General features: G+C 40.6%; 2 protein-coding genes across 6 annotated transcripts in view; both read right to left on the minus strand.

The window, feature by feature from the left end:
• Positions 1–28,447: 28,447 nt before the first annotated feature.
• On the minus strand, positions 28,448–56,064 carry LOC120571378 (uncharacterized protein K02A2.6-like). Of its 2 annotated transcripts, none has more exons than XM_039820296.1 (2): positions 55,850–56,064; positions 28,448–30,258 (listed from the first exon to the last, which is right to left on the minus strand). In XM_039820296.1, the coding sequence occupies exon 2, from the start codon at positions 30,254–30,256 to the stop codon at positions 29,156–29,158; it is 1,101 nt and encodes a 366-aa protein (XP_039676230.1). In that variant the 5' UTR covers positions 30,257–30,258; positions 55,850–56,064; the 3' UTR covers positions 28,448–29,155. The 2 variants fall into 2 exon arrangements, with proteins under 2 accessions (XP_039676230.1, XP_039676229.1); XM_039820295.1 differs by lacking the exon at positions 55,850–56,064 and adding an exon at positions 44,449–44,493.
• A 10,522-nt stretch (positions 56,065–66,586) lies between these two features.
• The window catches only part of trps1 (trichorhinophalangeal syndrome I), a 118,124-nt gene continuing 112,621 nt past the window's right edge, over positions 66,587–72,089 (minus strand). For all 4 annotated transcript variants that reach the window (XM_039820144.1, XM_039820145.1, XM_039820146.1 and 1 more), the window contains exon 11: positions 66,587–72,089. This exon is cut by the window's right edge and continues 280 nt beyond it. In XM_039820144.1, coding sequence (XP_039676078.1) covers positions 70,750–72,089 — 1,340 coding nt within the window. In that variant the 3' untranslated portion in view covers positions 66,587–70,749.

Here is a 72,089-nt window from a genome sequence, read left to right on the forward strand (position 1 = left end):
GTAAATGCTGTCTGGGACAGTACTTTGGCAACACGAGATGACGTTTCACAGGGACACAAGCACACAAGTCAATAAAAGAACACATATTGGGAAACGTCCACCCTTTTTATGTGTTAAGAGTTTTTGATTATTTAGATGTGGTCAAAGAAAAATATCTATAACACTGGTGATTGAAAACATGGCAGGTCTGAGATGGCTAATATACGCTCACCTAAAGGATTATTAGGAACACCATACTAATACAGTGTTTGACTCCCTTTTTGCCTTCAGAACTGCCTTAATTCTTTGTGGCATTGATTCAACAAGGTGCTGGAAGCATTCTTTAGAAATGTTGGCCCATATTGATAGGATAGCATCTTGCAGTTGATGGAGATTTGTGGGATGCACATCCAGGGCATGAAGCTCCCGTTCCACCACATCACAAGATGTTCTATTGGGTTGAGATCTGGTGACTGTGGGGGCCATTTTAGTACAGTGAACCCATTGTGTAACCCATGTTCAAGAAACCAATTTGAAATGATTCGAGCTTTGTGACATGGTGCATTATCCTGCTGGAAGTAGCCATCAGAGGATGGGTACATGGTGGTCATAAAAGGATGGACATGGTCAGAAACAATGCTCAGGTAGCGCGGTGGCATTTAAACGATGGCCAATTGGTACTAAGGGGCCTAAAGTGTGCCAAGAAAACATTCCCCACACCATTACACCACCACCAGCAGCCTGCACAATGGTAACAAGGCATGACTGATCCATGTTCTCATTCTGTTTACGCCAAATTCTGACTCTACCATCTGAATGTCTCAACAGAAATCGAGACTCATCAGATCAGGTAACATGTTTCCAGTCTTCAACTGTCCAATAGCTCGTGCAAATTGTAGCCCCATTTTCCTATTTTTAGTGGAGATGAGTGTTACCCGGTGGGGTCTTCTGCTGGTATAGCCCATCCACCTCAAGGTTGTGCGTGTTGTGGCTTCACAAATGCTTTGCTGCATACCTCGGTTGTAACGAGTGGTTATTTGAGTCAAAGTTGATCTTCTATCAGCTGGAATCAGTAGGCCCATTCTCCTCTGACCTCTAGCATCAACAAGGCATTTTCGCCCCCCAGGACCGCAGCATCCTGTATGTTTTTCCTTTTTCAGACTATTCTTTGTAAACCCTAGAAATGGTTGTGCGTGAAAATCACAGTAACTGAGCAGATAGTGAAATACTCAGACCAGCCCGTCTGGCACCAACAACCATGCCACGCTCAAAGTTGTTTAGATCACCTTTCTTTCCCATTCTGACATTCAGAGACCTGGACCACACCCCTAAATGCATTGAAGCAGCTGCCATGTGATTGGTTGATTAGATCATTTCATTAACATGAAATTTAACAGGTGTTCCTAATAATCCTTTAGGTGAGTGTAAGACAAAGATGTCAACTTAGTATAAATTACAATGCAGTTAAGTGATACTGCATCATTTTTGAAAAGGGTGTTGGGGACCAAGAAGCTGGTTAAACAGTGATTTGGCTCAGACTGAGCTGACTGCAGAGACACAGGGAAGGCAAGACAAAGGATCTTGGCCTACATGTGAATCCCAAAACCAGTTTCACCAAACTCCTAAAGGCAGAGTCGCCAAGATGGAGATTCTACCTTCACCACATGCTAGGCAAGGCAGACTGGTGGTGAGACAAAGAACTGCTTCACACCTGTGACAAAGTTGCAGCTTTCCCATTGGCCGTCGGGCCTTTGAATGCACCACCACGCCACTAGGAGGCGGAGGAAGGATAAAAGCTGTCCGCATTTGTGCTTCTTCGCTTTCACGGTGACCCCGGGTTACTGACAAGAAGCACTAGTCTGGACTAGCTAGCCAGCATCACCTCGCTGGTCGAGTTTGAGCTGGGCCAATTTTATATCGGTCTGATATACAAAGGGGATCCGAGGAAATACTGGCCGAGTATTCCCTCTATCTGCAGCGGGTTTAATCAGCCTGGATTCAAGAAAAGGACGGCGTTCTGTTTCTTGCTTGTCGACCTGGATCACGTATCGTCCACTGCTCTGGACGAAACGGATCGTTAAACTCTGGCAGGAGATTAAATGACAAACAACGCACAGTAAGGCTTTACACAGTTCTGGGCAGATGTTAGAACTAGTGCGTTTTGGTTTGTTATTAATGAGCAAAGGGTTCGCTACCGCTTGTGCCATTAATGTGATCTGATTGTAATCATGTATTGGCCATATCTGGTTACTAATCTGTTTCTGTGAATGTATAAATTGATCACTATACGGTTTTAATTTTTGTTGTGTTAAGTAGCTGGGTTAAAACCGTAAGCGCTACCTGCTAAACCCCTCCTTTGACGGAGTTTAGTTACTGTCTGCGAGACAATCGCGGAAATCAGCTGTTAGCCACAGAGCTGGCCGTTATCGATAACTAAGATCAGAGTGTTTCTTTTCTTTTCCTCCTTTATTCTGTTCCTTTTACTAACACACACACGGACATATAAGCTAGCCACGTAGCTCCCGAGCTAACGCTGCTGACTTAACCACGTGGGGTTTGTATAGAGCTAATAGGTGATTTAGCATATGGTATAAACGTGCGCGTTGCCTAGCAACCCCCACCTCGGCTTCTTCAGCCCCTCTCAGTGCACTCAGCACCACTACCGCCCTCTTGAGGCTAAATGGTTTTGTGCAGCTCAAAGGAGTAGCCATTTTTGGAGTTGTTTTTGTATTAGAACTACATTTCAACACCGCCCCTCCTCTTTCACTCACTCTCTCTCACACCCACTCACTCTCTCTCACACCCACTCACTCTCTCTCACACCCACTCACTCTCTCTCACACACACACACACACACACACACACACACACACACACACACACACACACACACACACACACACACACACACACACACACACACACACACACACACACACACACACACGTGTCCACAAGACATGCTGCTTTTGTTTTTGCTTTGTTTGGTTGTGATATTGTAAAATGTATATACGTTTTATTATTGAAGGATTATTGATTGGCTACTGATAATTGTGACGTTAATAAATTCGATTATACTTAATTAGCAGTTGCTCGAAATCACCCCTTCCTTTAATTCCTTTTAAAGGATTTTTACAGAAATGAGACTGTTCCACAGTTTGATTATTGGTCCCTGACAAGCAGGGTGGTGCCCCGTTTTGATTGTTTGTCGATTTGATAAAGTTATTAATAACCATATTCATAACTTTATTAATATTGATAAAACATATTTGATAATTTGCCAATGATCAAATCTGTACCCTACGTGAATCCTACAAGGGAAAGGCAGAAATGTGAAGGCAGACATAGATAAATATATAAAAAGAGGTTATGCATTTCACTATGCCACAGAAAGCACTGCTCTGTTTCTAAATCAATAACTTGCACAGATCCTAGAGGTGTCACAATTTCGGAAATGGATAGAAATTAGCTTTCGATTTCAAAATCAAAAGTAGTAACAGTAACAGCAATTTACACAGACCTTCTCTCTCTCTCTCTCTCTTTTTTTTTTTTTTTTTTTTTTTTTTCTCTTGCCTACTTGTGCACAGCCAAAGAAAAAAAAAAACAGACACAGCGTAGCTTACCGGCTGGTAGCATGCTTCTAAAATAAAGCTTCGATCTGTCCCAACAGATTAACTGTAATTATAAGCCCGAGCCCGATTTAAACCCGACAATTTTTTAATATGTGGGCCGTTATAACTGACATTCTCAACTACAATTCTGAGTTGTTTGAACTACAGAAATCTGTTTAGAATTATCTTAATGAATAATGCAACAAGGAAGAAGCATGTAAACTGCATTGTGTGTTTATTCAGAATGGAATGGATCGCAAATGGATCCGAATGAAGAAACGTTTAAAAAAAAAAAAAAAACACTCGACCCTGGCTCCCTCAGCCAAATAGTGTGGGTAACAGATCAAGGCAGCAACATAGTCAAAGCCCTGGAACCACATAGGAGATTTCCTAATTAGTAGGGCTCGCCACGGTCTGCATGCAGACGCACTGGCCGACAACGCGCCGGATGGCGTATCTGCTGCTAAAGGACTCGTGAGCTATCTGAAACAATCTCGCCTGGTTGCACAATAATCGAAGACAGCGCTACAGATGGGGGAGACATGATTTAGCACAGTTTACCTCACACTCAAGTCAGTGCAGGACATATACCCAGACATACGGGAGAAGCTGGAGAGGCATAGCTTTCTCCCCACCCAATTAGGCTAATAAATTAATGAATAAAAAAAAAAAAAACACAAATGCCCAGCCCGGCCCGAGGATTGTGGCCGGAAATATTGGCCCGACCCGGCCTGTGGGTTGGGTCAAGTTCGGGCTTGTGCAGAGAATCTAAACTCTAATCTAAAAACACTGGGTAACGCTAGCTTACCGGTAGTCGCAGCTTGACTCTTCCAGACATTATGGCTTCAAACAGAAATGTAAAATTGTCCTGCTTCCCTGAAGTCACCATAAGTAAGTTATGTAATCAAACAAGAAAAGTAAAGCATGGGGGCTCCCACAGGACCTCATGGTGCTTTCAGTTGCACCTCGTTAAACTAATGGTGCATTCAATTGCACCTCATAAACTCTGAGGAGCCCAAAATGTTGTTGCAAGGTACCCTTCTGCCATATAGTAGCTCTTATTGTGGCATTGCTGTCCCTGTTAAAATCGAAGATTGAATCGTGACTTTAAAATCGAAAGTCAAATCGAATCGTGACACCCAACAAATAGTGCCTTTCTTTTACATAATCAGCGCTACAGGAACAACAAAGAAAGCAGTTCTGTCTTGAGGTATGCCACCTTGATCGTCTGATCACATGCAATAACATGTTGCTACCAACTGTCCTCACACTGACATCTGTATTAATATTCATCTTTTTGCTTTACTGCGCTGTCTGGTACCCATTTCACGTTGGCCTCTCACAGCCATAGACTTTCACTGTGTGTAAAGTCAGCAACAGTGTCAGAGTCCCAGTGTAAAGTGGCTTTTTAACAGAAACATATCAGTCATACACAGAGCAGATATTCTCTCCAGTTGTCAAGACTTAAATCAGATTTACTCTGATCGCCACATCAACTTTTTAAATCCCTGCCAATGTAGCTGAATATCAAGACACTGCATGACCAATCAGCACTGCATTTGTTGAGTGGCTATTAAAGCTGCTTCTCAACTGTGTGCCAAGATTGGGGGAAACTGGCAGGATTATTATGTCTAAACTGGTAGTGAGCTGTCCAATGCCCCCATATTGTTATTCTGGCCTAAAATCAAGGGTTGGCATAGCAACAGTCATGTAGGTAGCAGTTCTAGCAACCTCATTTAATACATGTAGTACAGTAATTGTACTCTTTTATCCATACTGAAACAGTGGGTGGTGTTTTTAATTGTGTTCTGTGCAGTTTGGTTCAGTAAACCTACAGTGGGGACACACTGGAAATCTGTCAGTAGCATAAGAACACGCTCTCTGGAGAATATTCTACCCCAGAGAGTATTAATAAACAAATTTGTATCGGAGGTGAAAAGCATTCTATTCAAGTGTGCCTTAAAAAGTGACAATGGATGGCAGTGTTAGTCAGTCAGTGCACCACTTTAGTTCTGATGGGAATATCTAAAAAATATTGAATTGATTGACATTAAATGGTACAGACAATCATGTCTGGCTCAGGATGAATTCCAACCATGTTGGTGATCCAAACCAGTGCAACCATAATTTACCAGTTAGAGGCACTAACGTGGCTGTTATGGTAGATTATGTTGCCTCATTTCAGTGCCTCTGAAATGCCTCCGCTGCACTCTGGTGCTCTGAAACGGATGCTACAGGCAAAACAACCATCACTGCATGTGACGCTAGTTAACACTATACTTGGCAACAGATAACGTTAGTCTACCTTTAGCTAGTAGCTGGCTTAAACAAGGTTAAAATGCTAACCGCTAAACAGTCTGGCTGTATTTTACTCGAAAGGATTCCAACACCGGGACGTACAACAGTCTGCAGCTAAAGACACAGAGGACACTAGTTGCACCATGGCCACTGCCAGGACTTAATGGTGCCTTCAACTGACCTTGTAAGCTCATGGTGCTTCCAATGTTATTGTAAAATACCCTTCTGCCATCTAGTGGTTCTTCTTTTTGTTGTTTAACAGCAATTGGTGATGGTGAAATAAGTTGTTATGTGTTATTGTTATTCCATTTTAAATGAATCATTTAGGCCTTGGCAATAAACAGTTCTTTAAGCTGTCGTTTTTTGCTCTTCTTTTTCTTTTCTTTAAAATCAGTTCAGTCACCATTTTAAAAGTATCGTTTTAGCACCAGTATTGGAAAAATCCAAAACGATACCCAACCCTAGTGGCTGTAGACTCTTATCTTGTTGAATTGTACTTGAAAATACTATCATGGAAAACATTCAAAATACTTCATACAGTAATAATAAAAATATTTAATATCTGGTTGGCATTTTCCAGGCATGAATTCATTTTGTTTTTATTTCATGGACTAACACCATAATATGATTTTGTGTGAAACTTTGAAACATTTTTGGAAATAAGATAACATTGATGAAACCCATATATGTTTTTCATTTGTAAATACTGTACTTTCAAGTAAGATTAAATCTGTGTGAATTGATATTCCTAAATGAAACTCAATCATTTGTACGGTTGGTGGAAAACCTTTAAGTGACTGTCAGATTTTTAATGTGCAGCCACCATGCCTGTTTAACTATCCTCTCAAGCACTTTGGTGTTATCGGTTTCATATTTAAAATGTGTATATAGGGTTTATGAGACCAGGGCTCTGTTTCACAAAAGCAGAATATAAAAATCCAGGATAACTGATAAAGCGAGGGTTGACCTAGTCTAATCTGTGCATCCTGGCTTGGTGCGTTTCACGAAGGCCAAGCCAGGCTGAGGAGGACCGACTAGGTTGAGCCAGGTTGAAGTAATTCAGACAGATGCGCGTCCACGGCTTTTCTCAAAAGACAGCGAGGTCGATCACAGATTTACTGATGCCAAAATGGAGAATACGCATTGTACATACTTTATACAGAGTGAGCAGCAAATTTGAAACACATTTGTATAAAAAGAAAAGAAACATGGCCGCTGTAATGAAACTGCGAGAGAAAGCGTAGCAGACGATCACGGACCGACTGAATGCGTAATTGTAGCCTAAATATATTAACTGACCACGGCTCTGAATTGAAGCAGTCATAATCATTCCATTCAAGGATTAGGCTACAAATCATTTGCACACATTAACAGTTGTACTCCTTGCCTTAAAAGTGAGCAGAAGATAATGTTACTCAGGAAATTTACCATGAAGATCAATTTTCTACAACGCCAGAATATGATGCGTAAATATCTCTTTCACTCTGTTCCTCCCTCTCTCTCATGGGCTAAATATAAGTTTCCCAAGTCATATTAACTTCCACTGCTCGCTTTTAATGCAAAGTGTACAACTGTTCGTTTTTGCAAATGACAGTGACTCATTCAATGGTTTCAGTTAAGAGCAGTAGTTCATAAATGTATATTTTTAGACTATCATTCAGTCGGTCCGCTATTATCTGCCACGCTTTTTCTCGAGTTTCATTTTTTTATTTTTTATAGAGGCCGAGTTTCCTTCTCTACATATTATATGCCTTGCTCCCTCGTATATACACATAGAAAATAAAGACACTGAAGAAATTGGACTCTAAAATCTAGAAGCTATGAAGATAATTAAGTGATAAATTCCATGCACACTGTAAACATGAATGGAACAGAGTGATATTCATCAGTTATTTCCCCCCAAATTTAAGGTCAAAAACCAATGAGGTGCCCTCTTCCTGTTACATTAATGTACAGTAGCCTACAACACTAGATAGTTACTAGTCCAGTGAACTAAAACTATCATTTGGGAGGATTGTACAATTAGGATATGTTCTTAAATTGTACAATCCTCCCAAATTATATTCCCAGTTTACTGGACAACATAAATTGTGTGCTAAGAATGCCAATACAATGCACATGGAAGAGGAACAAACATGATCCTTATTGTTAAAGAATTAAAAAAAAATTAATCAACTAAAACAATTCAAGGTGTATTGGTCAACTATAGAAATGTACAGCATTGTATGTATTGCCCTTAGTAACAGACTTCATTTAAAACACAATTTAAATTTTATCAGCCTTTTCTAATTATCTCAACATCTGCCATAATATATTCATCAAACTTCTAACAACAATATGAACAGCAGTCTTCATACAGCAATATAACAGTAACAATGACTGTCACATGAATAATTATAAATAAAAAAATAATGTTCACAACTTTAAAGTGATTGTTCGGAGTAATTCACCCTAGGGTCCTTTGCACCATGACCTCGAGCCAAACACCCCCCCAGAAGCTTTTTTCACCTGGGTCTAACATTGGGCGAGTTAGCGTAGAGTAGCGTTAGCCGCTGAATAGCTTAGCGCGGGGCTAATGGACCCACGTTTGTATCTCTTAAATGACCCCACTAATAATGCCCGAAATGATACCAAAGGTCTACTAGTATATATAGGTTATGCACTCATAAAACGATGGATTGGAAAGTTTGTAAGTACACCAGAAGTTTATGTAAATAACACTTGCCTGCTGGCTTCTGCTCTCTGCCGTTGTTGTTGCTGCTGTGAGACGAGTGCTTAGGGACATCTACAAATTACAACACCGAAAAGAGATGCAACAAAAATATTTTTTATTTAACTTATTTTTTAAAGTAAGTGCTGTAATATAACTAGCAGGAGACAAGTAATAATTGAGGTAAGTTTGGAGACATTACCTTATTTAATCATTAAATTAATACATATTTTTGTTGTATCTCTTTTCGGTGTAGTAATTTATAGACGGCCCTAAGCACTCGTCTAACTGCAGGTAGCAGCAGCAGCAGCAACAGCGAGCAGAAGAGAGCAGAAGAGAGCAGGCAAGTGTTCATAAACTTCTGGTGTACTTACAAACTTTCCAATCCATCGTTTTATGAGAGCATAACCTATATATACTAGTGTAGACCTTTGGTATCATTTCGGGCATTATTAGTGGGGTCATTTAAGAGATACAAACGTGGGTCCATTAGCCCCGCGCTAAGCTACTCAGCGGCTAACGCTACTCTACGCTAACTCGCCCAGTGTTAGACCCAGGTGAAAAAAGCTTCTGGGGGGGTGTTTTGCTCGAGGTCATGGTGCAAAGGACCCTAGGCTAAATTACTCCGAACCATCACTTTAAATAACAGTACTTAAATAAACAGCAATATGCACCTGTTGTATTCCAATCCAACAATAGGGTAAAACCACTGCTGGGTGATCAGAAAAGGCTCCAGGATTAAATAAATCCTGACTGTTAGCCTGGTCAGGAGCAGGCTAGCTGTACAGAATAAATCTCCATGGTGATTTATGTGCCTCCGCTTTCATGAAACCGAATCAAGGCTTAATTCATCCAGGATAACTGGGAAATCCCGGCTTAATCCCTTATCTTGGTTTTGTGAAACAAGCCCCAGCTTGTGTAAGTCAGCCAATGCATCAGAAACAGGGAATTTCAGACCTCATTATCTCTGTTGTTTCAAAAAGGCCATTTCACCGGTCTTATCATGCCCACTGAGCTGTATATCACGAATCCCTGAAATAATTAATATTCAGATTTAATTGCTCTAACAGCTCAATTTCCACTGTTCGGATTTCTAAGCCACAGCCAAAACATCAGGGTGTGGTTTCTGGGGCCTTCAAGAGTCATTTATTTCTGGCTTTTTACACTTTTCACATGATTGCATGTGTAATTACCTTTAAACCAGGCTGAACATTTCACAAGCATTCTACTCAGGAAAAGGGGGAATGACAGAGCACTGAGCTGCAGGTCTGAGACTTACTAAAGGGAAGCCACAGATACGCTACGTGTGTAAGGGTGTGAATGTGTGAGTGTACATGTGTTATGGGACTGAAATTGCTGTATTAATTAAAAAGAATCTCTGTTTGTGGAAGTGTGTATCAGAGGTAAATCTGGATGACATACAATACTATGTGTAAGAAAAAGAATGATATTGTTTGTATGTCCTTGTGTGTTATTGGTTACTGAGATACTTGATATTAAATGACGACCGGTAAAAGTGAAAAGAAAGGGCCATCTGGGCTAAGCGTGTCTGTCTGTAATTATGTCCTATAGTCATGGGGGATTAGGTAGCTAATGCTCAAGCCCAGTGTGGGTTATTTGATTTTGGATTGTTACTGTGTTTTTATATAGGCTACAGTGTTATGTTTGAGGCAAGGCCAGAAAAACACAGTTTTACTGCAGATCTTCTCCAAACTAAAATGACCAGCAATATTGTCATAGGATGTCTGCAACAAAATTATTGCAGCACCTGCAGCTGGTAGAAAACTAGGCTGCCACACACCTGGAGGAACGCTTTACCTTGCAAGTCAATACTTCCATGTACAGTAGAATGTAGCTGCTGTCTTGTTGAAAATTAAAGATCTATAGGCTTCTTTTCTAGTGCTGGGTATCAATACTGATTTTCCGAATTGATTCCGATTTACAAGGTCCCGATTTGATTCGATTTCCTATTCAATGGGATATTTCAGTTGCAAAACCAATTTTGCTTGGATAAGAAAGAGATTCTACAATTGTACAAGGTTCCCTCTAACCTGGTGCATTACTTAAAGTATCAATGTTGACATTAAGAATTGACCGCAAGGCAGTTACATTAATGTACTTTTTATTTCACATGAACACACTACAGCACAATAAAGTGCAGCTCTACAGGCTCTACCGTCAGTGAGTATTGATTGACATTTCATTCAGATATCTTGAGGTGAGAGGTCAAGGGACCCCTTTTAAAATGGCCATGCCAGGTTTTTGCTTGCCAAAATGTAGCCTTTAGAGCATTTTTAACCCCTTTCCCGACATGCTAGCATGACATCGGTATCAATGGATTCATTAGGTCTTCTAGTTTCATACAGACTGAGATCGATTTTGGATTTTTTTTTTATATAACTTTATTTTTGGCTTTTTCAATACACAGAAACTTACATATACAAACAAACTCGGGACACAGTCCCACATTGGTGCCCTCCCCACACACCCTCCCATGGGACCAAGAGTGCAAAAGTAAAAATAAATAAATAAAATAAAAAATAAAAAATAAAGATCCAGTTCAACAGCGGCATATTAATGGGCTAGTCAGACAGTTGACTAAAGAGAGCGCTTAGATAACATGGGCTGTTAGAGATTCAACTCCTTCACATATTCGATGAGGGGAGTCCACACTCTATTGAATGTGTCACAAGAACCTTTCAGTGTGTGTCTAATCTTTTCTAACTGAAGTAAAGATAGAACCTCCTGGATCCATCTCCTGAAGGGTGGGCATTTATTAGATTTTCAATTCATTAAGATTACTCTACGCGTTATGAGACTACAGAACGCTACTGCTCTCCTTTGTGTTCTTGTGGTATGTATTTCCGAGGGTGTGACTCCAAATATAGCAGTGAGTGGATTGGGTTTGAGTGATGTGTTGCATAGAGCTGAAAGGCAGTCAAATATGGAGGACCAGAAACCAACTAGGGAGGGGCATAACCAAAACATGTGACCCAATGACACAGAATTTCCGCATCTAGGACAAATAGGGTGAACAGATGGGTACATTTTAGCTAGCGTGTCATTGGAGTAGTGTACTCTATGAAATACCTTGAACTGTATTAGTCCATGCCTTACACATTTGGAGGAGGTGTGTATGCTGGAGATGCATTTAGCCCAGACATCATCCAGGATTACAATTCCCAGGTCCCTTTCCCAGGCTTTGCGTATTCTAGTGTGTAATGGGAGGTCAATCTTATGTATAATATCATACGTCTTAGAGATCAGGCCCCTGTTCCATGGATTCAGATTTAATAGGTCATATGCTGTGTCTTTATTTGGTGGCTTGGGGTAAGTAGGGAAATGCTTGGAGGTAAAACTGCGGACTTGGAGATATCTGAAGAAGTGTGACCTTGGGATATTATGATCTCTAACTAGGGCTTCAAAGGGCAGAAAAGAATTCTCATCAAAAAGGTCAGCAAAGAAAACCAGTCCATGCCGATGCCAACCAGCGAAATTCTGATCCATCTGTGAAGGCGTGAAAAGGTGGTTAAAGGATAAAGGAGAGAGGCTATTCAGCTGATCCAGGTTAAAATGTTTACGAAATTGTGTCCAGATTCTAATGGAATTAGAGACAACGGGGTTGAAAAGAGTCTTACTATTGGTCTGAGTCCATTGAAGGGGTGTTATTATAGAAATAGGGGATATAGATGCGTGTGATGAAAGTTCCATCATTGCCCAGACAGGCCCGTTTTTGTCAGAGAATGCCGTCACCCAGTATGCCAGTTTGGAAATGTTTGATGCCCAGTAGTAATGGAGAAAGTTTGGGAGACCCAGCCCCCCTTCCGATTTAGGTCTTTCCAGATAGGTCTTCTTCATTCGGGGTGTGGAATGATTCCATATAAACAGTGAGATATAGCTATCCAATTTGATAAAGAAATGTTTTGGGAGCCAGACAGGAATCGTTACAAACAAATACAGGAACCTAGGTAGTATTGTCATCTTGAGGGCATTAATGCAGCCCGCCAGCGAAATGGGAAGGCCCGACCACCTCTCCAGATCCTTTTTTGTGTGTTCTAGTAAATTGTCAAAGTTAGCCTTCTTAAGTGTTTTGAATGAGCTGGTTACATGTACATCTAGGTACTTAAAGGATTGATATTCCGTTTTAAAAGGAAATACATCATAATCTAGTGTTCTGCTAATATCATTTATAGGGAAGAGTAGACTTTTTGATAAGTTTAGTTTATAGCCAGAAAAACTCCCAAATTCCTGTAATAACTGCAGGAGGTGAGGTATAGTTTGGCTTGGGTTGGCGACAAAAAGGAGCAGGTCATCTGCGTAAAGCGCAGTCTTATGGGTTGTGTTTCCTCTTGTGATGCCCTTGATCCCTTCGTTAGCCCTGATTGCAATGGCAAGCGGTTCTATGGCTAAGTCAAATAGGAATGGTGACAGACAACAGCCCTGATGCGTACCTTTGTATATGGGAAAATATGCTGATACATAGCCATTTGTTTTCACCGCCGACATTGGGTTGTAGTATAAAATTCTAATCCAGTTGCTGAATGAATCCAAACTTCTTCATGACTGCATGTAAATACTCCCACTCTATCCTATCAAAAGCCTTCTCGGCGTCGAGTGACAGGATTACCTCAGGCTGTTGTGTTGGACGGGTGGAGTACATTACATTGAAGAGCCGCCTCAAATTGAAAAATGGCTGCCGACCTGGAATAAAGCCGGTTTGATCTTGATGTATAAGGGATGTAATCACATAATTCAATCGGTTTGCCAGGGATTTGGTCAGAATTTTATAATCACAACAGAGGAGACTGATGGGTCTGTAGGATGAGCAGTCAAGTGGGTTCTTATCTTTCTTTAATATTAGTGATATAGTTGCTTGGGTGAGGGTTGGTGGTAAACAGCCAGTCTCCAGCGATTCGTCATACACTGATTTAAGTAAAGGCACTAATCTGGAGAATATTTTGTAATACTCGGCTGGAAACCCATCAGGTCCAGGGGCCCGGCCATTATGCATGGAGTTGACTGCAGCTTGGATCTCACTAATGGTGAGAGGTTGATCAAGGGAGAGTCGGATGTCTGGACTAAGAGTGGGGGCGTCAAGAGAGTCCAAAAAGGATTGCATTTTAGTTGTATTCGTAGCATCATCTGACAAATATAGATTTGAGTAATAGTTTTTGAACTGGCTGTTTATAAGTTTTGGGTCACCTGTGGTTACACCTGGACCAACGTTAATCTCTGCAATTTGGGAGTTGCTAGCTGTCTGCCGGAGTTGATGTGTGAGCATTCGACCAGCTTTCTCACCGTGCTCATACAATTTTTGCTTGGTTCTAAGCAAATTTCTTACTGCCTGATGAGTAGAGAGGTTATTAAATTCCATTTGTAATAACATACGATCTTTATATAATTCTGGTGTGGGGGATATTGCACACTTTTTATCAATGTCCGTTATAGACCGCTCAATGTCTAAGAGGAGTTTGTTGCATTCTCTGTTCTTATATGCCACGTATGAAATTATCTGACCCCTAATGTAGGCTTTATGTGATTCCCACAAGGTGCGACATGATACGTCCGGACGGTCATTTATTTCAAGAAAGAGGTCTATTTGTCCAGCAACAAATTTTTTAAATTCGGTGCATAATAATAGAGAGGGGTCAAGTTGCCATGTTCGTAGCGGTAGGATGTTTTCTGGAAAATGAATGTCTAACTGTACAGGAGAGTGATCTGATACTACAATACTATGGTATTCTGAATTGGTAACATGTGGGAGGAGATTATTATTAATAAGAAAATAGTCTATCCTTGAGTAGCTTTTATGGACAGGTGAGAAAAAAGAGAATTGTTTTGTGTCTGGATTTAGTTTCCTCCATGGATCTACAAGACTATAGGAGTGTATGAAAGAATCAAGGACAACTCCAGATTTGGACAGTTGGCTATCCGGTTTTGGATTGGATCTATCTAATTGTGGATGCAGTACGCAGTTCAGGTCTCCAGCTATAATGAGCTGATGGGAGTTGACATCAGGTAAGGATGCAATTACTTTAGTGAAAAATTGAGGGTCATCCCAATTTGGACCGTAGATATTAACCAGGATAGTTGGCGAGTTGTAAAGCTTGCCAATTAATATGACAAATCTGCCATTGGGGTCCTGAATTGTTCTAGTATTATCGAATCTGACTCCCTTCCTAAAGAGGATTGCCACACCCCTTGAGTTATGGTTAAAGTTAGAATGATAGACCTGGCCGATCCAATTATTTCTTAGTCTTGTGTGATGATTGACTTTCAGGTGCGTTTCCTGCAAGAACACAATGTCTGGGCCAAATGATCTCAGATGACAAAAAATCTTATTACGTTTAACTGCGTTGCCCATGCCTCTAATGTTCCAAGAAATGAAGGAGACAGAGCCAGGCGCTCTATGCATCTGTCTCTTTGATATCATGTTATATCGGGTTTGTAAAGATATGTTGTGTCCTCAAGCCCTTGAAAAAAGTAGTTGGATCTAATAATACAAACATACAGTGCAAACAAACTTAAAATACAACTCCGAAAAGTTGAAAAGCAGTTAACAAAAAACTCTTGGTACCCTTCCTTGAGGGCTATTAGCCCACCCATGTAGGTTGCTCCATCGCCTGTTGAGCATACCATCGAACAAGAACACTTGGTGTCTATCTTCTAAAACATACAAGAACTATGCATGAAGAGACTACTGTAGGGAAATAATGAACCTCTAAAATTGAAAATTCCAAATTTGTTATGTTACGTAGCTGCCATGTACAGTCAAGAACTGTAGGAATAAGTGAAAATCAAATTAGGTAAAAAAATAAATAAATACATACACACTTGAACATATGTATTGTAGATAAAGGACTATCAGTCCACTTTGAGTGAGGTTTGTAGAATGTTTCATAAATCAACAAAAGGAAAATAAACTTAATATACAAAATAGGTTATAAAAAGACAAGATCAATGTGGAAAGGAGTTAGGGAAAAAATAAATAAATAAAAAAGTAAACTGTAAATAAAAGGAGGAGAAAACTGTCCGTATGCACCTTTTGGTCACTGCACTCTGATTACAAGTAAACCCCCTATCTGATAGATACTGACATAATGTTATGCCTAAGTTTTCCGGTAGACTGGCAGTACTTGACATCTTATGGGATTACATGTCTAATAAGTGTGTGGATGTGAGGTTTACAGTCTCTCAGTTACCTGTATCCTCGGTTTGTAAGTGTTCGATAATGTACTGCTTAGCTTCAGCAGGGCAGTCGAAAGATCTTTGTTCTCCATCTGGGGCAGTGATTTTCAACGTCGCGGGGAACAAAAGGCCAAACCGGGTGTTAGGGCAGTGTCTCAGCAGCTCCCTTGCTTCTTTGAAGGCAGCACGGCGCTTCCTCACTGCAGCGGTATAGTCTGGATAGATGTATATCGGTTTGTTGTTATGTAGGATGGGGCGCTGGCGTAATGCTTTCCTCAAGACGTCCATCTTTTCTTGAAAGTAGTGAAACTTCACAACGATCGGTCGCGGTGGACCCCCCTGCTTGGGTTTAGGCAGCAGGCTTCTGTGAGCACGGTCAAGTGTCGGAGTGTAGTCCAGTCCCAGCGAATCTTGCAGTAGTTTAGCTACCGATCTTTCCATGCGAATATCCCCGAGGCTTTCGTCCACACCGATAATACGGCAATTATCTCTGCGTTGCCTTGACTCTAGATCTTCCGTCTTGGATGTTAACTGCTTGACTTGGGATGACAGCGAAGAGAACTGAGACTCTAGTTCAACGACCCGGTCGGAGTAGAGGTTAGCGCCGTCTTCAAGGCTGCGTATTGATGTAGCCTGTAGCTTAAGCTCCTGATTAGCCGCCTCCAAAGCTTCCCGTGTTTCGGAGCGAACTATGGCTATTTCTCCACGCAGCTCTTTGGAGAGGTTCTCTATCTTTGCGTGCAGGTCTGCCGACAGTGTAGTCACAGTGTCTTCTATTTTGGCCGTGACAGGTTGTTCGGAGGCTTTGATGGCCTCCATTATGGTAGCGACGGCTAGTGTGTCTGCGGGTGGCTCCGCTACAGGAGAGTCCGAGGTTTTAGCCGCAGGCTTAGGCCTTTGTTTGCTGGACATGAGCGCGGACGTTGTTCAAGAAAACAATAAAAAAGAGGGGGTGGAAAAGAAAAAGAGACTGCAGCTACTATGGCATAAGCTGTTAGGGATATCCCTTACACAGCTGTTAGGTTGTTTTGGAGGCTGAAATTTAGCGAAAATGTCATCTTCATGCAGAGCTCACGGAAAAGCGTGTTACATGCCGCTGCTCTCGAGCGCCCCACCATCGATTTTGGATTTTATGAATCAAAATTGGATCATTCAAATGAAAATTTTAAATTGAAGATCTTTTTTTTTTCTTCTAACAGGTTTAATTAATAACGTTCAACTAATCAGTTGACAAAGAGGCAATTGGAGGTTCAAGATCCAAAAGTAAAAAGAGCAGAGGACAAATCGGACCCAGTCCAAATAGACCCAAAAATTATTCGACCCAATTCAAAATGCACATACTAGCACAGATAGGACCCAAACACTGGCAGCAACATAATGCACCACCAATTAACAAGCAAGCGAGCAAAAGAAACACGTAATTTTACCCTGCACTTAACACTATGTCTTACTTAAAAATTATTTTGTATCTATTTTCTGATGATTTTGATCCATCACGTTCATGATGAGAGCTGATAGAGGTCAATGATTTTCTCTTCAGCAAAGGTCTCAATAACTGGGATGTGTAGTTCATTTATTCCCTTCCCTGTGTGTGTGACATCTGTGACTGGTCCATAGAGAGCTACCACATGGGTCCTTGACAGAGAAAGACCCAGGTCCCAAGACATCAACTCTATGACAGCTAGGGGATGCCTTTGCTGCAGCCTTTGCTTGCCTTTTAAAACACCTTTGGCATACCACCTGTTGACCAGAATCAGAAAGGGCTTTATTGCCAAGTACGTTTTTTACAGATACAAGGAATTTGTCTTTGTGTTGTTGATGCATGTCACATTCTCTAGATGTAAGAAGGATAAGAAGAATATAAACAATATAACTATACATATATACACACACACAGTATGTATTAATAAAGATAGAAAATAAAATGTTAAATAAAATAAGTAAAAAGGAACGGTACAGCAGAGTAGGTACAGTGGCATGAGGATCCAGAGGTGGAGTTGTTGATAAGGCTTTGGACCTCAGCCTCCTGCCAGAGGGGAGTGACTCAAAGAGTTTGTGTCTGGGGTGGGAGGGGTCAAACCACCATCTTCCACCTGCTCCACTAGTTAAGACAAGGTAGTTACTCTCCAGAGAATAGTATGTTCCAAACTTGATTTTCACCATAAAATGGCTAATGGACTAATTCAGGCCACCCTTAAACAAAAGTGTATGTGAAAGTCATGTTCTTCGTGTAATATTTCACATGTGAAATGTAGAAAAACCTATATGTGAATATTTTACATGTGAAATTGTATTTTTATATAGGATATAATTCACTTCACACTACTTTTTTGCAACAGAATATACACACACATACAATAAAAACCAATCCTTATTGACCTATATACATAGCTCCATACCAGTATGGAGTAAATCCACTGAGCTGGAATCATTGAAGTCAACTGTGCTCAGCTCACACTGCAATCATCTGTCATTCTGGACACACACAGACACATACACGATTGAACAGTTACCTATCCCTTCATTTGTTCTTTTGAAAGGGTCAAACATGTAATGCTGTGTTCATACCAAATGCAAAGCAAACTTTTGCCTCTTTCATATTAGGATCATTTGTGTTTATTCACACAATTTATTCCATCAACCATGACTAAAATAACTATAGTTGCTACATCTGTCTGAGTCTGAATTCATGCTTTGTCAGCACTACCCACAAGATGACAAGCAAACCATTTAAAAAAAGATTGTTTTCTGAATGGAGTTTGGATTGATCAGGGCTATGCAGGAGAATCTCGACGCTGATAATGTTACGCAACGTCACAAATTTCTCGCTCAAGTTGAAATAAATGAGGCAATTCTGCGTATTTCCATATACTTTTATTTGTATCCAATTGTGTCGTGCGAAAAGTTTGTTTGGTGTGAACACACCATGAGGCATACACACAGAAATGTGTAATACAGTACACATTGAAACTAAGTCCTCACATACTATGTTTGTTTATCACTTGTGTGTACAATCAGAAAACATCTGGAAATAAACCCACAGAGGTAGATTTTTGCTACTGAAACACCACTTGAAAACACAGATAAACACTACACACTACTACTTAGTGTCAGGAGTTTTTCAGAGATGCCAAAATGGCATCATGACTTTGCGTAAACATACACGCCACTTTCCTAAAGCCAAATGGCGTGTTATCTGTATGCATTTTGAGCTATCCACGTGTATGTCTACGCTGTATACAGCGGATGTAAACATACACACCACATGGTGTCGCCAAAAAAAAAAAGGTTGGGTTTAGGAAACAAACACTGGGGTAGGCCTAAAAAAAAAAAAAACACCACACGCGGGACGAGATCCCAGCTCTCCTGGCTGAAAGTCCTGTGTTTTACCCATCCACGGACTTATGTCCTTTCATACTACTCGCTACGGTGAAAATACACAGGTAATGTAGGTAAATGGCGGCCGAACGGTGTTGATAAACACTAAAAAGCGATTCTGTGTCTTGATAACACGCCAAAAATGGCCTACGAATTGGCGTGTCATACATACGCCACTTTATGAGATCAGTCTGGAGATGCGATGAGGCCAGAACCGCACGCGTACATGTGCGTCCTCGATGTGCGTCCTCGATGTGCGTGCGTGTGCTTGAGGTAAACAAAACAGGGACCCACTCATAGGCCAAACCCAAAGGGAACCAGTCATCTGGCAAGAGGAACTTGTTAAAAATTTTAATTAATTAAATTTTTTGATCGACAACCAATCCCATCATCAAGTGACCATGTCTGAATTGTCCATGTTATGTCCAGTCTCAGGGTTGTGATTTGGCCAAGTGATCAGAGTTACACTTAACAAAGCCAAAGAGTTGCACCAAATTAGCAATTTTTTAATCATCTGAAAGATGTGTCACCACTAGAATATCTAAAGCGTTACTTCATAGATACATTTAATGTTGTAGTATAGATACAAATAGAATCACTAGTATTTAACAACTTGTCTGGGATATGCTCAAAGGAAAAATAATGTACTGAACACCAGAAGATGGCATTTAAGGTGCAGTGTTTAAACTACCAACTGGTCCAGAGCACACAAAAAAATTAGCCATGGTCTGTTGAGCCATTATTCACAGGTTCACCTTTAGAGAAAGCCAAATGACACAATGATCTGGCCTACTGTGTCGGTTGTCGGATAGTAAACATAGGGTCAAATCTGTTAGACAGCAGTCCGCTATCTTGTGGGACTCATCAGGGCTGATGATTGTTCTAAATGGCTGTGTAACGTCTGAGGAATATGAGGCCATTTTACAGATCCCTGTTCACCCAGTGGAGCAGACACTCTTCCTATCCCGAGATGAAAATGGGCTCACACACCCACTCACACTGCTTTACAAAGTGGTTTCATGAGAAGAAAAAATAAATGTAGTATTATTAAAGGCCATGGCACTGTCAGTGTGGGAGGGAATCCAAAAAAGTACCCTGTGTGACAAACCAAGGAACAATATCTATAGTATAATAGTGTGCCATTTAAATGAGGAAAAAAAACATTGTTTAAAAATTGCAACTTTTGCAACTTAGAAGAGAGACTAATTGCTCACATAGGATTTCACCTAATTGTCCAAAATCAAAATTAGGTTTAAAATAAGAATATTCCTTCCTTTTAACAAGACAGTCTAACCTCACCGGCAGGAGAAAAGCCACCTTTCACGATAGAGTAAAACACTATTCCAAAAATAACAAATCAATTCTTTATAGCCATAAAACAGAAATACATTTTTTTTCAACACAGCTGTCCGTCTGTAGACCATGAGGGGTACAGAGGACGACTAAATGAATATACTATGCATGTCCTTACTAATACATCATGTCTGCCTTTTGTCTACTAGATAATATTCTGAATGTGTTAACTGTACGAACGATGGCTGCATCTGTCATGATTGTCCTTGAGCAAACAAAATTACTGCGGTCACAAAGTTCAACAAATAAACAGTCATAGCATATACATATATGGATATATACAGTGCCTTGCGAAAGTATTCGGCCCCCTTGAACTTTTCGACCTTTTGCCACATTTCAGGCCTCAAACATAAAGATATAAAACTGTAATTTTTTGTGAAGAATCAACAACAAGTGGGACACAATCATGAAGTGGAACGAAATTTATTGGATATTTCAAACCTTTTAAACAAATAAAAAACTGAAATATTGGGCGTGCAAAATTATTCAGCCCCCTTAAGTTAATACTTTGTAGCGCCACCTTTTGCTGCGATTACAGCTGTAAGTCGCTTGGGTATGTCTCTATCAGTTTTGCACATCGAGAGACTGACATTTTTGCCCATTCCTCCTTGCAAAACAGCTCGAGCTCAGTGAGGTTGGATGGAGAGCGTTTGTGAACAGCAGTTTTCAGTTCTTTCCACAGATTCTCGATTGGATTCAGGTCTGGACTTTGACTTGGCCATTCTAACACCTGGATATGTTTATTTGTGAACCATTCCATTGTAGATTTTGCTTTATGTTTTGGATCATTGTCTTGTTGGAAGACAAATCTCCGTCCCAGTCTCAGGTCTTTTGCAGACTCCATCAGGTTTTCTTCCAGAATGGTCCTGTATTTGGCTCCATCCATCTTCCCATCAATTTTAACCATCTTCCCTGTCCCTGCTGAAGAAAAGCAGGCCCAAACCATGATGCTGCCACCACCATGTTTGACAGTGGGGATGGTGTGTTCAGGGTGATGAGCTGTGTTGCTTTTACGCCAAACATAACGTTTTGCATTGTTGCCAAAAAGTTCGATTTTGGTTTCATCTGACCACAGCACCTTCTTCCACATGTTTGGTGTGTCTCCCAGGTGGCTTTTGGCAAACTTTAAACGACACTTTTTATGGATATCTTTAAGAAATGGCTTTCTTCTTGCCACTCTTCCATAAAGGCCAGATTTGTGCAGTATACGACTGATTGTTGTCCTATGGACAGAGTCTCCCGCCTCAGCTGTAGATCTCTGCAGTTCATCCAGAGTGATCATGGGCCTCTTGGCTGCATCTCTGATCAGTCTTCTCATTGTATGAGCTGAAAGTTTAGAGGGACGGCCGGGTCTTCGTAGATTTGTAGTGGTCTGATACTCCTTCCATTTCAATATTATTGCTTGCACAGTGCTCCTTGGGATGTTTAAAGCTTGGGAAATCTTTTTGTATCCAAACGGCCTTTAAACTTCTCCACAACAGTATCTCGGACCTGCCTGGTGTGTTCCTTGTTCTTCATGATGCTCTCTGCGCTTTACACGGACCTCTGAGACTATCACAGAGCAGGTGCATTTATACGGAGACTTGATTACACACAGGTGGATTCTATTTATCATCATTAGTCATTTAGGTCAACATTGGATCATTCAGAGATCCTCACTGAACTTCCGGAGAGAGTTTGCTGCACTGAAAGTAAAGGGGCTGAATAATTTTGCACGCCACTTTTTCAGTTTTTATTGTTAAAAAGTTTGAAATAGCCAATGAATTTCGTTCCACTTCATAATTGGGACCCACTTGTTGTTTATTCTTCACAAAAAATTACAGTTTTATATCTTTATGTTTGAGGCCTGAAATGTGGCAAAAGGTCGAAACGTTCAAGGGGGCCGAATACTTTCGCAAGGCACTGTATATATAAAATTTAAAGCAAAACAATGGTGGGAATGGTGGGCAAGTAATGGAATCACTGTAACTGACTAACATGGCAAGCTTAACGGTGGGAAGAAACTGCACGCTAAAGTGCTATGAAGCGCCGTGAGGCGGAGCTATTAACATTTCGGCGCCCATGTTATCCAATCTGTCCGGCCACACCAGCTGTAATCAGGCCCATAAAGTGGTTTCCTTTTAATGTAAAATGCATGTGGTTTTCTCGCCATTATGGAAACCCCAATCAATGCATATTTGAGCATTTGTTTATTTTATGGACTATCTAGTGACATATAATGTGAGGTAAAGCTTGATTAAGTAGAATTTTACTCTGGTGTAACAAGCATGCCGAGATGGCAAAAGTACTCACTTCCCGTACTCAAGTAGATGTACAGAAGTACTGACTTAACTCAAGAGTAACAAAGTACAGGCTTGGAAATGTACTTAAAGTATACAAGTAAAACTAGCCTTGCAAATGACACCCATTTTTTATGCAAAGCTACCTGGACCACACAAATGTTACTAGAGTGCAAGCTGAGAAACTTCAGTGGATATCGTAAAAAGGCTCTTTATATTAGAGGTCGACCGATAGTGGATTTTACCGATACCGATAGCTAGGTTGGGCCGTATTTGCCGATAACCGATTAATCGACCAATAGTATTTAGAATTGATACTGGATAAAACAGTTGACAAAATACGTAAATTTTTTCAAAAAAAGTCCAGACGCTTTTGCCAATAATCAAAATAATGTCATATTTACATATTTATATTACATTATTTTGATATTACACCCACAGCAATGCTACACAAGCATGTGTGTTGTCTAAAACAGTTCTCCTACATATTTGGAGTCATCCAGTGCAAAAATAAACATAATGAGCATTGTAATTCATATAAAGGACAAACTATTTAAATTTCTTCAAAAAAGGCCCAAATGTATGCCAAATCTCAAAACAGTGATGCCATTCTTCTCTGTAGAACGGTTTAGAACTAGCCTGATGTGGTCCTACTCAGATTCTAGTCAGAATGTGAATCTGAAACCTTCTACAGAGAAGAATGGCGTCACTGTTTTGAGATTTGGCATACATTTGGGCCTTTTTTGAAGAACTGTAAATAGTTTGTCCTTTATATGAATAATAATGCTCATTCATTGGATAGACCGACAACCAATCAGAGCAACGGAACTCAACGCAACTGTCAGCAGAACCAGAGCCATGTCTTTCTCTATCACTCTGAGCAGAACCATTGACAACTCAACACTGTGTATCGTCTCCATAGCAACCACTCTTTGCACAATGCATTCGTTCTAACTTCCGACTTTTAGACTTTTTTGAAGCTGGATATTTCATTTGTTGCATGCAAATATAAATGTGGATAACGTTAGTGATAGTGACATGCTCGCTACAGTCGCATTTCTAGAGATGAATCGGCGAAAACACGTTTTATTTCAATGAGTCACGGCTTTGTTCTAATGCCGCTGGGTGCTCCCTCTCTTCACTCACTCTCTATCTCGCTCCACCATATAACGCTACCGTGCTTTTGGGCAGTTGTTGATGCTCCTCCGCTGAGGATTTTAAAATGAATGCGCTGTCGATTCTACACATCTCAATTCTCCAGCGGCAGCCACTAGACGGATCGTGGACGATTTGGGTTGGACTTGCGTTTATTTTTGTCAGCGTTTAACCGCTTGAGGTAAGTTAGCCTACTACTAATGTTTAGCGTCATCTCAGCCTCGAAAGCAAACAAACATACTGTTGTGCTGTTCTTTCTCTACTAATGCAGCATCTATTCAACAAATTAATAACTTTATAATGATATGACAAAATGTACTGTATACATACCTTTTTGCGGTCGATGCTTTAAACGCGCATCTGATGTCAGCCTTCTCCGCACAGCATGTGCTCTCCGTGCAGTGCGCAGTAACGTGTCGAAAATAAACACGAGGCATCAGTGATAGTTTTTATTTCGCCTCTAGAGGCCGCTATTGTAATGCATGATGCCAGCAGACCCTTCTCAGCTCTCGCGTACTGTGTAATGAATGACAGCGCGCGCTTCTCAGCCGCTCCAGCAACGGACGCAATCAGGATAGCCGATATCAGCCGATAACAATAGTTCCACCAATCAACTATCGGTGCCGATTAATCGGCAAAACCGATGAATCGGTCGACCTCTACTTTATATGCCATTGCCTATATTTTAAATGGATGCCTGCCAATAGGCCTAAAACATCACATATATGATTATTGTGACAGAGACTGGGACTCCAGAGGCCTCATGTATAAAAGACTGCGCAGCTTTCATACCAGAAGACCGCGTACGGCCAAAACTTGAAAAAGTACCTACGCACAGAAATATTCCCATGTAGAAAACTGGTCTTACGCCAGGTCCTGCGCACCTTTCCTTGATACATCAAAATCAATGTGAAATTGAGCACACATGAATGAGTGACTGACCCCGCCTTGCCTCCTCCCATAAATTAATATGGAAATTACTATAAATGCACCCCCGACTTCATTCTTTGTCCAATCACAACGGGTTATCCCGCTGCAGATGAAAAAAAAAAAAAAAAAACTAAACCGACTGAGGTTGAGGTGCTGATCGCGGAGGTGGAGGCGAGAAAAAAAAAAGTTCTGTTTGGAGGTTTGTCATCTTGGATAAGCAATAAAAGAAAATGCCCAGAGGTGCAAATGGTGACCGAGCGGTGAGTGAACCGAACCATGGCAGAAATAAAAATAAAAAGTGGAAATCAAGAGAATAGCGGCAGCGCCACACCAGTTACAGAACAACATGCATCTCAGTGTCAGTCCAAATTACGCACCACAAGCAGTTGAACTCAGAGATGTAATGCCATTAATTTTCTACGTGTTAGTAGGCTCAGTGAAACTGAGTCCAGCGCGAGGGAGATCCGACTCAGAGGAGGAGAGGTTAGTTAGGCCAGCGTCTCCACGGCAGGTGACATTGTGCACGGATCCGCGGCGCCACACATGGATGAAATAATGAAATCGTAAATAGGACTAAAGTAACAGAAATATGTGCAGAATTAAAACAGTGTTTGGTGGACCAGGTACACCTTGTTCACTTAACAGCCTACAAATCATCCACGGGATCAATTACGCATCACATGAGTTTGCCCCCCCGACACAGCGTTTGTTCCTGGGGAGATGGGTCCGTGCGTCCCGCCTCCTGTGTGCCATGGCTGTCTGAGCCTCAGCAACTAAAGACTCACAGACACTATTGCATTTTCCGTGCTGATCTTTTTGTTGCCAGTAAAGCTGCTTACACATATAGCCAACGGCCGACCGAAAAGCCAGTCGAAATGATCAGTCTCCCCGTGTTGGTCCAAAAAGTGCCACAGAACACACCAAAAAGACGAGACGAGACGTAATACATCTCTATAACAGCAGGTGGCGCCAATCTGTATTGTTGCCCAAGAAATGAAAACCGGCAGCTGATTGGACAAACGCGTCACATGGGTTTGTTTTCTCCAGAAATTCAAAGCCAGACTGTTATGGCGGCCGTTCAGAATATGATCTCATATTGTACTAAAATAGTTCACTGAAACATGTTTCTGAAAACATTTTAAGCGAGAAATAGGCCATGCAGTTGCTGAATCGGTCTTCATTTCAGCTCAACAAAGGTCAGTTTAAAAGATTTTCGTCAGATTTTGAGAGCCTCTAGTCACCTCATTCCGCACGCCATTTCCGGGTGAGTCCCGACTGCCCTGCCGGCGACTGAACATGTCAGGTCGGCCAAAATGCACGCCGACAGCCACCCAGACTGACGACGGCGCAGGACACATCGAACAGACTCGAGTCACTGACCTCGCCAGACTGTCCAACAGCCGATAATCTCCTTGGTGTGTCAGCACCTTAAGATATTTCATCTATAGGAAATACAGAGGATGACTTAAAGTATTTTCTAAATGGATTTATCATTTATTTCCCGTCCTCATGTTTAACAGAGATTAAGTAGCCTGCAAATTAAACAGTTGATAGTGTGAAAGATGTGAAACAATTTCCACATAATATTATCAAACTTTTATGGCGTATCAGCGGATATATATTTCAACGTCACAGACCTATGCCAGTAACTGTAGTGGAAACTTTATTTTGTAATGTTTAGTGATTTTCGGCACTTTTCAGTTAGAATTCGCCATGTTACAGAGCCAGAAAAGACTTTGCGGACGGCCCACACATTCTCACGACTGATCAACAGTTTGCGTGACGGCCTGCACAGTCTCACGTCAAGTTCATTTTTTATACATCACAAAGTGTCCGTGAAAACCAGCGTACGCAAGCATTTCGTGCGTACGCAACGTTTATACATGAGGCCCCAGGTTAATAAGATTCTTACAATAGATTTGAAGATATTAATTAAATTGTGATGCTGTCAGAATTCACAGATCCAGTTTCTCTTTTTTAATCTTCCCCTTAACATTTAAACGAATCTACATGTATTCCCATCTCTGCAAGCATGTCTGCTAACAAATCTTTTGCTTTCCATACATTTTACTTATGTGTGAACATTGCCAACTGCAAATATTCATAAAGTCCCAGTTTGCTAACTTCTTGGATTCTTCTGCTGCAACAATGCATTGCAGTCCAAAAGGATTGCCTGAAAGAATTAAGCAGGCAGCCTATCTCAGTATGCGTTGAGTGGAGTGCACCATGACATCTTGGACGGGTCAACAGCCAATCACAGAACCAACAGAGATGGACTCATTTTCATGACAAAGGGCAATTTGTCCAGTTCACTTGACTTGCATGCTTTTGGAATGTAAAGAGTATTTCCACAAAAAGACGGGAGAACCATGAACTCAACACAGAGAGGACCAGAGGTCAACCAATTCTTGTTATAAGGTACAATAGTTTGCTGCCCTCACCTGAGAGTCAATAAATAAATAAAAAAAAACACATTAAATCCAGTTTTCAGTGTGGCAGTGAGGCTGTCAAGGTCGTTACAGTTTCGTCAGACAAAAATAACCTGGATCAGAACACGTATCCTGTGGGCCATTTCTTTACTTCGCCTTCCACATTTAGATTGTGTGTTCATGTAAAACGTAGGGGTGTTAACAATTCAATGGATGTTACAAGTCAAAGTAATCTTAAAACTTCCTTTTGTAACACTCTTCTCTCAGGTCCAAACAGAGACTCAAAAAGGAAGCAAAGTGAGAACTGCTTCCAACTTTAAGGATAATATGAGGTGAGTTATGAGTTAAGAATACAAATAAGACTCAAGCCTCTAGTTTGAAGAAAGTACGCTGGCGCAGTTGGCTGAGAAGTACCCTAGTCTTTTCTGAGTTTCATACAAGGACACATTAAATGTCCAGTTAATCCCAGGAATCTCAACTACTGTATCATCCCTGTGGGTGAGGCATTGTTGATGTGATCATTATGAATTGTCTACTGCCAGTGTGCTGGTCAACCAATGACCATTAGCACCTATGATCGAATCGCGTCTTAAAACAAACAAGTTGGTATCTGATGGATCAACACTGCCGTTCTCGGAGCACCACACACAACACACACAAAAATAGCTTTAATGTGACCAACAGATTACTTCCTCTGCATGTGTCTGTGTATTAAACATTAATTATGTAACAACCGGAGGTAGATGAATAATCAAGGACCTCTTATCCCAATCTTATGCAGGAAGACAAGAATACAAATGCATGCACACGTCTACACACACACAGACAAATTACAGTGGGTGCTGGCTATAGCCTTGAAGATAAAAGATATTTATGACATTGGACAGAGCAACGGAAAATGGATTTGTAATTTGTGTTACATTACGAGAGAAAAAATATTAAATAAAACATTTCAAATCAGAGCTATTCTCAAGTAAACCATTGTGTGTGTAGTAACTTGTTATTAATATTTTAACAAAGAGCGATATCAATATTTCCTAATCAATGCCTATCACTACTACAAGCTACTGTAAACAGAGTATGAGGACACACAACCTTTTGTACTAAAGCCCATTAATTGTAAGGGTTTCTGTAGGGTTTGGATGCCCAAGAATCACAGATCAGGTAGGATGGTTATGGATGTTTTAATCCAACCAGCATCGCACAGTGAACACTCACAAAACAGGTAGCAGGAACAACAACAAACGGACTTCCTGTCTGACAACTACAGTACTTCCTGTCTAACAACTAAGGTCAAATTACTCACAGCACCACCTAGTGGTGTAATCTGGAATATGCATGGTAGGTAAACACAACATCCCCCCCTTACTTAACAACTTGTCTTCCTCTCACGGACGGAATTAAGAACCAAAATCTTTTAGCTATAAGGTTTCAATACCCAAGGCAAAATCAAAATATAAGTTGCAACACGAACTGTTCTAATAACCTGAGCAATTATTTAACACTAGGCTGCTATACCAGTTCTAATAAAGATATATTGGCATTGAAGGACTGACCAAAAGATGTCTACTATGACTTAAAGGCAATTCCTTGAACCAAGTATCACAGTCCAAACATTTAATGTCAATTCTTTATGTCTCATAATCCTTGAGCCAACCTGGTGGCCTATGTGCTCTGGCAGGACGGTCTCTTGCTTCTTGGTAATTTCCTGGCTCAGCTGGATTGTCAGGACCAGTCTTTGGCTGAGCAAGAACCTCTGGAAGCCTGACGGGTACACATGCCAGATGGGAAGCATGCCAAGTTTTACCATCATCTAAGATGTAGGTGCTAGGACCCACTTGCCTCTTAATCTTGATGGGTGCAGAGAATTTCTGATGTCCCTTTGGAACATGCACTGGTTTTCGCACTCACTCTATCCCCTTCTTTGAAAACAGGAGTGTGTGCTCCCCGTCTTGCATCACAGTACTGTTTCATGTGAGCTTGGTGAAGGGAAACTCTGTGACGCACGTCACCGTCATGAGCTGTCGTAGCCGGAGGGGCGAGAACATTGAGCTTAGTTCTCATTTTTCGGCCATGCATGAGTTCAAATGGCGATGCGTCGGTCATGGCATGAGGTGTGGCACGATATGCCTGAAGGAACTCAGTTGTTGCAAGTTTCCACGGCTTATTCTGGAGGATTGCAGCTTGGATACAGCCTTTAAAGACTCTGTTGAATCGCTCTATGGCACCATTGGAGGAGGGATGGTACACAGACGAATGGATAAGCGTGATTCCCCGGTCTTTAAATTGTGGCCCATTATCCGTGACCACAGATTCTGGGTTACCGTAGCGGCTGAAGAGACTTCTGAGAAATCCAAGCACTGTCTCAGTAGTAACAGATGATGCAAAAGCAACTTCTGGCCACTTTGAGTAATAATCAGTGAGGGTGATTGCAAACTTGCAGTCCCATGTTGCAGTTTCAAATGGTCCAACAATATCTATTCCCAGCTTACGCCATGGGCCCTCAGGTAAAGGCACAGGCTGCAACGGTGCCTCAAAAACTCTTGCTGACTTGTCTGATCTTTGACACAGTGAACAGGCACAAATCTCAGAACGAACCAGTGCGTCCATGCCTGGGAACCAGTAAAGCTCGCGCAGTCTCCGTTTTGTCCGCACAATGCCTTGATGACCTTCATGTGCCAGGGAAATGAGCGTGCTGCGCAAGGAGACAGGCACAACTAGGCGTGACCCTCGAAACACCAAGTTGTCTTTCACACTCAGTTCATGCCTAATTTTGAAGTATGGCTGAAGCACTGGATTCACCGTCTTCCCAGAAGGAGGCCACTTCTGGCTAATTTGCTGACGCAGAAAAGTGAGTTCGGAGCAGGAAGAGGAAGCATTTTCGAACTCGCCAGCAGTCACTGAGATAGGGGCCGTTGACAACAAGGCCACCAGCTCCGGTTCCATATCTGCAGTAAAAGGAGAAGCAGCAGGCAGAAGTAAGCGTGAGAGACAATCAGCTGTATGGTTCAATGTTCCGGCACGGTATACGACATCATATGTGAAACAGAGGAGACGAGCAGACCATCGTACAATACGCATCCCTGCTCGATCAGCCCCCAGGCGCGGCGCGGCTCTACAACTGTGGCATAGTTCGGTATGAATTTCCCATACCAAGACAGCATACCTAGGAATGAGCGAAGACTAGCAGCGTCTTTGGGAGGAGGGGCATGTGTGATCGCTTGCAAATGCTCTGTGTCAGGTTTGATTCCATCAGTGGTCACCAGGTGTCCCAAGAACTTCAGACTGGATTGACGAAAGTGACATTTCTTTTCATTAAGCTGTAAGCCTGCTTGTTTGAGTCGTTGCAATATGGTTTCCAGAGCAGTGTCATGCTCTTGTGCTGTGCGCCCATAGCAGATAATGTCATCCAAATAGTTCTGTACATTTGACACACCTCTCAGTACTGTGGCCATCAGCTTTTGGAATGCAGCAGGAGCTGATGCAAGGCCATAGGGAACTCTGCAAAACCGGAACAGCCCTTCATGTGTGATGAAAGCTGTTAAATCCCGACTCTCAGGATGAAGCGGTACTTGGTGATATGCACTTTCCAGATCTATGGTTGAAAACAAGGTAGCTCCTGTCAGTGTGGAGAGCAGTTCCTCCATGTGAGGAAGAGGGTGACTGTCTATGATGATTGCCTTGTTGGGCAAAACTATATATATATATATATATATATATATATATATATATATATATATATATATATATATATATATATATATATATATATATATATATATATATATATATATATAGTTTTGCATTAATTTGAAAGAATACTGTCTATGTAGATGGCTACCTTCTGTCGATAACTACTTCAATTGATTGTTGCAGCTCTTATCAGAATGCCTACCCCTTCTAGGTCTTCCGTGCAGCATCAATGAGAACGAAAACCAAGCCGTGGCAGCTCAGAAGGCCTTGAATTAACAGCATTCATGTTTTAGCAGGTGAAGTTAGAAATACAAATCAACACATACAAACTCCCCCACTCAACTATAAAAAAACACGGTAGCAGTATACAGCAACTATCACAATGCAATGCTATTTCATTAACCTCGGTACAACACATCTCCAAATTAACCTGCACCAACTACAAGACTTGTGTTACTGCTCAACTGGCACATAGCTACAGTATAAATCCCTTTCACTGTATGTTTTTTGCCTAATATTCACAAGCCATTATTTATACTTGCTGGTTTGTGAGTGATGCTACCAGTCCATCAGTCTCCATGCCTATTTACATTCCAAAGCTATCAGTTTTCTTTTATCTGCTTCCTTTTTCCAGGTGGCTGACAGTTGAGGCAGCAACATGTGTAAGAGCTGACATGGCTGACATTGTGACATGCTGACAGAAACATAAAAAGATGTTTAGATGTGGTCTGGATGGGAATCAGCTATGCTTGCATAGTCAGAACTTCTTGCTCGCCTTTCCAAAAGGGACATACTGGCAGTTTCCACATCACCTTAGCGTTTGCATTACATTTATCATTTCCTCGAAATACAATTTAACCCTCCCGCAGAAAATGCACATTACAAAATCAATGAGCAGTTAAGTCAACAGGCAAGTACGTACTGGGCATTATATAGAAGCAGAAAGGGAAGCCAGGAAAGTTGGTTGGAAAGGTGGTTTACTCCTCAAATATCAAAATCATCAGGAGAGTGAAACAGGACAGCATCATTTCTAACTATTGATTTGTTAGCTTATTTTCTCCCTATGGCCTATGAGAAATCATTAAGAAGAGAAAGATAGACAATATGGTTTATACCATGCATTGATATGCACACTGTGAAACAGGAAAAAGTTATTAAATTGAATGATTGATTGGTCCAAATGTGAAACGATCCAAGACTTTAGTGCGTTGAATAGATTGCCACTACATGTGGTACAGACTTTAACCATCTGGAAAGGTCCATACTAACATGCTAAATGTAGGCCCATTAAGGCTATGTGGTGTGACTAAAGATCTTTAGTCTTTGTTGTTGCTTTAGTTTTGCCATCTTCTTTGAAATTAAAAAAAAAAAAAAAAAAAAAAAATTCCACTTAAGAGTCAAAAGCCAGTATAAACTCTAGATTTTGTGTTTGTGGATGTGGATCCCTGTAAATGTGATGTGGATGCTAATTTGTTAACTCAGCAGAAAGAAACAAAAGAGGGGGCAAACAAAAAGGTAGAGATGGGCCCTAGGCAATGTTATACTGTATATGGCCAGTGTATATCTCCAGCTGCAGCACTGAGTCTATGAGAGCTTGTGTGTACACAAGCTGTTTTCAGCACCATGCAGGGTCTGAATGTCCCTGCAATAACAACAAAACAAGGAAAATGGTAAAAAAAAATAAACTTGTTTGTAATTGCTTTCCATTCACACTGTTTTAAGTCCAACACATGAGTAGAAAACAGCATAATTGCTGTTTGCGTGGATGGTCAAGTACACTGCATTTTCTGTCCTGTTGTGTTTTCTATAGAAATGGTAACTGCTTTGCATTACAACTGTAAAAAGTTATTTTTGCATAAACCAAAACTTCATTAGGACATTTTCATTATTTATGAAACAAGTTACAGCAGCACATTATTTCAATAAAGTTTTGCTACTGCTATCTCTCTCTAGATCAGAGATCTTCAACAGGGGCTCCTTGGACTTACTGCAGGGGTATTGTATGCACCATAATAATGTATGTGTTAAGTCTTTAGGTAGCCCTACACGTTATTGTAGGCCCAGTTGAATATGCACCTTAATTTTATACAATATATGTAGTCCCCTGCTCCATCCCTTTTTCAGCTAAGGGGTCCTTTGCTTAAACAATGTTGCAGACCCTACTCTAGAGATCTATAGTTAGTATGTATGTATGTATGTATGTATGTATGTATGTATGTATGTATGTATGTATGTATGTATGTATGTATGTATGTATGTATGTATAAAATAAAATATAAAACTTGCTGATGTCCATGACCTTGTGACTTTTTCTATTATGCTTTTACCTTTCATCTATCCATCCTCTACTCTGAAGATGTTTTATTCCTCATGCTGGCATGAATCATGAATCAACAGTATGGAGTAGCATAGAATACATTCAAATAGAATTATACAGATGTTCATCTCTATGCAAGCCCTTTTTTTCTTCCATCATGACATATTTCTGTAATGCCTCCCAAAACATACGTTGAGCTTTGGTGGATGCATGAAACCCTGGCTTTACTTTATATGTTGACATGTAACTAATGTGTAGCCTAAAGATAACAAGTTTCATTCATTGATTAAACTATTTCTTGTGAGATTTATGAAAAAAAAAAAAAAAAAAAAAGGTTTAGCAAGGCACGGTCCTTCTAGCACCACATTTTTGCTTAGTTGCCGCTGCTTTACTGTGGAAAAACAGCAATTGGCATGTAGTCCGTGAACAAAAGACTGAGTCGATATGTATTGGACTGATGGTCCCTTGCAAAATAACTAAGTACCACTGATGTGTTACAACTAGTGTGAATACGGAGTAAGCTGCACTTGGCAAGAGGACTAAGGCCCCTGGGGCATCTTTTGGGAATTTTTTTAGATAAGAGTGAAGCGTTTTGCTCGCTGCTTTTGCATTGCTGAGCGCATCACGTTTTTCTTCTCCAGTGCACCCTTAACGATTAGAGTTGCAAAAACTTGTACTCCGATCGGAAATAACGCTCAATGTCATTTAACTTTGCAGCAAAATAACTGCTGGCTGAGGATGGGTAATTCAAGGTTTGCCTAGCAAGAATAACAAAAAGACGCAACTGGTCTGATCAAGGGGTCGTCAACAAAAAAGACAGTGCAGTGTGTCTCACATTTTGCAACTGCAAATGCACTCCGCCTGATCATGGCCTAAAAAGGCAGTTTGAACCACCAGGGTTCAGAAATCATCTAGCATATGATTAGCCTGCTTACTTTATTTTTTGAACTGCGATTACTCATTTCCACTGTTAAAGAAAGTGTTCTCCCAGTAAGCATACACTAGAAATTAATTTAAAACAATTGAGCAAATCTGCTCCATCTCGGTTAGATGAATGTCATAGTAGCGCATTTAAAAAAATAAAAATAAAATAAACTTTTAAAGAAAATGTCATCAAGGTTAGTTTTGATATGTCATGTCATCCACAATTCACCACTGTTCAAAGCACTTGCCAAAACATCAAACATCTCATATGAGGTTTGTGCAGGATTCAGGTGAGGTACTGAACGCCTCAGTGACAAGCCCCCAACCCCCCCCCCCGTCAGCAGAGCGATTATTCCAATCACGCCCTGCCTGTAATCAAGGACAGAAGGTCACGCACACACCTCAAACACGCACATTCATAAAAGATTGATACACAACCCATTCACATGTACACATGCATCAAGACAGACAGCCTCGCGCACACACATTTACATTCTAATGCAAAACAGATAGAAAACACCCACATGCACAAAGACTCACACACAGTCTTGGATCAATACATTAGGTCATAACCCAAGAGATGAACCATATGGAACATCAATAGGCTCATCAATCACACAATCACAGAAAATTGCGGGATCACTCGGGTTGCGTGTGTGTGACGGAATGAGTTTAACGCTTGTGTGTATTGCACATATTTAAAAAAGTTATGAATACATTTTCTAGATTAACCGCAGGTATGGGTTTGGTCATTCTGCTGTATGTGTGTGTATGTGTGTCTGCACTCACATCTATAGCCATTGATTACAGAAAGCTGCAGTGTGTGTGAATGAGTCTACCTGTTTGAGAGGCCTTTTTTGGTGACATTTAAAGGTTCTGAATTAGAGTGCGGATCGGGGCGCATTTTTCTGTCCGAGAGGGGCCTCATCCGACAGAGGAGTAACCGAACCCAGCCCGAGCCCGACAGGCATTAAGATATTTATGTCCGAGCTCGACACAGTTAAAATCTAGTTTTTTTTTTTCTCATACTAATGACACATTAAATGTTAAGGGGAAATGGCACAGTTGCTTTTATTAAGCAACTGTAGGAAGGCATTCGGAAATGTCAACAGATGAGTGCATCAGCGCACACGGGGCAACAAGCGCACGTTAACACAGGTGCGCACCTACATAATAAGCGGTTTTAAATTGAAAATGTTCAACACCTTATCGCGCTGATGTGACCGAGCCCGACCCAAACCCGAACATCATTTCTAAATATCTGTCCGAACCCTCGGTTCGGGTATCCATCCTCTATTATGAATAGGTGTCAGATATTGATTGTGTGTCTAAGTTATTGGGGGTGGCAGTAGCTCAGTCAGTAGGGAGTTGGATTAGGAAACGGAGGGTTGCTGGTGACTCTCTCTGTGTCTGATCGCCTGTCTCGCTCTAAACACAGCTGAGAAGTCAAGGAAGACAAAATTAACATAAAACTGGGTGTTTTATTTTGAAATTTGTTTTATTTTCTAAAAAGGTATCCGGCTGTCCGGTGGCATTCCTGTGTTTGATTTCCAACCTGGCTTGACACATCGCAGCTCGCGGAAGAAAGAGAAGACGCCGAAGCACTCTCTGCAGCCCGAGGGCCAGTGCGGGCGCTCGGCTCCTGTTCGCAGCCGGTGTCTGACAGATTGGACAGAGCTTAGTGTCGCTCAAGACAATTGTGATTGGTTTAAAGAAATGCAATCAAGCCAGTGTTTTTTCCCCTATCCCAGAATGATAAAGGGTGTAGCCAGACCATACTCCAGCGCTGATAAAGCACTGTTGAAATAGCCTGACCTATGCTATAACGCTTAATGATGGAGGATGATTCTACGCATAAAGGATTGATCCACCCTATCTCACTTACATCTGGTGGTATCTACAGCAGCAATGCAGCTAGCAGTTTTAATAGGGACTACTTATTCTGTAATACAGTAAGCAGTGTCAATAATCCAGACTTACAGCTATAGTGCGCGATTTTATTTTTTATTTTATATTAATGAACATCATTTACATTCAAGCCAAATAAAGTTAATACAAAGCTAATTAAGCCTATCAGCTCCAAAAAATTCTCTCTGCATTTCTTAGTATGGCTAGGTTTACGAATGGTGTAGTCTGGCGACTTTTGTACGCAGCAGCTCGAGTGATGTGGATGATGAGAACGGACAACAGCAGCGTTAAGCTTTGTAGACGAAGAGGTCTGCCTTGTTGCAGGTGAATGCCTGAAAATCCAAAGAAGCGCCCACGAAATGTTTCAATCAGATTGTACGGCTAAGAAAAGACCTACACGTTCAGCAGGACTAAAATCCAAACAAAGAAAGTGACCGACAGCAAAGACAAACACGAATAACCATTGGTGTGACTTTTCCTAAGAGGTCAGACACGGATGTTGCCTTACTGCTCTTGAACAAGTTAGTAATGGGTTTTGTAACTATTAGGAGTAGGTGAGTGGTCACCAAAGCCTTGCATCATGTGGATGCACCAACAGTGTTGTTGTCATTACTTAGAATTCCTCATGGGGGCGACAGAATCTACACACTATAGCCGCGCATGCATGTTAGAGCATGTGAGGGCCATGAGGGAATGATCTGTGAGAGCGGTGTGGAGGCAATCCCAAATTTTTTTCTGAATATCGATACAGCCCCTTTGAGGTTCACTTAAGGTGGGCTGACCGAACTTTAAGGTGGACAAGCTATTTTCATCTAGTGAAAAGCATCTCCTGCGAGTTCTGCGCAGCAGAACCCCCCTCACCAGTGACCAGTTATTTGAAGTCTTATTGTTGCGTTTTCTGTGGTGTTTTGTCATTTGTGAAGTTTTGTTATTTCTTATTTACATGCTTAATCACCAGAGCTAGTGACCCTTATGGAAGAACGTTTGCAGTTTAGTAGCCCAATAGTGTAGTGCCTCTTTAAGAGGAGTGTGCTGTGAGTACAGGTGACCGGTGATTACTACGTGAAAAGGAAGCACGAGATTCATTCAGTTTGTGATGACTGTCAATCCGGTGTGCAGCCACTTGGTAAGCTCTCTTAATTACAAACGTTTTATTGTCTGTGTTTATGATGTATGCTTTATCTGTCGCCATGCTATGTTGTTGTACTGTGTTTACGTCCGTTGCATGTTAAAGACAACGCTATGCTTCGGTAGGCTAAGCAGGTTGGTTAACTGATATAGAGAACGCTACGCTCCAGAGTAGTAACTCCAGTTGTAAGTTAAGGAGGTGGCGAAGCTGTGGGATGAAGCTGACGTTTAGACTTGTGACATTGCTGCACCATACGTGTCTGTTCGTGTTTACTTTCTTTAGCTTTATAAATGTCTGTAAAAGTATGAATCGCAGACAGATATTCAACATCAGTGACGTACTTCCTGGTTTACCGCGGGGCATCTTGGGAGCTGTAGTTTCCAGCTGCTAGCAGAAACACTGCATGCATTTTGCATAGGCTTTTGGTAGGTTTATGTTTTGAAGTGTGAAGCGTGTACATGACAATTATGAAATGAGTATCATTGTTATTGTAGTATATTAATAATAATGTTTGTATTTGATTGCTTTGATTGCCATTTGTTTATTGTTGCTTATTGTTATTAGGCTATTGAGGTAAAGGACTGGGGAGCTGTGCTGTTTGTAGTATTGAAACACAGCATTTCTTATTATTTCAGGTTATTACCTGGTTTCCCTTTGTGAACAAAAAGAAATTAAACAAACAAATGTGGAATACCGAGTAGTATCCTTTGTACACTGGGTTGCCCTTTCCGTGGGGAGAACACGGAACACTTATTTTGATGCAAAGATGTTATTTAGCAGGAATGTAGCACAACATGAAAGTGAAAGCAGTGTTCCCTTTATTAGCATGTGAAAGTGCAATACAAATATATTATGTCCCTAAAATCAATAATCGTGATAAATAATCGTGAGCGCAATATTGATCAAAATAACCATGATTATCACTTTGGCCATAATCGTGAAACCCAGACACATCTGACAAAAGCTCAACCATAATCACATTCAGCATCGATGTGACCCATGGACGCTCCTCATCGATCACACACACACACACACACACACACACACACACACACACACACACACACACACACACACACACACACACACACACACACACACACACACACACACACACACACACACACACACACACACACACACACCTTCCATTTCCTACTGAGCCCCTTGTCCGAGCTACAGTGCACGTTGCCATGGTAACTAAATACTCTTCAAATGATTTGGTACTTCCAGGGGAAAAATTTGTGGCATGTTTGTGTATGTGTGTCCTGATAAAAAGCACAGGTACATCGTAGGGATAAGTACACTCCTCCCTCCTCTATGCTCCTCACAACAACGATGACCCCTCCAGTGCCCCCTCTGTCAAAGAGCTCAAACTCTTGCCAGTTTGATAGTGTGATGACACCACACTGGCATCCATTTGAGATGGGTCGGCCGGCTGTAATGGTCGAGTGCAGACATACAAATTGGAGCATAATGTGCAGAAAACAATCGAGATTCAGGTCTCACACTTTTTACAACAATTGCCTACTCATCCCCTCATGGATATTACAGCAGTGTGGCTCAGTTATTAGAGAGACATCACTCAAACAGGAGGACACGTTGTTCAGCCCCAGGCTCTGACCTGAATGGAGGTGAGGGGCAGAAGGGCCATATACTGATCAATAAAGAGTCACATTATTAAAAAATAATAGGCATAGAAATGAGTATGGGAGGGTTGTTCACGATCCCAAAAGTACATTATCTCAAACGCTCCAAAAATGATGCCCACCATCCACCAACAAAAAAAAGCACAATTGAGGCTGTTTTTTCATGTCGCAGCAAAAAACTGTACGTTATAACTAATACTTAACCAAGTCCACTGGTTTTTATAAGCATCAGCACAACGTCCATCACCTTCTGGTTTGCTCCCCTCTTCTACCACTCAGAAATATCTGCAGTGTCATCTGTCCTGCTGAGAGGGTCAGTGGCTGTGTGTCGCTCTATCAAAGACCAGCGAAGTGTCAGGAAAGGGTAGCAGAGATTCCCATGACCCTTCTCACCCAGCCAAAGACCTGCTTGAGACAGCACGCTTTGAGAAGAGGTACTTGTTCTTCACTACTGCTACTAGAAAAGCTTTTTCCTATAAGCAGACTACTTCCTTAAAAGCTGCCTTAAGACTGTGCCCCATCTCAGCTTTCTCTCGTATGCCAACCTGTCTCTAAAATCACTCCATCGGCCAATTCGGTCAGTCTGTTAGTGGGTAGGCCTACAATTTAATTGGCAACGCAAGCACATTTTTACTCTTCTACGTGGGTCTTTTCTCATGAGGACATCCGGGCACCATTTCTTCCATTTAGGAGACCTGGATAAAACATTTCTAGTCCAATTCCCACTGTAAATGGTAGCATGGTTCGCTTCAATGATTATTGATTCTCTGTCTGCAGTGTCCACACAACACAGATCATTTTAATCCGTTCTGGGACCAAAGACATTTGTTTTTTGTGTGGGTAGACGATACATCTGAGCACTTTGGGTTCAGGAAGCAAAGCTTTTGCAAAGCGCTAACTGTCTGAACTCTCCTGTCCACATCCAGACCTGCGGGCTGGAAGAAAGTAACTAAGTAGATTCAAGATCTGCACTTGGTCCAATTATGAGGTACTTTAACTGCGTATGTCCATTTGGTGTTACTTTATACCCTTAGTAAACTACATTTCACAGGGATGTGAAACTTAACACAAAAAATATGATATAATATGTGACAATCTGAAGGGGGCATAATGAGTATTTTTATTTTGATGCTTAAGTTCATTCTCTTGCTATACTTCTGTACTTTAATTTAGTATTTTTACACCACTGAAAATCCATATGGTACTAATATATCCTTTATGGAACACATTTATGACTTGGTTGTGGAGTCATTTTAAAAGCTTCCCAAAGCCAAACTTATTACTTTAAAGCAACACTATGTAACTTTTAGCTGCAGCTGTAGATCCAATGAGACACAGACCCGTCGCTAGACCTCAGTCTTAAGGGGGGCACATGAAATACATGGGGGGGCACAATTATTATTGGCGTACAGTACGTATATGTATAATAATCATATACTCTTGTTATACTATTTGCACGTAATCATCACGTTAAACATAACCAACAGCAATATGACCAGGTAACCTATATAGCCTACAACACATTACATAGAAGAAATGTTATGAATATCCATAAAACACTTGACTATACAACATATTAGATGTAACACCAGAAGCATCTCTCAAACATTGCATTTTAAAGCAGTCAACAGAAGGATATGCATTGCTATGCATGTGCCATGAGAGACACACGCACGCACGCACGCACGCACACACACACACACACACACATACACTCACACACACACACGCACAGAGACTTTGAACCTACCGGTACTTTGAGTGGAGGCAGCCTGTCCTCTCTCCAGTCCTTCCTGTCATTTGAAGTTGCATGCTTATTTAAGCCCTTGTCTGTAAATCTTAAACCCCTTAATGGAGAAGGTTGCGTCCGATGATACAGATGTGAATTTCCTGCAGGCATAACAAAATGCGGAGTCCTTTAACACCGAGTAGCCTACGCAAGCCAGTCTCTGTTCAAATGCCAGCTACAGCTACGTTTTTTTTTTAACCAAACATTTTGACTGGATATTTCCTCAACACAACCTGTTTGGGTTTGTCCGTCACACCCCCTGATTCAACAGTTAGTTGTGGCCCAAATGCTGCCCCAGTCGCAGTTGCACTTGACCTGCAGGTCCTGCCAGGCCCAGGCTCCACGGAGCTACTAGCATCAGGCTCAGACTGTCGTCCAGGGGCTCCTTCTCCAACGACAACATCAGGAGGTGTCGGTGTCGTATCCAATTTGGCAGAGGAGAATGTTGGTGGGCTTTTCAACCACTTACCATCACGAACTGAAGCGAGTAAGCCGGCGAAAACTCATCCAGCTTTCAAAAATGTGCGGTAACTGTTGAGCAGCTACACTGACGTAGGCTACGTCACGTCGTAGCCTAACTTTCTTTTTAGTAAGGCCGTGATAGGCTGTTGCAGTGTAGATTCCCATCAATCAAACAAAAATCACACCATTGTTTATTTATATTTATAATGTTTTAATGATAAAGAATGCAACATTAATGCAACACAAAATTAGCAACTATGATAATATAAAATTAAAGTAATTTTTTTAAGAGATCTGTGCCTCAAGTGGGGGGGGCACAAGCATTTTTGGGGGCGGGCCCGGCCCCCTATGGCCCGCCCATAGCGACAGGTATGATGAGACAACTTGTAGGGCGAACGAAGCGGGAAAAGTTATATAGTGTTGCTTTAAAACAGTGACTTTTTTTAATGCAATTTTCAGTTAATGCTTTGGCAAATGCTTTGTTGCTTGTCACTGCTTCATGATACCAAAACAACTTTTTTACCACATCTTAAATGCAGTTTTAAGTCATGCAGTCATTGAGCCATTCTGTTCGAAGACATATGAGGCCCTTTCCTTTGAAAAGGGAAATTCCTCCCTCTCAATGTTTTGTTGTTTGACTAAACACCAAGTCAACCCAATAAAGATTCATTGCTGTAGTATATGTCAAACAAACATGGTGTTGTGTATTGTGTGTGTGTGTGTGTGTGTGTGTGTGTGTGTGTGTGTGTGTGTGTGTGTGTGTGGTTTGTTTTGCATCATGCTGCTGTGTGAACAATCATTTAAAACAGATTTTATGCTAAGTCTAAATTGTCCCTCTGAGACACAGACACATACGCACAAACACTGAAGGTAATATGTTCAGTATATAACAAGGGTTGGTGAGAGCTCACAGTCATTAAGCAATTTGAAATACCTTATACAACCCCTATGCAGACAGGTGATGCAACCGGCAACAACACAGCAACATACAGTACTGATACAACAACAATGACAAAGCAAGTGTATGTGTGTGAGATGGAGTATAAGTAAGTCCGGTGTCCTGGGAAAGAAAGGATAAGAGTCCACATAGCATCCTGGGCTTTTTGTATTGTGGTTACAGGGAGAAAATTGCAGCACATTCTGCAAATAACGACGATGAAAGTTATTCAGTGGAACAGACCAGCAGGGACTGACTCGGTGTGTCGAGATGAGGCAGGAAATGAGCATCATGCCAACAGCAAAGAACATTTGTAGAGGAAAAGAATAGGGGAGCATTACGCTGGATTTCCACAGGCAGCTTTTTTCAACTGCAACGCCGCTGTATCGGTGACGTGCAGCGGATTCCAAGCGGAATTGTGTCACCACAACATGATGCCGACGGTATACATGCTTTGCAGACAACTTGTTGATGATATGAGTTTCTATTGGTTTCTTTCTGGCCTATCACAAACTATTTGGTAAGTTTTCTACTCCAGTCACACACTTTGCCACTTAAAAAGTTGTGTTTAGGGACTGTTCCTTATTTATATAAAAAAAGAGTGGCCATTTCAGTAGATTTACTCACTAACATTGTTAAGCATGGAAACTAAATGCACACCTGCATTACTTCAAATACTACTTACTCATATAGTAAACTAGTATTCACATGAAATAAAACAAAACAAAACATTGAGACCATTCACCAAAGCACTCTGGTTAAAAAATTCAACACACAAACTGGTTGCTATGGACTCGTCACTAGGCTTCCTCAGTCATTGTATATTTTAGCATATATGTAAAGCTGCCGAAGCTGAATCATAGAACGTATATTATTATATTCCAAAACATATAGGTTTATTTTTAAAGCAGATTTTAAAATTACATTGTAATAATTTAACAATTCGCCCATATGAAATCCAATCGCGGCACAGCTGTCTTTGAACACAATAGACAGACGGTGGCCAAACGCAGAAACGAAGCGCAGTCACATAAAACGTTAAGAAAAACGATCCGTATTTTGCCGTAATCTAATGACACGAAAAAAAATATAATCCACAAAAAGGTAAATGACACGGGGTATCCAGCAAGTCCTACGCGCGTCACATTCACCAGCCAGCTCCAACCAGCTAAATGAGGCCTCTCCACTTTGCCGTTGAAAACAAAGTGAAATAAAACAAATTTAAGTCCAAATCTAATCAAAACGCGCAATCAATTAGTAAGCTGACATCAAATGTATATACATGGCATTTAGGAAACCTTTATTGCAAACTTGGCACGGCAAGATGTGCAGACATAGTGCAACAGTAATTTTCGTTTTTTACGTCCTGCTGCTCCCATCGTCAGCCAGGTAATATTTTTAGTAGTATATTAAATCTGATGTATTACCTACCACCATTTAGTTGTTTTGTGTTATTTATAAAATATCTGGTCATGCCAGACATAATTAATCTCATTATATACTAATGCAATTACCCGTTTCAGCCACCAGGGGAGCAGTGCTCCCCCTGCCCCACAGCAAACTCAATGGGTCAGACCCATCTGGTAGCGGAAGCCGAGACTGAGAGCTACATGGATAAATATGCACCAAACAAGCCACTTTGAAATTTTGCTGTTTCATGAATACAAAAAGTTGTGTGACCCCCCCCTCCTAGACTATACAATTTTGGGTGACCCTCCCCTCAACAAAGAATAAAAAGACACGAACCTCCCCTATTTTCCTCCGGTGGTCCATTCCATAAATACCGAACGGTCCCTTAGTTTATTTCAAATAACATTAAGTATTGCTAACAACCAGCTAGTTGTCATTGCTACAATGCTAACATTACTACAATGCTACTAGTTATAAAACCAAAGATATATAAAAACTCAGCAGGAATACCAACTGCCTGGCCATCCCTCTGCTATGGCTGCACGATTATGGAAAGAATCATAATCATGATTATTTTGGTCAATATCGAAATCACAATTATTTTACATGATTATTCATTGACTTTTAGAAAAGACAGTTACTGAATTTAAAAAAACAAAGAGTGAAACAGTTAAACAAATCAACAGTGAAAACACCTTGAACTGTGAAATGTCCCCTTTGTAAACGTATTGTGCAAAATAATCGTTTTTCTCAATTACTGTTTTTGGGATCGTTAGGAGTAGAAATCGTAATCATGGTTAAAAATCGATTAATTGCACAGCCCTACCCTCTTCCAAGCTAGCTGTTAAAGGAACATGCCGACTTATTGGGACTTCAGCTTATTCACTGTATCCCCCAGAGTTAGATAAGTCCATACATACCCTTCTCATCTCTGTGCATGTTGTAACTCTGTCAGAGGCACCCACTGCTAGCCTTGCTTAGCACAGATCCTGGAGGTAACTGGCTCCAACTAGGCTACTGCTCCCAATAAGTGACAAAAAACACCTAGAACAACATAATAAAGTGCAATTAATGGTCATAGTTCAACAACTAGTGTCCCCAGACACATTCCAGACATCTTTTCAAAAAGGTACTGTGCAAAAACAACAACAGTACTGTTTCTAACAGTTGCGTGACAAGAGAAGTTACAAACCCCAGGTAAATATTGGAGATGTATTTGAAAGATGGAGACAGCTTAGAGCACAAAAGGACGCCTTGTTGGCTAATTTCCTCCTTAACAGGTAGCTAAGCATTAGCTTCAGGCTAATTTATCACGACTACAAGGGACGGGCATTTTATGCAATTTCAATATTCATGTACTCACATTGAATTATATAGCTAGAGTACCCGAGTTGGTTACTCGCAAAAAAAATTGAGACACAGACAATAAAAGTGATCCAGACTGGTCCTGGCTAACCGTGGCTAACACCGCAATGCTAACCCTGCTAACGGCTAACGTTACCGAAGGAGCAGGCAAGCAGGCCACGGCTGTTTACAACGTGTAGCCTGTTCAGCGGCCGTAGCCGACAACGGTGAGTTATTTGAAGCCAAGAGAGGGGGGCTGTAAATCGGAAAGAAAGGACCATGAGTTTGCAGTGAACATGCCGTTTTTTAGGTCGGGTAGAGTTGACTCATTTTCTTCGATAGATATGTACCGGCAGTAGAAGGGCGTGACTTCGGCCACTTGTTCGTGACCTCCTACTTCTGAATGTATCGACTGGAACGCTCTGAAGCATATACTGGCCCCATCAGTTCCAGAAAAGGCTAACGGTGCCTACGGTGCTTTAAAAAAATGGCCATCGTCTGTGTTTTGTCATTTTAAAACCGGAAGGTGTCGTAGTATCGGTTTTCGTGACATCCCTAATCCGGGCACTTTCGCCACCGTCAGCGGACTTTGCTCACACCACTGTTCTCATAGTGAATGAATTGAATCGCTCCGCTCTGCCGTTATGTTTATTTTTGTTATTTCAGCTGCCTATGGAAACCCAGTGTTACACAGGTGGACTGAGGTTGTATATAGAGCCAAACAGGGAAGAAACAACTTCATTGTCAGCATTGTCTCTCTAGCTTTCTTTTCATCTTGATCTTGAAGCGCACACACCGATTCAAACAATACACTCACACATCCAGAAAGCACATGCTCACAGCCTAAAAGATGCACTGACACAGTGTATACCTTATACTACCACACAAGGCATGTGTACACACACACACACACACACACACAGGTAAAGTATTCACAGTTTGAGTTAGCTGCAGGTGGGACCAATTGTCTCAACGCGGGTACAATTCTCCCTTTGTTCATCCTCGTTTTTCACCTCCCCTCTCTTCAGCTCCTGTCCTTTCCTCTTCACGGTCCACCTGTCCTGAACTCCTCCAGTCTTCTCTTTTTCTGTTCCCTCTAAATATTCTTCTCTATCTTTCCATCGCATCTGTCAGTCCATCTACAACCTGGCCTGACCTGGCTGAGGACACACATACACACCTCGATTAGGCTGTTACATCGTAGACGGCAAACTCAATATCATTCATTTTTAATGAGATTATGGTGAAAGTGGACACCACTGAGTCTGACTGTCAGTTTTAACAGTTCCAAATTTTAACTGTCCTGTGCAAGAGAATGTCGATGTTAACAGTAACAGAGAGAAAGTCATTATTTCAAGTTTGGGAAACTCTTTAAACTTATTTGGTGGATTGGATGGTCAATGTTCTTTTCTTTGGTGTATTTAACTCTCATTGCAAATATTAAACTCACTATTTTAATCAAGAAAGAAACAACTGCTTGGTGTCTATCTCGTCCTCCTGAGATTAGCTCTTAAATCACACCAAATGTGACAAGTGCCACACAAATTTGTTAAGGCCCTACACAGCAACGTTATAAGCTGTCTGAATATTTTTAAATTGCCAATGTTTAATTTCATTATTACATTTTTTATTTTCTAAAACTTTTCTCTAACCGTTTTCCAATCACCGTTAGTGCTTTTAAATACAAACCATTTAAGGACAGTTACTTTATTTTAACGTCTGGAAAATGAACAACAATAATATTATGATGATAGACCAAATGATTATAGACCATAATATGATCATATCTTATGATAGACCAAAGACACGGTCGAGTATAAAACTGGTACTTTTTTTGCAAATGTTTTATAAGGCAGAAGTGTGATTTCAGTTTAGTATTTTATTTGTGTAAAAGGTATCCAGGGTGACTGGTAGACTGGAGGGCAGCAGAGCCTCAGCGGGAAACAAAACCATAATCTCCTAGAGGAGCTTTGATATGGTCACCATTGTGATTAAAGAGCTCTAACACCTAACACAGCAGCACCAGTGGTGAGTACCGATCAGCTGACTTAAGCAGCAACTCAAGCAACTACTGAGGGGCAACAACAGAGATGGTACATTATGCCCATACTAGTCTGGATCAACGACAGTTAATTTCCAGGATAATCACTGGAACATCAGGCGCTGCCGGATGTCCCTCGCGTTCCACTCCTGTTGTCTAACTCCGCTCTCTTCGGGGAAATAACAACTACAACAACAAATTTCAAAGTGGCAAAGTTTTGAAGAAAATTTGGATCGTGCAATAAGGCAGGCCTGCTTGGTTCTTTTGGGGAATGATTGTAAAGATTTACAAAGAATATATTTACGGCATTTACTATCTAACTGGAACGTTTTGGGACCAGTTGGCGGGGATTTGCTATGGACAAAACACACGGCGATACACTGGTAAGAGCAAATTAGGTTTAACCATGTATCCAGCTAATTTAATTTAATTAATCCTCGTTTTTTCTCCTATTCAACCGGATTGTTGTGGTGAAAAGCAAGCTGGCAAAGGCAAAGCTGTGGTTTTCGAAGTCGATCTACGTTCCAACCCTCACCTATGGTTATGAGTAGGGCTGTGATGGTATAGATTTTTTCTTACCGCGGTGAAGAAGCAATGTATCACCACGACATGGCGGTTAACCGCAACCCCCGTTACGAGAGCGAAAATGGCAGGGAGCCTTAAGTGAGTGATGTCAACGCAGTGTTGGGCAATATATCCATATTATATTGATATTGTGATATGAGACTAGATATTGTCTTAGATTTTGGATATCGTAATATCGTTATGACATAAATGTTGTCTTTTACTGGTTTTAAAGGCTGCATTACAGTAAAGTGATATACTTTTCTGAACTTAAACTGTTCTAGCTGTTCTATTATTTGCGGGTTTAGGAGGAAAAACAACGGGGAAAGGACGCCTCAAAAGCCGGGAAACGCACGCCGGAGACGGGGAAACAAAAACGCCACACGCGGGACGCAAACCCGAGTCTCCTGAGTGAAAGTCCGGTGTTTGCAATTTCCCCTTACATACCACTCGCTAAATCTCATCCGACTGCGGCTCTCCCCAGTACGTTACACAAATACGCCGAAGGATGCCTTGTTCGTCGCATCAGACGCTGAAGGCCACTGACCAAACGTACTTATTTTACGAGTTCGGAATGAGAACGGGTTGGTCCTTCCCCATCTCTCTCTCTTTCATATCTATCCACTTTCAATTAAAGGGAAAAGCTCCAAAAAATAATCTTAAAAAGAATTTCGTGATATCTGATTTTCTCCAGCCCTATGTCAACACCTGTGTGGTTGGAGAGCGAGAAGTGAGAGTAGCGTATGAGTGTGGCTGTGAGAAAAAGCGATAGAGCGAGAAAAAAAGGGATGGCAAAGATGATGTTAAAGTGAGTTAAAAGTGAACAATAAAACAAGCTTCTTGTACCACGGTGGCTTCATATGTTGTCAATACTTCCTTACGACATACTGTATGTTGCAGCAGTGTTTCAAGTACAGCTCAATGTGAGTCATTACTGCGTTTCGCTTTCATTTACAGACTATTCCACAGGTAGTTCAGAAAGCTATTGTCAATAAAGTAAAAAATTTATAAAATAAATAAAATGTTTGCTGACAATGCCAATGGCAGACACTTTGCAGCACAGCGGTCTAGCAGCAGAGCTCACAGAGAGAAGAGAGGGTGACTCTGCAGTCCGCTAACTTGTTGCTCTTTCTACCAATATAAGCTGCTCCATTTTAGGCTACAAAATGTGCATGCAGGCTAACATCACCAGTGTTTTGTCGGGATTAAGCCATAAGCAAAAGGAAACTCTGTGCAATGGTAAACACTGCAGCAGTAACTTGAACGTATCCACCTCAGCTGAGAACAGAAATGTTTTTGCCTTCCCTACCGTGTATTACATTGAATGTTAGAAATGTAGAAATAATTCATAATAAATCGGACACACAAAAGAAATTTCCCATAAATTGGAATGGACTGTCCATCATCTTGTGCAAAGTTGAAGTGACGAGCAACTTAAGATTTTTTTTCTCCATAATCCCTTGAATATAGGATAGAAGACAGTCGATAAGGATAACTAAAGAATGATTATTGTTTTCATTATATTTCACATCACACATCTGTTCTCCTGTAAATTTCACCAGCAAAAAAAAATTTAATAAAATAAAATAAAAAATGCGATGATGCCAGTGATGATGTCATCACTGCGGTAGTGTGATGTCACCGCTGATGTTGCAGAGATGCAGTTATCGTCACAGCCCTAGTTATGGCTCTGGGTAGTGCCTGAAAGAATGAAATCGCAGAAATAAATGGAAAAATAAGTTTCCTCCGCAGGGTGGCTGGGCTTATCCTGCGAGATAGGGTAATGTGAGTAGATATCCAGAGGGAGCGGCTCCTGTGCGTCAAAAGAAGCCAGTAGTGCTTCGGGCATCAGATACAATGGCCCTCATTTATGAAACGTGCGTACGACCTAAAACAGGCGTAGGATGGGCGTACGTCGATTCCTACGCAAAGCTCGGCATTTATCAATTTGAACGCGAGCGTAGGCTGCGATAAAATCTCACGTCTGGTCTGAACTCGTGTACGCAAGTTTTCGATTCAGTGCAGACTTGCGGTGCAGCATATAATCAGTTTAACAGAAGGAGAAGTCATCAGTTTATCACTTATCAGTAATGGCAGATCTGGCTCTTTTATAAGACCTCTATGCGCCGGTACAACAGTGCACACGTACGCACACGGGCCACGGTGGAGCACTCCATCGGATTGATTAAGAGCAGATGGCTCTGTCTTGCATCAGCGGGAGGGGGGGCTACTATACATGCCAGAAAAGTCTGCAACATTGTTTTAGCCTGTGGGGTTCTGCACAACATCTCGCAGGAAAACAGGTGGTCATAAATGTAGTGATGGAGCCAGATGACCCAATGCCCAGAGAGCAGTGTCCAGCACAGCCCCAATTGTGGGCTAACGAAGGAAACAGGATATTATTCCTCGCTTTAAAAAGGTATAGTGTTATGTTTGGCAATGATATTCAATACAAGAAACATGACGATGCACAACATTTGTATTTATTATTCAGGTTTTCTTTTCTGTTTTAAAGTGTCATTTATGGCCACAAGTGAACGAAAATTGTCCTTGAAAGGTCCTTGAAAAAGAATATTGTTGGAAATCGAATGAGTGCACACATACATCGTTTTCTATTTTCTGTACTGCCTTTCTTGTCCACTTTCACTTGCTGTAGCAAAGTGGACAAACATTTCCTGCCTTGATCGAAGTAAAAAAAAAAAAAAAAAAAAAAAAAACTATTGATGAGTGAGCATTTCTCACTATGTAGTTATAAAATATGCAAAAATGTGTCACTGCTTTATGGCTCTCACTACGGTTCAATTTGCCCTCCAGTGGTTAAAGTGGTGAAGTCATGTTTATGGCCAATTCTCCAAACACTTGGTAAAAAACACTTCAAACCATTCTGTGCTACTTTATTGCACTCCTACAAATAATATAGCTGGCAGAGAGAAGCTCAAACTTATTGCAAAGTTACCTTTTAAATGATTTTCCACAGTACTCTCAAATGCTGAAAAGTTCCTATTGATTTGCAGCTTGTGAGAAAATACCTAAAATTATCTATCTGCTTCATTGCACTTGGAATGGTCTTGGTGTCATCTTTTCACTTCTGTATACGCTGCTGGAAAAACGCTACAAATCTGAGTAGATACAATATGTTCACATTTTTTTCCCATGTGATTAACGAAACCATAAACGTGATATTTATATATCATTTTTGTTTGGTCATTTATGAATGGGTTAATTGCTTCAGTCCAACTCTGCTTACTCAGTAACCTCTCACTAATAGAAATCTTCCCAACCAGCCTCTGTGTGAAAATCACAGTAGAAGCAGCTGATTGCATGGTTGGCTGGTACAGTGATGGATGGTGTAGATGTCTGGTGGTCCATTTTTGGTGGAAAGAGAGGAAATGAAACATGACACACATTAAAAAAATAGGGGGAGACAGATATGGGATATCAGGTAAACATATTCACAACTTTGCAAGTAAACTACTCAAGTAAGTAAAGGAACATTTAAAAATAAAAATCATTAACCTGTTTAATCCTACTTTTACCATTGTCACCACTAATGAAGACATGTTATTTGTTTGCTTTAGACTATTAAAAGGGCTTTGTTATCAGTTACAACTACTACTATTATTATGATGATGATAACGATGATGATGATGGGTATTCGTAGTGTTGTCCCTTTGTCAAAGAGGATCTTCACACAGCTTAATACTTAACTCAAAACAGCATATAAAGATTATCAATGACCCCAGACATGTCCTGATTACTTTATGCTGATGCCATCAGGAATGAACCATTACATGTGTGAACAGCCACAAAAAAAAAAAAAAGGTATGCCGAGTTTACCTTGCGTTAGTCTCGCTTTGCCAGACCTTCCTCCACAGAGCTGCAGAGGAGGGTCTGGTGAGTCCACACAGCATTCCGGGATGGGAGAAAAACGTGCTCTGGTTTATTGTCATTTCTTTAAACCAATCACAATGGTCATGGACGGCGCTGAGCACCACACGGAGCAACTGCGCCCCTGCAAAATAGCCTCAAGAAGGAACTTGTTTGGGTGGAACGTGTACGTTCAAAAGTTGTTTTAGTCGTGCAACAGAAAACCGATTGGACAGATAGTCTAGCTAGCTGTCTGGATTTACCCTGCAGAGATCTGAGAAAAGGTTAACCATAGTCCTCATAAATCGACCGGAGTTTAAAATGCCAACACAAAGGAGGCCCAAGGCATCGGATATCTGGCCTAAATGAGTGAAATCCAGCGGAATTTCCGTCAGTAACTGAGCAATCCCAGTAGTGGAACGTCAAGGATATAGACTAACCTTGTGTATACTCTTGACATACTGTGTCTTTGTGCTGTTTGACAGCTGCCATTAATTCTTGTGTATTTCAAACTTTTTTTTAACATTGTCATATTTGTATTTCTGGATAGTTTTTTATGCATGCAAGTTTATCGTTTATGTGCACATCGTTTATGTGTACATCCATGGTAAAAGGCATTAGGGCTGGGCGATATGGACCAAAAGTCATATCCCGATATATTTTGGCTGAATATCGATATACGATATATATCCCGATATTTTTTTCCGCGAAGTGAGAGCAAATGTTCAGTCAAAGCCCAAATCAAATATGACATGTCACAAGTAGTTTCATAGAAACAGTTGCAAAATCAAATAAATAATAAACCGGTTTCTTCACCTGGTTCATGATTAAATGCTCAGCTGTTCAAATAACAATAAAATGTAAACCTAAATACTGTATAACAGGAGTACCTTTTTTTAAATCAAAGCTCCATAGGCTATTTGTGATTCGTTCCAAAGGTCAATTAAGCTTTAGATATTAATATAATCTACTTTGTTCAAAATGTAATGCCTCATGCCTGTAAGCCTAGGTTATAGTCCCATTCTTCCACTTGATACTGCTTCCACTTAAATAAACTTAAGATGAACTATCGACTACAAAACAAAGAAATTTATTATGATCGGTTCACAGATCTGAGTCCAAACGGAAACTTCACCCTTCTGAACTAAGAGTTTCTGCTTCAAGGTGAAGTTTAAACAGACTGAAATGTCCAGGCTCATTCCTCCACTATTTATTTCTGTATGTATTTATGCGTTACATGTAATTTTAACGGGCACTGAGCTCCAGATCCTGCAGCCGCAGACGGTCGCTGCCCCGCTGTAGCTTCTTTCCGTCCGTCTGCCGCCGGCAAACTTAGTGGAACTTTCCGCCGATATCGACATACAGGTCGTCCTGGACTACGTGTAAGATCCTACCGATCACCACTCTGTCTTTGGCTGGTCCGATCTGGATCAGCGGGGACCGGCGCAGCAGCGAGGCGAAGCTGTGTTTTTGCCCGGGGGAAGAGACGCTGCGGCCGGCCACGGGGCTCTCCGCCTCCCGCTGCCGCCGGAGCTCAGATTGCTGGTCGAAGGCGGCATATATAATCATAAAACACATTGTCACCTGTTAAATGTTATCCATTGCTGTTTGTTCTTTTCATTTCCTCTATCGAACATAATTAAGCAGTACAAAAGTCCGGCATCTTTAGCGTTGATCTGAATGCTTCGGCCCCCTGTTCCAAGATGGCGGCGGGTTTTGACGTATGTTTAGAACCTCACGGCGACATATCTATGGGAGCAAGGATCACATTTGAACTATATCGATATATGCGATATGGTCTAATTCCATATCTCATTTAAAAATATATCGATATATTTGTTTATATCGATATATCGCCCAGCCCTAAAAGGCATATATTAAAAGATCAATTTGGGGATTTTATTAAATCGATATCGGATCACTTAAACAAAGATTGATTTTAATTGAAGAGATTATTTTAACTCAGCCCTAAGTAGTAGAACTACATTTGTGGTAAAAGCATAGGGCCCTATTTTAACGATCTGAAACGCAAGTGTGAAACGCAAAACGCAAGTAGCTTTGTGGGCGGATCTCGGGCGCTGTTGCTATTAAACCGGTGGGATAAAAGACTCTTGCGCCCGACGCAAATCTAAAATGGGTTGGTCTGAAGTAGCTAGGTGTGGTTTGGGCGTAACGTGAAAATAACCAGAGCGTCATCTCACACTCCCTTTAAGAGCAGGCGCGCTTGTTCCGTGGCGGATTGCTATTATGACGCCGGATTTGCCTGGTGCACGCCAGCGGGAGCTGTCCGGGATGTGGCAAAGTAATAAATGCCCGTCTTGTCTGGGTGGCGATGTTGCTGCGGCCTCTCGGGCGCGTCTCCTCAAGTCTGGAGAGGATTGCTGCAGCCATGGAGCGTGGGCCTCCAAACGCACCACCTGCTCCTGTTGTGCCCCTTCCTCCTCCCCCCACTCCATCTCCGTCCACCCGCTCCATCAGGAGCACATCGCGCATTGCCACTCCAGGAACAGATTCCGCCGGAGTATCCAATCCCACCGTAGTTCAACATCACGTCTCCTTAAGTCCTCTAATATTTCCTCATTTATGTCATCAACACATCCATGATTCATGGAAATGTGTAAAACACAACAAGCCACAAAGAATGCTGCGACTTTTTGAGGACTGTACTGTAAAATGCCTCCTGATCTATCCAAACACATGAAGTGCATTTTCAGTAATATTTTTCTTTGCAATTATGTATGGTTTTCAAAAATGCGAACTGCTGTAGATGAGAGAAGTGTATGCGCGTTGTGCACACGCTACATTATGGCCAAGCATGCGCCCCTAAAATAGCATCTGAATAACACGCCACTGACTTTAGACCAGGTTTTTCCTGGTCAGTGGCGGAATGGTTTTCTGAATTTGCAAAATAGCATCAGGGAACGTTTGCGCCGGAACACACCTCCTCTTTTCGCTGAACCGCCCCCTGCAGCGCAAATACATTCCCTAATTTACCGACGTGCATCTGTGGAGGGAAAAGTCCCCTGTGCGTTGGGTGCAAAATAGGAATGATACATGCGTCGGTGTACAAAGGCCATTGCGCTGAGTGCAAAATAGGGCCCATAGTCTTAATGTGTATTTTTAGTAATGTACTTAATGTTGACATTAAGGTAAGAAAAGCAACTAATAGAGCTAAAGACCAAATCTCTTTTTCCATTTTCTTTCCCCATTTTGGTCTCTTTAACTCCCTACACATGCTCTTTACACATATAAAATTTGATATTATGTTTCAAGTCAAAAGTCCAAAAAGGAAAAAGTAAACCCTGTGATAGAAAAAGCAATAGAGGGGACGGATAAAGAAATGAAGAGCAGGCGAACAAGAGAGACTGTACGGCAGGAAAACAGAAGCCCTTGAATGATGGGATGGCAGTGAGTGAGAAAGTATAAAATGAGAGAAGAATTGAAACAGGAAGAGAAAGACCTCCACCTTTCTATCTCTGTTGTCATCTTGTCTTTACCATTAATTTCCCTCCATTTCCTTTTTCTCTGGCACTCCCCTCATCCGTCACTCACTTTATCTCCACCTTGGCTCTTCCTAATGCTCTCCCCCTTAACTCCACAAGGATCATTATCATTCCCTGCTTTCTCTTGCGGCTTCATTTAATCACTCTTTAACTCCCTCTGATGCATTTGTTCCCCATTTCTCTTGCCCTACCTCTCGTTCCCTGCCTCATTCACCATCTCTCTCTTTATCTCATTCACTCATTCTCTCCATCCCCCCCTCCCTTCTTTGTTCGCTTCAGTCATCAGCTCTCTGCTGTATCTCCCTCACTTATTTAAAATGCCTTTAGTGCTGGAGAGATTCTCCGGTCAGTGCTTGGTGGGGGCTTTCATTTTCTTTACAATTCATACCCCTCTCTCTCTGTCATGCAAGCTATTCCATTCGCTTCATAATTTATGTTCCTCCTTTGTCTTCCTCTGTCGCTCTCATCTCACCTCTTCATTTTCTGGACATTCTCTGCTTTTTCGTACAGAATTTTCTATTCTTTTTTTCCTTAATTACTGAAGTACTCCCATTTAAAAAAAATCGCTCATTCACTCCACAATTGCTTTGTCTCCAATTTCACCTGGCCTTACAATATCTCCAACACTATTAGCACGTTTTATCCACACAGCTTTTTGCATTAACATTAACTGAGTTGATTGAACCAACTCGAATCGGCTGTTCTGGAACCGAAAACTCTGAGTTTCCCATCTCAGGGTAAATCAACTCAGAGTTCAGAGTTAGATTCAGAGTTTGTTAAACCTCCTTCCTGAAACGGGTCCCTGCTCCTTTGTTGGTGTTGCGGTTTTCAAATACAGAATATAATAAACACAACGCCATTAATTCATGCTTTCATTTAGTAATGCCAACTTTGTAAAATGTCACCCCACGCCTATATGACACACACAAAACAGTTGTAACAATAAAATATGTGTAGGTAACAGTGGTGTTGCCATTTCATTAGCAAATTGGGAAAACTCACCTGTTGCTGTTATCAACGAACTCGACACGTGTAGCGTACACAAACAAGTTCTGGCTGAACTTTAGGCTGCGTGACAATATCCATTTTTCTTCCTCACTTGGGAAACAGTTTCTTTGACGTTTTGTGGCGAAAAATCCAAGCAACAGTAGCAGTTTATCCTGCAATAGTCCATTGTTTAACACCACACACAAGGCGTAGCGTTCTCCCAACGCCAACAAGCGTCAGCTAATCAGACTAGCCACCTGTCAATCAGCCATCAGAGGCGACGCTGCTGACGAAAGAGCTGTGATCCACGAGCTTTTTCTGTCTGTGATGAAACAATGAAACCATTTCTAAACCGAGTGTTTAACTCCAAAATAAAGAAGATATAAGTAAAATATAAAGAAAAGTAAAGTAAATTAAGTAGGTTCAAACAAGCAGTAACTGTTTTAGGCTTATAATACCAAGCCCAATAACACAATCAACACCTGTTTAAAGCTAGTAACAAATTCAAGATTTTTCTGTACCTAAAATGACTTTACTTTGGACTTGCATAGAACTGTTATTTGTTGTCTATCATTGCTCATTTGTATGTCCTGATGCTTTATGTAGCATTGAGAAAGGCTAAACCATATGCATCTTATACACATTTGTTTGGACACTATACCATTAATATAGTAAATAAATGTTGTGGGCCTAATTTATTGCATTCTGTTCTGCAAGAGCAGTGTGTGTACTTGTGTTTGCATGGGCTTTATATACATACAAGCCATACATGCATGATATGCATTGCATGTTTACGCCCATATAGCAGAATGTAAGTAGGGAGCTGGCAGCAAAAGTTCCCATTTTCTCCCAATATAAAAGTGTGTCCCTTTGTAACCATTTTGGATATTAAGTAAATGTTTTGATAATGAAAATAGGGGCCTAAGTTGACATGTGAAAGTCAGAAATGACAATTTTACTTTGAAATGGGAGTAACTGTTAGCTATATAACTCCAATTCAGTCCTGGCATGCAACTCTTATTTTTGGAGTAGAAGGTATAAGGACATTTGTTGTACAAATCTTTTTTTTTTCTTTTAAGTGCACAGTAGCCTTGACTTTTACCTGCAAAGCAATACTGCAGCTGTTCTAAGGAAGCAAGTGTTGTTATCAGTCGCGCACAAACACACACACACACACACACACACACACACACACACACACACAAATGAAATGCAAAATGGCTTTTTTAACTAAAAAAACCCATTCATAATTAAGTGCATATTTAATATAATTAAAATCCCCAAAAAATAAATTAAAAAATACATCAACAAAAATTTGACATTTCCCAGCTAGGTCTCTCATCCCTGGGGTCATTTATGGGGAATATGAAAGGGTGACAAAGAGATGGAAATAGGGAGATACAGTATAGAGGAGAAGGGGGAGATGTCAAGAAGATGCTGAGAGTTTGACCTGAAGGTATACTGAATAATGGAACGATGAAAAGGAGGGTGGAGAGGAGAGGTGAGGAGAGGTAGGAGCTGCCATCTCCTCATTCTCTCCTTTAGCTTTTCTTTGTCTATATTTGTTTTCCTAACTGCTATTTCTTCTTCTCCTCCTCTCTTATTGACACTCCATAAGGTAGTTGCTTACTCACATTGGGATAATTTACATGCGCATTTTAATTAAAATTATCTATAGTTAATGCACTCTGATTATTGGCATAATTACGTTGTTGTACATATAATGAGAGTAAGTTCATAATCATAGAAAACAGATGGTAAAATATGTATATTTTTCTTAGCCATTCAATGTATTAAGAAGTGGAACCTCTTCAGCTTTTCAGACAGTCAAAGGGCAGTATACTTCGACCCTTGTGCTGTATTGAAGCAAATCAATGGAGTGCACATGGGGTGATGAGCTGTTACACCAGTTATTAAATGAATCTATGTTCACTGAGTTGTTGGAGAAATTGTTCTACTTTGACCCATGTAAACACTATAATCCTAATATTGCCTGAAGCTGATAACTCCATAATAGCCTAATGAGGTATTGCTAAATGTACTCAATTAGTAGAACACAAGAATAATCTTAAACTCCTGGATTGCCAAGATTACAAGCAGGCAACACTGGCAATGCAAAGGGCAGGGCAGCGATGCTCTAGCAAGAAAAGTGAGAGACGTGGTGGTTCTTGGAAAGAAGCCACTGGCAGCATTAGTAGAGCTTTATAACCTGTTCATGTCTTTATGCTTTTTCAGGTGACCAAGAAAAAGACTGAGGGAGTCAATGAAGGGACGTAAAAAATGATGTTGCAGTCATTGGGAGCAGCTGAAATTGTATATAATCTGTCTGAGTTTTTCTGAGCACATCACGGCAGTCCCTGAGTGCCTGGTTACGGCTAACATTTTTCAGAATACCAATATAATTCATTTCTGTAGTTCAGTAGTAAAACCACAAATTAGTAATACTGCTTTCCGGGGATTCCCGGGTACATATAGTATAAACAAATAATAAAGCAAAAAGACATCAAAGACTGTGTCCAGATTTCAGTTTCTATCTGAAAGCATGTAGACCAGTTTTTGCCCCTGTACATTAGACGTATCCAGCTGTTTCCAGATAGTGGCACCACAGTACTGCAGGCTGCACACACATCTTTTGGCTACAAGGATTTCCTGGATATGTGGGTCCCACTTGTCCAAAGCTGCACTTGAGCCTATGCTACAACAAACACAACATTGTGCCATATAAAATAATGGTTCCCAACCTGAGAGCCAAGATGTTTGGATGATTAACACATAATGTAGGAAAGCCCAAAACATTTAAAATCTTTGTTTTTACTTATAGCTCTATGGTAGTTTTTGATACAACACTTAAAAAGTCTTTTGAACAAGGCATAGTAGCAGTTGCGGCAGTGGAAGAGAGTTGATGCTACCTGTCAGGGGAACTTCAGGGGGCAACTGAAACCAAGTGGATTTCAAACAAGATACTGAAAACTTCTACTCAAGCAGGATTTTACTCAAGCTTCTGACCATGGCCTGGAGCCGGCTGACCCTTTCACAGCCCTTATTCATAAGCACCGCCACATCAGTTAAGTTTCTCCAAGCTTTGTTACCTCAGGAGGGAATATATTAATGAAAATGAATTTTTAGTTATCAATAAATAGATCTTCAGTATCCTAGAGCACCTTGGCATTTCCACATTTAAATATATTTAAAGTCCTTGTTGTTGATTTGAAATGTCAGTAGCCTAAAGCCAAGTTAAGATGTATACATACTATTAGAATCATCATCGAGGATCATCAAGTGAAAAAGTGAGATTAAGTGAGAAAGATTAAATCACCCAATAAGTCGGTCATTATTGTATTTTGTAGAGCTCTCACAGCACTGTGGAATAAACACATGCTCCGCTGGTGTTTCTGGAGGAAAGATTTGTTTATCTTATTTATGAGGCCACACTGAGAAACACAAGATTTTTGTCTCAAACTTCTAATTTTTCTTGTTTGGTTTTGTTGTACCTGACAGGTGAAATTCATATATGTAGTTGTTTTATTGAGGCCAAATACTAAATTAAACAGTGTGTCACATTTTTTTCATTAAAATGTAACCAGGCTGTGCCTTAGATTTCATCTTTGCGGTAACTTACTCTTAAACTGATAAAAAAAAGGATTATATAAAGATGCTTATTCATGTTTCATCTATAATTTGTATTTGCCTCCAAAGATACTTTCTCATTTCTATATTTCATTGTGCTGTACTTCGGTTTTTGTGCACTACTTGCTTTATTAATGATATATGAAATGTTTTAGGGCACCTGAATGTTTCTTTAGCTCATATAGGCCTATTTTGTAACTCTACTGCCTCAGAACTGATTAACTGCTGCCTTTGCATAGGCTAAAAGTTTTACAGTGTAATTATGGCGATACAACATTTTGGTTGGTGCTTTGTGTGTTTAGCTGATTTAGTCAAATGCTTAAACTGTAAATGTGAATAAAGTTGAAAAAGTTTTTTCTACTTTGTCTATTTTATTTAAAAAGTCCTCCAGGTTGACTTCTTCAACTAGAACATTTTGCAGTGTGACAGCAGACGAGGTGTTGAAGAATCCACGAAAGGAAACATGTTGTCATGTTGGCGCCGATGCACAATGCGTCCTGTTATTTGTGTTTAAAGCACTGCTTTTGCTATCATTTAAATGTTGAGAATGCCTGAATGCAGTGGTGAGACACATTAGCCTCCCAAATATGATCAAATTCCAATTGTTCGATACGGTGGCCGGGAAGTGCAATGCAACATTACAAAGAATGAAACACTTTTACAAAGCTCGAGACAAATTTACATTTTGGAAAACAAATTTACATTTTGGAAAACAAATTTACATTTTGGAAAACAAAATAACATTTTAGAAAACAAATTTACATTTTGGAAAACAAAATAACATTTTAGAAAACAAATTTACATTTTGGAAAACAAAATAACATTTTCGAAAACAAATTTACGTTTTTGAAAACAAATTTACATTTTGGAAAACAAAATAACATTTCTAAAAAACAAATTTACGTTTTTAGAAAACAAATTTACATTTTGGAAAACAAAATAACATTTTAGAAAAAATTTACATTTTCGAAAACAAATTTACATTTTAGAAAACAAATTAACAAGATGCAAAACACTTTTACCAGTCCCGGAAACAAATTTACAAATGACAGATTCTTCACGGAAAGGGGAATGTACCACATACCGGAAGTGATGAGGTGTTGTTGGTGAGCGCAGTCAATTTGTGTTGTTGTGAGTGAGTATATTGAAGCGTGAATGAAGTTTATGGTGACTTTACGTGTGGTCGGTGTTTGGAGTTTTTATATGACGCGGACCTGACGGAAACATTGGAAAAACAGGGAACGTATCGACAGCCGCCGCCCGGATCGGAGCTACAGCAGGGGGCAGCTGAGTCCGTCTGCAGCTGCAGGACCTGGAGCTCACTGCCCATTCCTGGGAGCCAAAACCGACACCACGCAGCTGGAGACCCAGGCCGTATTGCTGGGCCCGCTGGAGGGAAGGGAAGCCCGGGAGAATCAGATCCAGGACTAAACGGAGCGGACTGTCACAGCCTGCTGAAGTTTAAATCACAGGTTTCCTAAAGGGAGTCTGGCGGGACTCGGACTGGATGGGACTACGGAAACACGACTTAAAGTCTCTTAAATGTCAAATAAATACATGCAGAAATAAATGAATCATTAGGTGGGGGAAGTGAGCCGGTTTCAGTCTGTTTAAACTTCACTTTGAAGCAGAACCTCTTAGTTCAGAAGGGTGAAGTTTCCGTTTGTACTCATATCTGTGAACTGATTATAATAAATATTCTTTGTATTAACACATTAATTAGTCTCTTTGTCTTTTTGTTTAAAAAAACTAGAACATCGCATGACATTTTGACGATTTATAGTGATTTTATTTCCGTTAGACCTTTGCCTACATTGACGCTGATGCATTAAGGACGGCCCATAGACAGTATATAAGGCAGTGCCTCCCCTGTTCCAAGATGGCGGCTCTATTGACGCATTCGATCCATAACTGCCGTAGTCAAGGCGACATGTATACAAAACCTCATCACTTCCGGTATGTGGTACATTCCCTTTCCGTGAAGAATCTGTCATTTGTAAATTTGTTTCGGGACTGGTAAAAGTGTTTTGCATCTTGTTAATTTGTTTTCGAAAATGTAAATTTGTTTTCGAAAATGTTATTTTGTTTTCCAAAATGTAAATTTGTTTTCTAAAATGTAAATTTGTTTTCGAAAATGTTATTTTGTTTTCCAAAATGTAAATTTGTTTTCTAAAATGTTATTTTGTTTTCCAAAATGTAAATTTGTTTTCTAAAATCTTATTTTGTTTTCCAAAATGTAAATTTGTTTTCTAAAATGTAAATTTGTTTTCTAAAATGTTATTTTGTTTTCCAAAATGTAAATTTGTTTTCTAAAATGTTATTTTGTTTTCCAAAATGTAAATTTGTTTTCCAAAATGTAAATTTGTTTTCCAAAATGTAAAAGTGTTTCATTCTTTGTAATGTTGCATTGCACTTCCCGGCCACCGTAGTTCGAAGACATTGAACATTGAGCAGACTGATGATTGGACAGGCAGACACTGGGAGGCACTAACGCAGAAAGGAACGGAAGCATTGACACAGCGTGAGAGAACAGAGCTCCGAGTGCACTGAGCAAAGATAACGTAAAGACTTTAACAGGAGGGGTGCTTATTTTCAATTTTTGTTGACAATGTTTTTCAACTCTCACATTCAAAATAATAACAAATAAAGTAAAAAGAATAAAGAAGAAATAATCTTTACCAAACAGCCTGTAAAATGTGCTCAGATTCCTGCTTAATTCTGTTGATAGTTGAAGAGATGAAAATGTTATTAATGTTTAAACTGCATGTACACACACACACACACACACACACACACACACACTCACTCACTCACTCACTCACTCACTCACTCACACAGCCTTTCTCCCAAACAAAACACATAACACAGATAAACTCTTCTGTACACATCAAGAACCTTATTAAAGTTTAATATACAGTGCAGAGTCACAAGCAGAAACTGTACAGTCTGAAAATCTGAATACAACCGAATGAAAAAGACTCAACAAGAATAAAGACAACAAAGACAGATTTAGAGAAAAGGGTTTTATAATCAGCTGTTCTGACATATTGTCCTGATGCCCTCTCATGTGCTCTGGAGAGAATTGAAAAATATTTTATTAGAAGAGCAGAGTGAAGGAGTGGCGGATTGCAGGTTAGGAGACTGAGCAAAAGCTTATCAGAGTTTTCTACAGAAATAGAAATAATCTTTCGAGCACACACACACACACACACACACACACACACACACACACACACACACACACACACACACACACACACACACACACACACACACACACACACACACAGGCGCATACCATTATCAGTGTTATTGTGAGGAGATACTATTAACGGAATTATTATTAAAGAACTCCCGAGCCCTAATGTGAAGGACAGGGCAAGGAAAAGCTGTTTATGACGCAATGTGTGGGTGATTGTGTGTGCATTTGAGAGGGATATTTATATGAATGAGTTTTTGTGCATCTCCCCACAAGTCTGCTTCTGCAGCAAAATACATTGTATTTGCATACGCTGTATGTGCATTCGCACAACCACTTTTGTGCATAGGTGTGTGTTTTTTTTCCTGGGATTTGATCACAATGATAAAAAATAGAAAAGGGCCAGAATTATTCTTTAAGCTTATGGTAATGTGTATTGTTCTGTTTTCTTTTCTTTTCTCTCATGTTACAGTATTGTTATAGTTGAGTATTGGTGATACCTTTTGCGTTCAAAACAGCTTTGCGTATTAAGGTAAACCCTCCTGCCGTGCTAATCAAGTGTATCTGAATTTTGGAAAAGAGCGAAGGAAAAGAAGAGAAGAGAAAGTGTGCAGATATATTGTAGCAACTGAAGCAGTAAAGAGGAAATAAAAGGAAAGAAGATTACACATCAAATCCCCTTTGCAGTGGCCCGCACTGTGAAGCTGATGATACACAGCTGTCATACTGAGGCGATGTAGAGCTGTAATTATGCTTTCAGCAGGGACTGGGATTGGTTAGAGGCAGAGATCCTGCTCATATTACAGCAGCCCATTAGGTTATAAATGATTGACTTAATGAATCTCAATTTCTCCTATCTATCTGTCTGTCTGTCTGTCTGTCTGTCTATCTATCTATCTATCTATATATCTATCTATCACTCTATCTCTATCTATATCCCAAAATTATTATGAAATCAGCTCATAGACCCCACAGCAGTCACTGTTGGAATCATTCAATATTAAAATTGCCTAGAAGCTAGTTCCCCTCTCTCTCTCTCTCTCTCTCCTCATCTTATGTCTATCTGCATGCTTGTCGACTATCCAACTTCACAGCTGTCAACATGAGCTAGATTCATAATTCAAAGTGCCCAGAACCTAGATCATATTTACATCTATCTATCTATGACATTTGTCCGTCAGAGTATAACATTTAAATAAAGTATGTCTCAATCAATCCACATGAAGACATGACAACAGCAACAACAATGCTACAATACTACATAAGCACCTGCACACCGACACACCCACACACCGACACCGACACCGACACACACACACACACACACACACACACACACACACACACACACACACACACACACACACACACCTCCTTACTGTGTTGTTCTCTCACACCAGGCACACAGGAGTCAAACCCTCTGCCAACAGTGTAGGTAACTCATACATAAACATGACTTACAATAAACAGAAATGATGTTTGCGAGATGTTTAAACAGAGAGACAGGCAGGCTGAGGGACAGACAGGCAGGGGCAGACGGTGCATACAGAGAAGATATGCAAGCCTGACGCAGAAAAATTGAAAGATTCTGTGTGTGTACAGGCATACATCTGCGATCTGATGTGTTGGTCCCTCTCTAGCATACATAGTATGCACAGTGAACATGTCCATGAATTTCTGCTTGTTGTTTTCACATTCCTTTTATTTGTTTTGCCATTTATTCATTTGATGGATTTTTTGTCTTCTGCCTTGAACAGGTTCATAATTATGTGCAGCTGCATGTGTCTGTGTGTTGACCTCTCCAGTAGACACCAGGGTGTTTAGTATTCTAGTCTCTCGCTGACTTTCTGTGGCAAATCATCACACACTTGTACTCTCTCACACACAAATGACGACCCACTGCCACATAATTTCACTGCCGGCTCTAAAGCAGAGTTAATCAACTTGAATCAGTGTTCATATTATAACCACAAAGATAAATTGATAATGCTGAACATAAAATAGACCAAAGATAAGAAGCCTTTGTTGTCCGATGGATAGCACCGCTGCACTGATTAAGTTTGTCAAAGTTCCTGACCCAAAGGAGGGTTGTGGAAAATTAGAAAAGGCTCTCAAATGATTTCTGTGTGGTGTGTGTTGGTGAAAAATGAGCCTCAGGCTAAGGTGCTAATGCCATTTTAGGTCTTTGCCGTTAAATTAAATGTTGTTCCTATAAAAAGCAGTAGTAAAATATGCTGTGTTCATTATAAGTAATATATACAAGTAATGTTGCTCTAAATTTAAGAGTCTAAAATGTCCATTTCCATCTCAAAAGTTAGTGTGGTTAAATATCAAAGGTTTGTCCTGAGGGTACACTGGAGGAAAGGTTATGGGATTGAAAAAATCTAAATCATCATGGAAATCTTCCGATAGTTTTGTGTGTGAGGTTGACATTTTGACCTGGCAGAAGCTCGATCATAGTCTTAGTTCATTCAGAACCAGTTTGATTTCTAAAGTATGTTACGTGCATTACATAATATAAGTGACAAATTAATAATCTGATTCTTATATCAGGAGCAAGCTAGTAAAATAGAAAAAGCAGGCAGGCGGTGGTGAGGAAGAGATGAGAACAAAAATACATTTTGGCTGCGGAGCTCCTGGCTACATTCAGACAGCGCAGCGGGAGGCATGTTAGAGCTTTCACATTTTTCTATTGCAAATGTTCTCTGAAAAATTCACCTGACTTGATATGAAAGCTTTATGTGCTATCTGTTCAGCCCACAGCCTGCACAAGTGCGCCTTTGTGCTCCCAAAATCTTTGTTTGTCTCAGGTCAGAACACAATGATGGGACTCATACTGTAGCCACAGCTTGTCCGTTTTTTTTGCCTGAGGATGTTTAGAACAAAGGTATTCTTCTTGTCTCTTTTTCACAGTAAATCACTAATAAATAAAACACATATTGTCAATCTTCAGTATATTTGTTATTACTTTTATTAATTATTATCATCGTCATCATCATCAACATTATTCTTCAAGTTTAGCTGTGTAACAAACTTTTTCTTGGCTTTCAAAATATGTTGAAATATTCTTGCATGAAATAAAACCTAAAAACAGTAACATACAGAAATGTAGCAGAATAAAATAAAACATGAGAAAGAAAATAACCTAAAAAAAATTCTATAAAAGCCATCCTACTAAAATATATTGGTTAAATGTACACAGTTGTGTGTGTGTGTGTGTGTGTGTGTGTATGTGTCTGACCAATAATAAACTGGCCTTTAGCTCCCTTGTCTCCCATGGTTAATACTGTACATCCCAAAATGTACACTCGATCCGTACCTTTGACGGTGTGGGTCATTGTGTGCATGTGTGTGTGTGTTGTTGTCCCTTCCTTGGCAATAAGAACATAATAAATGGAGTGCAAGCAAAAGCATAATTCTCTATAACACATTCTGAGAAAGACAAAAATGAACAACAATGTAAACGCTGATGTGAAATGCCATTAAACCTTAAACAGACACTCACTATTGAAGTAAAACATGTCATGTGTGTCCTGCAGAACCGCATTTCTTACCAAATTATCTTGCCTATTTTAAACTATAAAGGACAGCTGAAATGTTCCCCCAAAATTCCTATCGACATTATCTATTTATGTTTTAGATATACAGTATCCTTACATGACTCATAGGAGACATTAATGTTAAGCTGGCAAATACACAATAGAAGATATTTGGATAGGAAACGGTTCTGCAGAGCACTTACAATATGAAAAGAGTGCATGAACAAAGTTTTTTATTATCAAAGCTGTGTTCTTTTTACTTCCAACTCACTAACACAGGGAAAGGATTTTTCTTTCAAAAGCTACACAATTAAAACATTTTGGCATCAGAATATGTCTCCAGCCCACTGAGAAATCCTAGTGGTCAAGATGAGATGTACACTCAGATTTAACACAAAAAAACAAACATCCTGTTCCTTTTTTTACATCTTTGTCCTGCCGTTTTCTAGAAATCCCATGGACATTTTTACCAAACGACTTTCACTGTTTAAAAAAAAAAAAATCATGTTGAATTTTTATCAAATGGGAATACTGTTGGCAAAAGAAAGCTCAATCTGAGAAAATTCACACTGCTTTGAGCAAGTATTTGAAATTTGACTGCTGGTGACAATTTCTTTCGACAAACCTGAAGGCCTATTCAAGTAGGAAAAATAATTCAACCTCGACAAAGTGATCATGAGGTTGTCAGTTTTGGGGCAACTGAGTCAACATCAGCTTTTTGGGCGCAACACAATCATCTAACTCCCATTTAAACCCCCTCAACCTGTCTATCAGCTGAAAATACCTTTAAACAAAAGAAGGGATTCAGGATAGTGGAGGAATACAGAAGAGATGAGTGGCAGAGGGTAGTAGTATCAGGTGGAGAGATCAAGAGAAAGAGATGAAGTCAAATTGGACTACAGAGAAAGACACAAGTGATGTTGAAGGGAGGTAAATAGACAACATAAGATAGGAGATGAAAGGCATACATAGACCTCTTTTTATCAGCCACTACACGCATCATTTGATCCCATTCTCTCTCTATTCATCCACCTTCTGCCCACATATTCTTCAAAGGCACCCATCTATCCATCTCGGCAGGTATCACTCAATCCTTCTTTTTGTTCCGGCTTTTAAGAAAGCACTGCTGGACTCATTTGCCTTTTTTTGCTACATTTGCAAATGTAAACAGTTTCCATTATGCTAGCAGCCCCTTAAGAGATGCCCATAACTAAAAAATAAACAATGTAATATTCTAAGAAAAACATTACACATTAGCACAAGAGATTTCCTAGAATAAGGACAATTCAAATCACATATCTTTGCTTTTTGAATTGGATTCATCAGTGTGTTATGAATAGTGGAGCCATACATGGTAAAAGGTCATAAGCAAACAAGAAAAAATCCCTACACATGACACCAGAGTGGGACGTGTGTCGGACACAAGGGTGGCACACGTGAATGTGTGTGGGTGTGATTTCTTTGCATTGATACTGCAGCAGTGAGACGTCTTCTCTCAACAGTGACCGTGATAAGACAGATGTTGCATCAACAGTTTGAAAGGTTTCTTAGCGTTTCAATGTGACATTCAGTACTGTGTGCAGTGTACTGTGTACGGTGCTAGTTAAAAAGGTTTTCTGGGTGTTAAGGCCTTGGTGTCTTAAACATTTCTGCAAGAAAGGAGTCTCAGGTCACTGCTGGTTTAAAAAAGAAAAAAGTGAAATTTGACCTGTTGCACACAAAACGGTCTTGACTTAATTCCCAAGGAAATGTATTATAACATATTAATAATAAACTCCTCCCTCGAATAATAACATCTAAGAATGACCTTTACCTTTACCATGATATGGGCACTCTGGTGACATGACTGCATACCATCTCCAAATAAACCAGTACAGAACATCTTCTTGGTATTTCATCTTTCATTCAAAAGTTACCGAGGCATATGTCTCAACATTTCTACAGAGTTGTTTACGTACATGCAATAATGAAAGATAGTTCAAACTAGTGATTGACAGTTAGCATAGCAACCAATTTCATTTTTTAAAACCACATGTGGGTCTTTCTCATGGGCTGAAAATGCCAAGTGTGAACAGGTGTCTGACCAATCAGACAGCTAGGCTGAAATCAAGCATTTATAATGGATGACTGACATATTGATACATGGGAATTATTTGCCTGACATGACTCATAACTTACATAACAATTTGACACTGACAGATACTTATTAGAAAAACTGTACAAGTTACCAGGCACTAGGCGGAATATTTTCCATTCATGTCTTTTGGATAAGCGTAAAAAAATATCTTGTTCTCATTGTTTCTTCCTTCCTGTCTTTTATTTCCTTTCGGCCTATTATTACTTTCTTCCCCTTGGTGATTTTTGTTTTCTAGCAACTAAGGCAGCAAGGCAGGAGAAGTGATTTTCTCGTCATAAAAATATACAAGATGGCCATTGTGTTGCTCCATTCTGAAGAGTAGGGGGACTTTCAAGGACCTGACTGTCAATGAAAATGTGGTTTAAAGAAAGACTCAGTTATGGCATCAGGCGGGTCTTTTTCTTAACTTAAGAGACTGATTTAGAGCCCAAAAGTGGGCAATGAATGGCAGAGAAGCGGGATGAGTTAGTTGGAGTTGACATGATCATTTTACTTCAGTGAATTATAAAAAGTAACATTTTTAGTATTATTTAGGTCTAACAGTTCCCATCCATAGAAAAGGCAAAGTATGTTGCAGATTTTATAAGACGCTAACATGCTACATAGAGGTAACCTACCGAACTCTCAGAAATACTGAATAAAACACTGTCGGCGAGAAGCTCTGTAATCTCAATACAGAGCAAAAGTTTGTACAGTTAACCCAAATAATTGATCCTTATGATAACATTTAGGGTTGATTTCCCTAAGTTACTAAGTCTCTCTATAAAACTATGTAACCTAACAACATGTGAAAGACATACAGAAAATAAAGGTACATGCTAAGACCATTTTGACCTATTAACACATAAAGAACATGATAAGAACATATATGTATAAGAGAACATAATGTAACATGCTAAAACCATCAGACCGTTAAACATGTAAAAATGATGTGTCACATGCTATGAAACAGGTGGGTTGGTGTGCAACACGTGTGACCCCTGAGGACTGAAATACCGAGCGCAAGCCTTCATTATGTTTACATCATCGTTTGGGGACGGATGCATCCTTTGATCCGCACACACACAAACGCAATTACACAAATGCACACATACACACAACCCCCCCTCTCTTGCAGTACCATTTCTATTAGACGGCTGTTATCAATGTAACAAGTCTCCATGAGAACAAAAACAACAAATAGCTCAAAAAGTAAAGAACTCAAATAGACTAATTTTTATAGTACCATTTCCTGCAAAAAAAAAGCATTATTTGCTTTTACAAAATAACATTATATAGGAAAGTTTAGCAAATTGCATGTTGTGTACTATAACATCATACTTATTATTATTATTATCATTAATATAAATGTTAAGCAGGTTAATAGATGGTTGTTCTATTAGGCAGGCAGCCAGGCACGTAGCTAGTATCATGGCACGAAGGAAAGTAGAAAATAATGTCACTTGGTTTCATCCTAATGGATGAGGAGAACACTTCGTTCCGGAATTACACCGGTTTTACCAGTTGAAACTGGATTTAATCAGTTCAATAAGTCACGGTCAAATCAAACCTAACCAATCACCAATTTTGGGCCACTTTGCAGCAGCGGTGATTAGGCCAAGTTTTATTTTTTTGTGCCAGTTTCAGAAACAACAGGGCACTAATGAAAGAAACCAACTGATCCTTTTGTACCAAGGTAACACCAGCAACTGCAGCGCAGAAACAAACTGGTTGAACTCTGACCAGGTTCAACAAGTCAAAAAAAGTTTTGGTTTTGGATCCATTTGCACAGCAGTAAAACAGTGCATAAAAACATGCTCTGGACCAGAACAAAGCAGTTCTAACCAGATCAGATCTGGTTGTACCAAGATAAAACAGTCTGAATGATGCTTCAGACTAGTTTGGCCCAGCTCGGTGGTTCAGTTTAGCATGGTGCATAACAGATCAGCTCAGTTCAGTTAAAGTGTTTTGCCTGTAGCATTTTTCTTATTTTTTTTTTTTGCTCTGCTGTATGGTGGCTGTGCAAGTGCTGAGCTCCTCAAACTCATCCTCAAAAATGAAGCCAGTCCAACTTTCAGTCAAGCTTCCAATCCTCTTATTTGGAAAGCACATGAAGTGGCTGTTTATTAAAAGGTGATTTCAGCTGCATGCCCGGACTCCGTTGTTAAATACTTGCCACAGAGCTGTCAAGTGACCGTCACTCAACACAGGATTCAGGCTATTTCTCCAAACTGTCCCTGCAGCAGTTCAGCGGGATCCTACGATGATTTTTGACCATTTGACAGCCGAGTGCTTCCAGCATAAGGATGTGTTCCATTTAGTGCCCAGGATAGGCCATTTTGACATGAGCTAGCCTCCAGGAACGTGGAGGCAGACAGCTTATTCATTCAATAACACGCGCACTTAAATGTTTGTGTGAGTCAAAGGCGTCAGATTAATTACTCTCTGTGTTCTCATCTAAGTTTTTAGATTCAGAAACAGTCGTGGCCTCTGTGGCTTCTGTGATGTCATCATTACTATCTGACACCGTTTCATCTCCCATTTCCTGGTTTGTTACGTCATGACCTTCTCCTCTTACCTCCTTTAAAACTTCTGTTTCATTGTCAGTGGCATCGTTGCCTGTAGTTTCTTTTGCTTGGCTGTCATGACTAACTTCTATGACGTCAGTGCTATCCTCGGTGATCTCGCTCTGATCACCTTCATCTTTTTCCTCCGGCGTCACATTTTGACACTCGTGCTCCGACATCACCGTGGCGTTCTGAATCACGCCGTCTTGCCCGTGACCTTTCTTTTGTGACGTTTTGTCTGTGTACCTGTGTAAGCCCCTCTGTATGTGTGTGGTGAAATCATAGCGATCCACACACACATGGAGGCAAAAACTGCATTGGTATGGTCCCTGGTCGCCGTGGCAACTCATGTGCAGGGCATACATGACCTCGTCTAGGAAGTAGATCCCACAGTGGATGCAGCGATTGGTCAGGTCATCCTGTGTGGCCACATCCACCATCGCGGGATTCGATGCGACACTTGACCGACCTTTTGTCGAATGATCCTTTTCCTCCTTTCCTATCTCCTCCCTATGGTTCCCTCCTTCATCTATCCTCTCCTCTTCCTCCTCTTTCTCCCCTTTCCAGTTTTCCCTCAACCTCTCAGCAAGTGGCGACTCTTGCCTTCTCCTCTCTGCACCATTTGTTGACATGTGTGCATGTGCAGCACTTGTATCTCTTTGTCTTATTGCGAGATCCAAAGGAGCATCGTTTTCTAATGATGGTGATGAGGTTTGGGAATGAAGAGGAGGAGGAGGATAGTGAGGAGGGGCTGGAGGAGGGGGCAGAGGAGAGTAGGGAGAGGCGCAGTAAGGCACGGTGTAGCTTTGCTGATGATGCTGCACTGGAGCCACCATTGCACCGAGATAATGAGCGTTATTTCCAAGGCTACCAGGGCTGCTTAGATTACTGATGCTACCAGGAACCCCAGAGGCAGCTGCCATCTTATACTTGGTCCAGAATCTGAGCCAATCAGACTCAGGGGTCAAATCAGGTGAGAGGGTTAATGGAAGGGGTAAGGAGAAAAGGGGGTACTGATACTTTTCAATCGGTGAACCAGGAGGCGAATAACTAGACGGTTTGGATGGACGCATGTACTTTTCAATCGGACTGCCTCTTTCTGATCCCCCTCCTCCTTTACCTCCCTCTACTTTTGATATTATCCCTCCCTCAACAATGCCCCCATTGCCCTCAGCTACCAATGAGGAGGGGGGATGTGAAGGGAGGA

The sequence above is a fragment of the Perca fluviatilis genome, chromosome 13 (genome assembly GCF_010015445.1).
Source record: "Perca fluviatilis chromosome 13, GENO_Pfluv_1.0, whole genome shotgun sequence".
Classification (NCBI taxonomy): Eukaryota; Metazoa; Chordata; class Actinopteri; order Perciformes; family Percidae; genus Perca; species Perca fluviatilis.